The sequence below is a fragment of the Gavia stellata genome, chromosome 18 (genome assembly GCF_030936135.1).
Source record: "Gavia stellata isolate bGavSte3 chromosome 18, bGavSte3.hap2, whole genome shotgun sequence".
NCBI lineage: Eukaryota > Metazoa > Chordata > Aves > Gaviiformes > Gaviidae > Gavia > Gavia stellata.
In genome coordinates this window covers 18912154-18982213 of record NC_082611.1, presented here as the reverse complement: position 1 = coordinate 18982213, position 70060 = coordinate 18912154, and the positions used below count along the sequence as shown (strand labels likewise).

General features: G+C 56.1%; 1 protein-coding gene across 1 annotated transcript; it reads right to left on the bottom strand.

The window, feature by feature from the left end:
- Positions 1 to 22841: 22841 nt before the first annotated feature.
- On the bottom strand, positions 22842 to 62524 carry LOC132318649 (ankyrin repeat and fibronectin type-III domain-containing protein 1-like). Its single transcript, XM_059826620.1, has 19 exons — positions 62517 to 62524; positions 36866 to 37067; positions 36332 to 36539; positions 35826 to 36020; positions 35442 to 35555; positions 34770 to 34867; positions 33250 to 33340; positions 31005 to 31112; positions 30651 to 30750; positions 29284 to 29416; positions 27953 to 28072; positions 27348 to 27563; positions 26829 to 26995; positions 26355 to 26505; positions 24777 to 24945; positions 24341 to 24507; positions 23568 to 23778; positions 22994 to 23319; positions 22842 to 22916 (listed from the first exon to the last, which is right to left on the bottom strand). The coding sequence occupies exons 2-19, from the start codon at positions 37049 to 37051 to the stop codon at positions 22842 to 22844; spliced, it is 2835 nt and encodes a 944-aa protein (XP_059682603.1). The 5' UTR covers positions 37052 to 37067; positions 62517 to 62524.
- Between the last annotated feature and the right edge of the window lie 7536 nt (positions 62525 to 70060).

Genomic DNA, 70060 nt, shown 5'->3' with positions numbered 1-70060 from the left:
GGAGACGGACATCGCCTCCCAGCCCGGGGACAATGGCAGGGTCTGGTCCCCCCGCGTCGTCTCTAGGTGATGTCACATCGATCAGAGCAGCCGTACCAAGGGGAGGGGAACAAACACGCACGCACACAAAGGAGCCCGCTTTGAAGTCCCGCGAAGGAGCGTGCCTGCTGCCTCTGGGCTGCCCATACCTCCCAGCACTCGGGCGGCGGGTGTGTGTGAACAGGGCCGGGGCGGCACAGCACAGAGGGGTGGGTGGATGCCCGCGGCTGCTGAACGGGAGGGCTGGAGCCTGTGAGCATCCGCTGCGCTCCCGGGATGTGAAGGGGACGGAGGCTTTGGTTTCCTACACCCGCCGCAGCCCTGTTCGCATGTGAGCCCTTCCCCAGCTTGGGCAATGTAGCAGCCTTCCCAGGGGCTGCAAAAGCAAACTGGCCTTTCTGTGGCCAGAGAGATGTCCACGGACGCCCACATTAACCACACTGGCCATACCGGGTTTTGAAGAGTCACTCCAGGTTTACAGCTGGCGGTGCTGCCAGCGGTGACCAGGATTCACTCGGCCACCCGGACCAGAGCTCCGTTTACAGGAGGCAATTAAACACATTTGGGTTCTTTGTATTTCTTCCCTGATGGACCAGTTTTCTCTGCAACTGTCAGGCCTGGGAGATTATCCAGCGAAAACAGAAACCCTTGCCACTTTGCATGACTCCAGGAGCTGGGGCTTCGATGGGAAAGCACCAGCATGAACGCCATGTGTGCTGGCAACACCGCTGTCGTAACTGAGCCCGCCGTGCAACCAGCCTTCAGCTCCTTGTGAAGCAGAAAAGATACAGGCTTATTTAAAAGCTACAGACTATATGTATCAGCAACTGGATTTGCCATCAGATTTTCTCCTTTGCTGTGCACAGCAATGGTTCCCATCCACAAAAGAAGGACCATGAAGTACTCATCACCCTGTACCACGTCCATCTTGCTCTCACTTCAGCCGACGCTGTTGCACTGGTGGCATTACTGGAGTTGCCAGGCTCCTTCCTGCCGGCTACTGCAAGAAGTGAAACACATACAACCCCCACGGGACAGCCAGGGCCAAACCTCTCAGTGCTACAAACAAGTGAGACGAGCTGTGTTGCATGGGAAAGCTAGGCAGAAGTGCGGTGAGGAGCCACTCTTGCGTGCAAGATGAGCACACGGAGGAAGAACAGTAACCGCTGGACTGGAAGAGCTCCCATCCTCGCACTTCAAACGCGCACATACTTCAGCACAGGCTGCAGCATCGCAAGCCGCATCCCCAGCCCAATCTGGCCCTGGTGGGACGGGGAGCGTTTCCTATTGACTTCAGAGTTCATCTCGGAGGCTGCGCTTGCTCCTTGGAGAATAAATCCCAGATTGGTATAATTTTCACTCATTTTACACACCCACTAAATGCCAATTTGGTGCCAACCACCCTGGTTTCCCACCTCCGCTCAGAGCATAACTTCTGGCCCCAGTCACATCGCAGCTGAACGAAGCAAAAGAAACTGTTGGCTACAATTTTTAAAAAGTGACTAATTGTTTTCAGCATCTTCCTTTTAATTAAAAAATTAGGGATCAAACCAAAAACACCCGAGAAGAATTCAATTTTTAGAAAGAGTGGCGCACTTGTCATCTGGAAAAATCAGACAGCAGGCAGCTAAAAATAGAGATCTCCTGAACTTCTGAAAACTGTGCCCACTCGCGCTGGTTTTCTTCTGCTCTAGCTGCACACGAAACCATCAAAACCTTTTCCTCCACTCCTCTGTTTGGGCACCAGTTTAATCAAACACTTTGGGGAACAGCATGCAACTGCAGCTGCTGGGGGGGCCAGCAGACAAACCCTGCTGACAAGTAGGCTCTCTGTAAACTGTGGCTGCAAAGTTTGTTTACAGTGTTAAATGTCCATGAAAGTGGTGGCGATATTTAAAAATAAGGATGTGTTTTCATCTTCTGAATGGAAGTCTGGGCCCAGCCTGTGTTGTTGCGGAGAGTCACTTAAAGCCCCCTTGAGCCACGCGATGCTGACGTGGGCTCCTGTGGCAAGAAGGGTGGATGCTTGTGCCGGGAGCCTCTCCCAGCCATGTCCTTCCCCCCGATGCCAAGCCAGCACTCGACCTGCCATGACCTGCCAGCATCCCTGGTCTTCCAAGCCTCCCTGGACAAAAAGACACCCCTCGGTACCGGCCAGGCTATGCACGCCTTGGGAATACAGGTTTGCAGATGCCTGCGGCCTGCCCATACAGCAGGCAGGGCCTGCCTACGCTGTGATGCTTGCCGACGGAGACATGAGTGTGCAACGCCCAGGGTGTGTGGCTCTTGGTCTTTGAACTCACAGTGTTGGCAGATGTGCCCACATGGCACCAGGCACAAATATTTTTAAATGGTAGAGCATCTTCCAGAGCCTCTCTGCCTTTAAAAGAACCACCTTGGAAGCTTGACCTGGAAATCTTCATAGCCAACCAAACGGACAGTCCTGCCTTCTGCCTATGCTTTGGGTCTGCTGCCTTGCACTTGGAGGAGACAAGGCATCCAAATAAGAAGAAAGAAACCAACCAACCGAAGGAAAACACCATCACCACAGTGCATGCCTCTGACTTGGGGGATGGGAAGGAAGAGAAATTAAATAAAAAAATAACCAAACTTTTAAGCAAAAGTTCTAGGGCATCTTAAAAGGAAGGAGGTAAAATCGTCAAGTATCATGTCCTTCTCCTGCCAGAGCCTCTTTGGTCCCAGCAGATATCCTCTCTCTTAACAATGCAGCACATTATTGCCCCTATATGCTAGCAAACACGCCCACTGACCAACCCATGGAAAATGGTTGGGCTTTCATTTTCCACCGAGCGGGTACATTTCTTTGGCATCTTGGATGTCAAGCATTCCTGAGGCAACACGGTGAAAACACACTCGGCTCGCAAATGGGGGATGTTTCGGGGCTGCAGTAAACACCAGTGCTACTCCCTTTTGGGGACTTCTCCTCCCCTCTCCGTAACCCAGACTGAGCCACAAAGGAGCAGATGCCAGCGCTGCTGCAATTTATTTTAATTCCAACCCCCCATCTTTTTCTTTCCTTCTTTTTTTTTTTTTTTTTTTTTGATTTTGCGTGTGTCTGGGTAAATTTAGTTCCCATAAAAGTGAAGGACTGTCAACACCAGCTTTGGAGCCAACCATACTGCCGGCAGCTGTTGTGCGGGCTGTGCACACAAAGCCCCTGAGTGCACCTCGGTCTGTCCCCCACAGCCTCCGCGCAGCCCTCCGGCAGGTCCAGGTCCCAACCCCCTCAGCTCTGTCCCATGGCTCAGAGCCTCAGCTCAGCCCAAATCACACAGCCCCTCCGCCCCTGCTCCTCCCAGCCCTCCCAATCCCCTCAGCCTGGCTTGATCCTTCCTGATCCCCATCTGTCCCCACACCCGTGCTGCTCCTCCCAAGCTCCCCGTCCTCTCCCATCTCCCACACTCTCCCAAGATGCTGGCAGCCGGGCAGAGGTACCATCCCTTCGGACAAGGTGCTGCCCCAAGGGCATCTGGATCCTGAGGAGGGACAGGACAGGGTCCTGCCAAGGGAGCTCTAATTCAATGGAGGATCCCAGTAAGGTAGCCCTTCTTGGATGGAGGATCCCCTAAGATGGTTCTCCATGGATGGAGGATCCAGTAAGGTAGGTTTCCTTGGATGGAGGATCCCAGTAAGGTAGCTCCCCCTGCATGGGAATCTCGCCAAGAGCCCAAGGCCATGCTGGAGGGTCCTGCAGCACTCCCCACTCCCACCCCCTCTGCCCTGTTCCTTCCCTATGCTGCTCAGCATCCCTTGGCTCCACCCGGGCATCAGTGGACCATCAGGAGGGTTTCATCCCACCCGGGTCTGTGCCATCATGGGGTCCCTGTGCGCAACCTCCTGCAGGCAGCAACCCTCTGCCAACTGTTCTTCTACCAGCAAAATCCAAGTATTTGGGGCTTTTTGTGGAGTTTCTTGTGAAATGGTGCCTGGAGGACTTGTGGGAGGAGCATGTCTCCTGCAAAGCGGGGGCCAGCCCCGCTCTCGCATGCAGGTTCTCAGGGCACAGGGGAGAGGGCAAGTCGATCCCTCACTGGAGAGCAAACAGAGCTTATGCTCCCCAAGCAGCAACGCCTCCAGAGTCCCGTGGAAACAAACTGCTTGTCATTCAGGTGCCAAGGGACCCATCCCCTCCGTAGGCAGTCCAAGGGGGACTCAAGGGCTGAGAGCCTCTCTCCACTTTCCTGCAGCTCTAAGATCACAAGAGGATGCCCTCTTCCTCCCCTAAATCACGAGATGGGTCTCAAAGCCTGGGGGAGTGCTTGTTTTTCAAGACTGCTTTTTAAATGGAGGAGTTTGAATGTGGCGCTTTGGTTTGTGTTTTGATGCACCTTCGCTGGTGCCTCCCTGCTCCTTCCCGCGCAGGTGCAGGAGGCCTCTCAGCACAGCGCTGCCAGCCACTGCCCACACATCCCTCTGCATCCCTCTTCCCCCAGCCACTGGAACGGCCAAGTCCCCCCGGCTGCCTCTTGGCTTTGCTTACCCATGGCATCGCGACTGCTCCTACTTCCTGCACAGTGTCTGGGTGGCTCTCCCTGCCCAGGTCTGGGTCCCACAGAAGATCCAGCGCAGGTCTGGACCACTGGGCTCTCCCCATGCTTGCTGGATGGCAGCATTGTGCTCCGAGGCGAGGGGAAGGCAGCTCCTTGTTGGTGGCTCTTCTCCAGGTGGTGGATTCAATCTCTATCAGAGAGTTGAAATTGCTTGGGGCATGGCCAGAGGGACTCCACATCCTGCTAGGAACTTGCTCACGGTGAGAAACACAACCCTTGCTAGCAGACTTGCACCAGCAAGCACTGAAAGGCTCTCCAAAGCATCCAAACCACCTCTGCACCCCAGTCCCCTTCTGAGGCTCCTAAACACCTCCAAGAGGAGACCCCAAAGCCTCCGGCAGGGTCTGCTGAGCTGGGTGAGGGGGACACGTGAGGAGCCCCCGTGCAGGAGCAGGTAGTGCTCAGCCTGTCCCTGGCACTGCTCGAGGTATGTCCTGCCAGCGCACTGCAGTCCCACGAGGACGTGGTCTGCTGGCAAGCCCATCCAGCCCCTCCGAGCTGCTAGCGGGTTGTCCCTGCCAAGGATGCATCCTGCTCCTGATCCGCTGGGAAGCCAACTGCGTACACAGACGTGCTGAGCTCCTTCACCCTCTCCTGCTCTGCTGCGTGACTGAAGTCTTCACCGTCCAGCATCTCCTGCAACCCGCACAGCCCTCCTGAAGGCTCGCCATGACTTTGCCTGTGCCTCCAGCCTCCTCCATCCCTCTCCCCAGGGAACAAGGGGTGATTCACGAGCCACAGGCCCAGGTGGGGCAGCCCGGGAGTGCAGTGAGGTGGGGTGTTTGCCAGGGGCCAGCACAACTTCACCTTGTATGGAGGAGACGGCTGGGAAGCGGTTAACACTTTGGTACTGGATTGATTTCTCCTGGAAGGAAGGAAGTGTCCTCACGCAGAAAAAATGCAGAAATAACAGGGTTGGGGTTTTTTTTGTTTTTTAAAAATAGCTATTCTTTTTTTCCAGCCATCTGTGCCATTTGCAGCTGATGGGAGGGGGGATGGTGCTGGATGGGGGGAATCATTTGGGTTTGGGACCGATATTGCATTTACAGTGTACAAAACAAGAGAGGACATCTGTCCCCAGTGGAGTATTACGCACAGATCTAGGATTTTAGTATTGCGCTCACGTCCAGTGCTATCATTACAGATGCACAGAGTGGAGATGGTCATGCACAGCCCTGCACGCTCCCTCCTCCTTGCCATCTTCCTCGTCTGCCATCCGCCATGGCTCCCTTTGCCCATGGGCTGCTCCTGCTATTCCCAGATCTTTGAGCGCTTTCCAACCACAACGGTCCCCTTCTGGCCTCCCCCCATCCCTTTTCCTGCACATTGATGCTGCTGGAGAGCAGCAGTCAGGAGTACGCCACTGCCTGGGCCAAAGGTTGGTCCTCCACACCTCCACGAAGCCAGCTGTGGAGAGCACCTCTCTTTGCAGACAGGAGGTCCTCCAAGCCTCTTTCGGGAGCAGCCCTCAGACACTGCAGACTCATTCTTCATCCACATCAGATGCCATTGCAGACAGCATCATCCCAAGCACTAGTCTTACAGTGCTGCAGCCAACCTGTGCTCGCTACAGATGCCCTCCAGAAACACTCTAAGCCCTCTCTAGTGAGCCCTGTTGCTGGCTATGCTCCCTGTTAGCAGCAATGGGATATTGCTGTCATCAGCCGGGCGTAAAAACTGCCAGGCTTGTCTGCAGAGGAGGGTCTGGGTGCTCCGCTGGTGCTTCCACAGCATGCTGGCTGGCGCAGAGCAGCAGAGCCACTTGCTGGGGAACCTCTGCTGGGAGCATCCCGAGGGAGCTCCTGTGCCGGGGCGAGCGTACGGGAGGGGAGGAGGCTGCTTCTGCTGACACTTGGTCCCATTGGGAAGATGGTGATGCTGAACTGAGCCTCTGGCTGTGATGTCCTTGGGCACAGTACTGGCACTTGCACAGAGGCTAGCAGTCCTGGATGGGTCCTTGCTAGCCCTGCCACGCGCCTGGAGCTTGCTGGGCGGGCTCTGACTGCGGGCAGTGCATCTTTGCCAAATGCTTTTCACCAAAACCTTCAGCCTGACATTGGCTTTCGCTTTTGGCATGTCCCTCCCCTGCCTTTCCTGGTTATTTCCAATGGTATGATCACCCAGGCAGTGTTTTCAATCCCACCAAAAGAGCTCATTTAAGTTGTTAGCGAGTATTCAAAGGAAGCAAGATGCTGCTCTGTTGGCTTGAGCGAGATAGGACCCAGTTTGGTGCAATGTGCACAAAGTGTGAGGGCTTGAATGAAGAAGGGACCTGGGGAATGCGGCTCTGTTGGAAAGGTCCCAGGTCCCCTGCTCCTGGTCTTGATTTTGGAAGGCAGAGGGTGGAGAGGAGAGGGGTAGGTATTAGATGATGAACTATGGGAGGGAAAAGAGGGAGTCAAGGGAGCAGCGCAGCCCATGTTAATTATATTATCTATATATAAATGTGAAGGTTTGCATGTGCCAATTGGAGGTTTTCATGCCCTCCAGAGCAGGCAAAGGGGAGCAGATGTGGTCAAGAGGAGCGGCAGTGATGGCAGGGCAGAGAGGACTACCAGTGGCTGGGAGAACCTGCTCTTGCAGCAGGGAAGTGAGCGTGCGCACCGTGGTTCATTACAAGCCGTTCAGGCAATTGAGCTCACTTGCCTTGGGACTTTGGAGGAGAGAAGCACCAGACCGGTGGCTACATCCTGTGATTTACAATACATCTGATAGTTCTAGCCCATTAATAAAACATGCAGTTGGCCATGAAAGGCACATCTGCCTATTTTAAAGACCATAATAATGGATAAAGCTCTGACACATGGATTTCTGTAAGAAAACTAGCACTGTAAATAGCATTCCAAAATTATGTATTCCATCAAGTTCAATGGGACAGTTATTGTATGCTAATTAAATACTACTGAACTATTCAACAGTTGGATGGTGAATAGAAACCCGATTTTAGAAAGCCACACAGTCCCTCAGAACACCCACAGACTCCCAAGGCTTTTGCTGCTGTCCCGAGCCTGCAGTGAGCTCTCATGACAGCCTGTGGACAGGCAGAGCACAGGCTATTCACAGGTCAAGTGACCTGTCCGTCAGGAGCGCTGGGAACATAAGCTCGGCTGCAATCCGCTGTCTGGATGGCTAAAAGATCTCAAACGAGCGTTATGCATCCTGTCTCCTGGAAATCAGACCATCCAGACCATAACTTGCTCCACAGTTACTCTTTTTGTCTTGGGAGAAGAGCTCCACACACTCCTCGCTATTGCCTCTTCCCCTGTCCCGGGATGATCTCCTGGCTGTGCTGCTTTCCAAGATTTTCTTCACTTTAATTCATCTGGGGCAACCTTACTGTACCTGTTGGAAGTAAGTGTTGGGCCCTCCAACCAGTGCAGAACCATCTCCACGCAGGCTCCAAACAAGCAAACACATGAATAAGGGCCAACTGCAAAGACAAGTACAGTACTTCAGTGGGAGAAGTGTGCCAAAAAAGACAGGTCTTGCCCCAGCTCTAAACTGACCTGCTTGGGGCTCAAGATGTTCACTGGCAGGGATGGAGAGCCTTGGGGGAGTTCCCACAAGCAGTGCTGTGCTCCATAATCCCATGGGAAACCCTTCTCCAAACTCCTGTGCTATGGCAGATCAGCTCTCCACCAACTCCAGCCTGCGGGGCTTCCTCCTCCTCGGCCCTTTTCACAGACAGCCAGACCGAAAGCTAATGAAGTGGAGACAGACAGACAGAGACATTTCCAAATCTTCACTGGTGCCTGACATTATAACCTAACCCACGGGATCTCATTCCACCCAGCACCTTTGTCTGGGAGCTTTTGCACAATCTAGCCCAGGACTGCCAAGCTCTCTGTATAAAAGCAGTGTATTGATAAATCCTGTGGACACTTTCAAGTCTGCTAAAAAGATGTTTCGAGGTGACACATCTTAAGCAACACACAGAGCTGAGCGCTGCTCTGCTCTCCACACCCTTCCCTGCTGCCAGGGGAAAGCAGCCACTATCAGTGATAGCTGGATCCAATTTATTAGGCGCTTCGAGAAGACATTCATCAGGCAAGGAGATAAATAATCTTCAGATGGAACAATTAAATTTAATTGCCTGAAGATTATTTGTCTCCTTCCCTGATGATTGTCTCTGCTGAGCGCCTTATAAATTGGATCCAGCTATCAGCAATATTAACTGCGTTTCCCCTCAAGACTGGCCCAGCTGTCCAGACCAAAACACTGGGCTCAGAATAAACTTCCACTGTTACACATCGAAACTGAGGTTGCCTCAATGCTCATGGGTGTCTTTTTTCTTGCAGACAGACAGGTCCATGGTCCAGGTGGCTGGGTTTTCTAGTCCCTGGTGGGTGCATCCTGAGCTCAGCCATGCCGCTCCTGCTCCGCCGGCTCCATGGCAGTGATGTCCTGTTGGCAAAGACTTGAGGAGGGCCCTGAGGTGGACCATGCAAAGCTTCAGTGAGCTGGATTTTGTTGTGGCTGGAGAAACAAAGAACAAAGGCGGTGGAGTCCATAGCATGCTACGGAGCAGCGATGGCATATGCAGGAGCGTGATTGTGCTCTGGCCGCGAGAGAAATGGTGACGGAGCCACATCTCAGACTGAAGAGACCCTCAGCATGTGTGTGGGCTTGCTAATGCCTGTCCCAGTCAGTCTGCCAGCTCGATGGCCAGCAAACCACGGGAGCGCGGCTTTTCCACGTAGAGGCAGAATGAGGGTAGCCACCATATTCATGTTACTCCAGGCCAGGACCAAAGCTGGAACCTCTTCAACAACCCAGGAGCCATCAACTCCCTCCTCTGAATACGTCTGAAGTCTGGAAAATATCTTAAATATGGGAGAGGAAAGGGAGGGGTTTGATCCTCAGCTGGTGTAAATCAACGGAGCTCCATTGACGTTGTTGGACGATTACTGAGACTTATGTCCTCTGACCCCAAAAATTTCTAGGGAGGGAGGTAATGACTGCAGAGCATTCCAGTGTTGCAAGAGATCTTCCTCTAGCCTGGCTGCGGGGAGGCTGTAACTCCAGGGGCTGGGAAGTGCAGGGGTAAGTGTCTGGGTGAAGGAAAGGGAGGAAATGCCCCAAGATTCCCAGCTCTGAGTCCCAGTTGGAAGGCAAGCAGGAAACCAGAGAGACTGGGCTGCAGGGACCTTATACCACAGGGAAATCTCATCCTCCTGCACCTTTCTGAGTGTGGAGGGTGGATGGCTCTGGATACGAGCACCATGATGTCCTGCTCTCAGCCCACCTCTGGGCAGCGGTGGAGTCCAACGCGTCTGCCAGGCAGGACTGAGTCCAAGTCCACTGGTGCCCATCCTGCACACTGTGCGCCATGGGAGCAATCAGCGGCTCACCCCACATCATCCACCCTGCCTGCCTTGGGAGAACTTTGGGTTGCTGGTGATCGCCAAGAGCCATGGGCAACGCAACCCTCTGCTCAAACGCTGCTGATCCTCCGACAGACGAGCTGCGTCCAGACGTCCCGAGCAAAAGGCAGCGTTTGGTGGTGCGGGCTGGGTGCCAGCGCTGTGTGCTCTTTCCTGCGAGCAGCGCAGAAAAGACCCTGGAATCAACATGTTTACTGACAGACTCCTGCTCTGTTGGCCTGGTTTTCTAAGGAAATGAAGCTTGTGCAATCACATTGTCTGGGGGTGTCTGTTCCTAATAACTTCTCAGTCCACCAGCCAATTCCAATCCAAGCTGACGGAGGGGGAGAGGTCTCAAAATATTGCGTCCTCCCAAGTCTCCCGGCAGTATGCTGGGTAGCTAGCTGGGGTGCAGGTAACTTGGACCAGGCAAGGAATGGAAGCATCTTCTATACAAAGTTACTGAGAAGAGCAACAAGGTCACAGTTGGCTGCCAGTGGGAAACCCACAGCCCCGCTGGGAAGAGGACCTCGCCAGCAGTGGCCAGAGCTGGATGTGCGCTATCAGCTAGGAGAAACTTGCGTGTCCGGAAGGACGCGAGCTCCAGCTACGCAGGGCCTGGCGTTGCCTGCAGTTAGCGCACGTCTGGGCAGAGGAGGACAGAATCTGCAGCAAGCCATGGCTGCCAGAATGTGTGGAGCTGAGCGCTGAAAAGCCTCCAGCTCCCCGAAGCGCCGGGGCTGAGGGATCCTCGGCTGGAAGGCGTGGGCTCCTGGTGGGCAGAAGTCTCCCTTCCGCTGGGGACGGGCGCTTCCAGGAGCGGAGCTGCGCTGCGGGCGCCTCGCCAAGCAGAGCAGGACCCACGGCCGCCCTGCGTCGCGTCTTGTCTTGCTTCAGTCTGGACAGGGTCTGGACAGCAGTGCCTCTCATTGACGCTGGTTTAATTTGCTGAAGGCGTTCGATGGTGCACATGGTCTCTTTAGCTCAGCCCTGCCAGTAATATGAGCTTAACAGAGCTGGAGAGGACTTTTTTTTTTTTTAAACGCCTATACAAACATGATTTGTTTTGTAATAACTCTTCTTCTGTTCTGTTTTGAAGGGGATGATGGCTCTGGGATCTGAGGGGCTGGGAGACAGCTCAGAGCTGCTCAAATTCCTCTCCACGTGCTATCAATTAACGTCTTCATTAAACACCCAGATCAAAGCCACTGCCAGCCGGAGCATGACAGTGCAACAGGGCTCGGCTTCGTGAAGTCACCCGCAATTGGTGACAAATGAAAAAGGGCTTGGTTTGTCCTGTATCAGCCACACATGGAAATAGGAGATAACTGCCAATGGAGGGAGCGAGTGTCCTTCCTTGGCTCCCCATCGCAATCTGGACCAGAAAACAAGACCCAAGCCATGGCGAGTGATGAGGGATCTGCTGCACGCGTACTTGCTGGGAGAGGCACTCCCTGTGGTGGTGGATCACCACCCCTTGCCCAACAGCCTGCTCCCAAGCCAAATCTCTGGTCCCACCAGTGCCAAGAACAACTCTCCAGTTGACTTCATTAAGACCTGACCTCAAGTTAACCTAGCAAAGCAGGAGGGCTGGGAAAGCCATCTGGAAGGAAACACCACCACAAAACTGTCCAAATGGGTGTTTCCTAGAGACTCTCCAACATATCTTCTACTTCTATTTTACTTAACCTGTGGGCACCCAGGAACCCCAACCCCTGGCAGTGTCCCAGCTGCCCGTCTGCACCACAGCGCACGTTCTTGTGCGATCAGGCCTGACCAGCAAGGGGCCACAACCTTCTGCTAGCATGGCTCCATTCTTTGCTTGCCATGGCAGCACATGCCACCAGCTGACCCTGAGCCGGTCAATCCCATGTCCTAGACTTTGTACAAGTATTTGTGCATCAGCCTGGTGCAAAAGGTACATTTCCACTTACAGCCAAAAACAACAAAACCTGGGATTTAAATCCCTGTGGCAGCTTGGGTGCAGTGTTAATCCATGCTCAGTGCTCAGCCTAGAGCGGAGTGACTGTGGACCATCTCACAGGGTCTTCCCCTTGCAGAGCCCTTCATTAGACACCAAGAAAGCTGAACCCCCCCAGGAGACCTCGCAACACCGGGTCCCACTGTGCAGGCAGGCCGTCTGCCTCTCTCTTCCCACCCTCCTTCCCGGTCCGAGCATGCTGGGTACCACCACCTCACCGTGTTTTCTCACCTGGTGCTTGCGATGGGCGGCACGGCAGGACCAGGCAGCCCCCGCGAGAGGATGCAACCAGGCCCGGCTGCGGTGTGCCCGCCAGCCTGGTGGTGTGATCCATGCACATATTTTACCGACGCTGACTGCAGGGTGCAGCAGTGGGACCCTGGTGTATTCTCCCTCCCTTGCTTCTGTGCCCAAACACACATGGTATTTGTGGCTGCTCTACCAAATGCCACCCAAGGAAAGTTTTCTTTAAAGATACATGGATCTATAATTAGTCGGTCATTTCCCGCATCCTTTAAGATAAATTTAGTAGACTTTAGCACCTGGTTTCAGCTTAGCGGTGTCATTACAGGGTAAACTGTGGGAGAGGGAAAATCCAGCTTGCACAAAAGTGCTGCCCTCATCTAAGCCGTGCTGTTGTATGAAAATCTCCACCCCATGACATGCTGAGCTGTGCATCGATGAATGGCGCTGTGGGGGACCGGGATGGGTTTGTTCTTAATGTAGATCAATTAACTGAGCGTATTGCTCATGAAGGAGGAGGAAGAGCAGCGCTGGGGCCAGGAATAGCACAACACTTGGGGAGATAACATCTCCCAGTACACTCCCCCACCACAACACTCACCCGTGAACCACAGCACATGCTACTAATCCTTTCTGGGACACTTTGTCCCTCTCTGCCCCCTTCTCCAGGCAGCATGGTCAGGAGCTCAGTGGGATGGGTTTCCAGGATCTTGGCGGAAGCACTTAGTGCCTGTAATTTCCAGTTTTGAGGCATTGTTGGAAACTAGCTGTCTTAAGGGAAAACACTGGGAATCAGGTCAACTGATACCATCGTGGTGATGGCCCTCTACAACTGCAAGCAGCAGCGGTGACATTTCTCTGCACAGAGTGCTCTGTTGTGGTTTGGATGTGGCCGGCACCACACGGGGCTTTGGGGGAAGAGAGGAATGCGGCTGGCTCAGGAGCAGCACTTGCAGCTATTTCTGCCACAGCAAATTGCACCTCAACGGCAGAGCTGCTTCCATCTCCAGCCAGCTCCAGCCTGGGATTTCCCGGGGGCTGAGTCAGGTGAAATGAATATGAGCCAGCAGTGTGCCCAGGTGGCCAAGAAGGCCAACGGCATCCTGGCCTGTGTCAGAAGCAGTGTGGCAGCAGGAGCAGGGAGGTGATCATGCCTCTGTACTCGGCGCTGGTGAGGCCGCACCTCGAATGCTGTGTTCAGTGTTGGGCCCCTCACTACAAGAAGGACATTGAGGTGCTGGAGCATGTCCAGAGAAGGACGACGGAGCTGGTGAGGGGTCTGGAGCACAAGTCTGATGAGGAGCGGCTGAGGGAGCTGGGGTTGTTCAGTCTGGAGAAGAGGAGGCTGAGGGGAGACCTCATCGCTCTCTACAACTCCCTGAAAGGGGGTTGTGGTGAGGTGGGTGTTGGTCTTTTCTCCCAAGTGACAAGTGACAGGACAAGAGGAAATGGCCTCAAGTTGCGCCAGGGGAGGTTCAGGCTGGATATTAGGAAAAATGTCTTTCCTGAGAGAGTGGTGAAGCATCGTAACAGGCTGCCCAGGGAGGTGGTGGAGTCACCATCCCTGGAGGTGTTCAAGGAACGTGTGGACGTGGCCCTGCGGGACATGGTTTAGTGGGCATGGTGGTGTGAGTTGGTGGCTGGACTTGATCTTACAGGTCTTTTCCAACCTTAATGATTCTGTCATTCTGTGATTCTGTGAAAAGTGGGTACCAGCCAGCTAGTCCCCAGCAAGGGGCTGCAGGACATACACAACGCTGCTCTGCTCTTAGCTAGTGGCTAAAGCTCCTTCTGCCCGCCACCCCTTTCCAAGCACTGGCACAGCAAGTCTAGGAATAGGGTCCAGCACCTTAAAAACGGTCAAAGAGCAAAATCATACTCTTGTTGCTATCTTAATTTACAGATCAAATTAAACTACTTCAGGACAAACATGTTCGCATCTCCAAAGGTTCTTTGAAGCCTGAGTCAGCAAAGTGCACGCTCAGCTTTAAGCATGTGGTTTACAGTCTATTGGATTAAGCTGGAGCTTGAGGGAATAACCATACAAAAACGTTGTTTTAACACATCATCTGATGGGTTTTTCTTTTTTCTTCCCGCCAAAAATGCCATTTTAGCTGTAATATAAATCTTCATAATAGTTTGTTGGTTTCAACAAATGGTATCTTCCAAAATTCTTGAGTTAGAACAAACTTGTAGATATTCCCTGGCCTGTTTCTGTGTTTTGGTTTTTCAAGTGAAAATCAGTTTGGTTAAAAAAAAGTTAGGGTTGGTTTTTTTTTTTTTAAGTGGAAAATAAAATAAAACAAAGCGCTATTGCTTCCTCATGAATTTTTACTTTTGTATTTTCAGTTCCTGTTTTCACGGTGTTTCATTTTTCAGGTTGCTTTGGGAACAGAACACTTTCCTGTGTCCCGGGAATTTTCATTGGGTGGAAAGAGCTGATTTCTGCCTGGTCTATAGGTGGGCTTGGCGAACCACAAGCCAAAAAATCCTAGACACACCAAAGTCAGCTGGAGCTTTCCAATGGTGCTAACGTTACTAGGACTCCCCGCTCCGCCAATCCAAGTGTCTTTGCGGTTGGGAAATTGCAATCTTGGTCTAAAATCTGCATTGTCCAGCCCAGTTCCACATGGGAAGTGGCTTTGCCCACAGCATACAGAGTACACCAGTGTGTGGTTTCTCGGAGAAACCTGGGCTGTCTGAGTAAAGGCTACTTGACAGTGAGTCTCAGGCCAAGAGTGTTTTGCTCAGTGGCTGCTTGGCGAAGCTGCATCCTCAGTGGGCATCTCTGCTGGGGATGGAAAGTGTGGGCACTCAGCAACCCCTTCATTCACCCAGCATAAATCTGATCACACCACATTTCAATTATACGGCGACTCTATTTATAAGCTACGTGGGTAAACAGTCCATGTAACTGCACAGTAATTGCACAGAGTTCCTACAGATGATAGAGCAATAATTAACTTAGTAATTGCATGTGCCGGAATAGCCCTGGATCTTCCACTGTGTTTTGGATGGCTGGCATGGCTCTTGCTCGCTTTCTCGCCTCCTGTTTGAGGGAAGAAAGGCTTCCACTGACTTCAACAGATCAGGCTCAGAGCATCTTTCCTCTGTGGAGGCTGCAGCTGCTTTGTAGCAAGGGTAGCTCTTCAGCTTTCCCCCATAACCAGAACTAAGGAAAGAAATTCCAAAGCATGAACATGAGAGAGAAGCATCCCAGGGAGGAGGGAAAAAAAAAAAGGGGGGAGGGAGAGGAAGAGGCAAAACACAAAAAAAGCCAACAAAAAAACCCCACGTCTCAGACTCAGAGAGCCAAACCTTGGGAAACACAAAGCTGGATTTGTGTCTGATAAAGCGAGCAACTCCCTTTGGATGGGAGAAAGAAATGCAGATGCTTTAGAACTGATGCCAGCAAGCCTCTGATTTGGGGGAGGAAAATTCAGAGTGTCACAATTTGGGTTTATTTCTATGAATCCTTACAACATGAGCAAAATACCATGCAGGGATGGCTCTTCTGGCAATGTAAATTAATACATTCCCATTAACCTTCATGGAATTATGCCAGTTTTCTCCTGCTGAGCCTGGGTCTACCTCCAAGTGGAGGGAGCAGAAGACCTGGTTGCTGGAATGGACAAGCCAATGTTTGGCTTTGACTGTCCCCAACAGCAAAAACTAATACACTGATCTGCATTTAAATGCTGTTAATGATGGAAGCAATGTTCACAAAGAGATGAAAAAACCCTCACGAAGTACAAATTGTTCTGCAGCGTCATCTTTTGGTGCTCCACAGCGCCTGGAAGAGGAGGCCACATGTCGCAGCTGAGGAGACCAGCCCTTGCCTCCCAGGCAAGGTAGGAAATGCATTGCCATGCGATGCCCACTGCTGCCCGCAGACCCTGCATGCTGCCAGCTGGAAGGGAAACCCCGGAGCCATTTGGTTTGCTGTTGGCTTACGGTCAGCAGGAGACGAGCAGTGTTGGCATAGCGAGCTTCCCTATTGAGCTCAGGTTTGTGGACAACGGGCTGCTCTCGATTTCTCCCAGACCTTTGCTTCTGCCCCACCTCCCAGATAAGCATTGCTCATATCTGCCCTAACCCAAACGATGATTTTTTTAAGGATGCCCCATCCACCAGGATGCAGGGTTGTCCGGGGTAGGTAGGTGTACGGCACCCAGGTAGGGACGGTGTGTGCGTGCAGGTTGTCTGGGTGGCATGCCGAAGCGGAGGGGGTTAGTGCACACTGGAGGTGCTCACCTGGGCTCAGGTGGGTGCATGGCACGCGGGTGGGTGCATGCACGTACGGGCACAGTGGTGTTTGGGCCTGGGTATTGGCAGTGCCTGTGGCTGGCACTACTGGGGACATGGGCACTGCAGGGACAGTGATGTCTGTGCCTGGTGATACAGGTCTGTGCAGGCACGGTCTCCATGGGTCCCTCCTGGATTCTAGCCTGCTTTGGCTCATTAAACTACTGGAGAAAAGGGATTGCTACAAGCAAAATTATACCTCTTCCAGCTCCACCTCCACTGCTTCCCCGTGCCAGGAGAGAGCAGGGCTGAGGCCAGGTGCTCTGGGGATCTTCCTCCATTGCCTGTGCCATGGTGCACACACCGGAGTGAGTGCCAGGCTGGTCCCCACTGAGAAAGCCCCTTCACTAAACCTCTGCCACCAGCACAAGGAGACCTACCAGGGCAAACGCCGTTAATCCTTGTGCTGCTGAGAACAACTGCCTTGGCTCCTCCTTGCCTGACAGCAACACCTTGTCACTCCATGCCAGCTGCCCAGAGAGTGATGCTGAAGCTGGTGGGAGGTTGTCAGCCCCGTACCAGCCTTGCCTGGGCCACTTGCTGCCAGATGCATGGCTTTGGGTTGGAGAAAGAAGGGAACAGAGAGTAACTGAGGCACAGGGCGGGGTGAAGAAGTGACAGAGCAAAGCTTGAGCCACCTAACCCAGAGCCTCAATGCCCCTTAGGGACTGAGCCACTAAGCCCCAGTCTTAACTGTAACACCATCCTGCTTAAGAGCACGTGTGTCATAGCATTCAAATATTAAAAACCAACCTTCATGTAAACAGGTCATGGTTCCAGGCTGGTTCAAGCAGCCACATCAGCTCCCCACAGCCCTTAGCACTGAGGTTATAACCTTATAGACTGCACATACAGAGGCTACACAGTTTCTGCTCCTACTCCTTGGCCATGGAGAAGGGCAGGAGAGCATCTGAAGGCTTCAAGACCTGTTTGGAAAGAAAACATTGGGATGTGCCCATGAAGCCACCCAGGGAGAGAAGGAGAATGTGGAAAGAAGTGACCACCTTGCAAGTGCCATCCTTCAAGAAACCTTGTGCAGCAGACTCTGCCCCAGAAACCCCTCTTCTTCACTTAGGCCCTCTTTGCTCTGCTCTTCATGGTAGTCCCACCTTATCATGCACCATTTACCAGGGCAGGGCAGAGGTGTCTATGAAGTCCATCTCACTGGGCTGAAGATGTGCTTGGGGAAGGAGTGAAGCTTTCATCAGGACATCACACGTCCCAGTGCCCCTGGTAGGGGGAGGTTCCTACAAGACTGCTATGCAACTCCCACCCTTCCCACTCTGACTGCATCCAACTCTGCTTCTACCCAGGGCCCTGCTCTTTCCCTCTTCCTCTTCCAGGCAAGGGGAGGAGCTCCCATGAAACCACATACTGCTTTTGTTCGCTGCAGCCAAGTGATGCATCCTGCTACACAGCCAGAGAAACTTCTGCAGATAAGCACTGCACGGCCAGTGAGATCCTCCCATGGGCAGGGGCTCTGCACCGAGAAATGTGGGTAACCAGATCCCAGCAGGGTCTAGCTGCAGAGCTTGCCCCATGTCCACCCTGGCCAAAGAGCCAACGCCTGGCTTTGGGTCATGGCTCCATCTTTCTCGGTGGAGCAGGGCTTCTAGGAAGGGAGAACAATTGCTTAAGAAAAGGGGAGGCCTTTTTCCCCTCTGGGGTCAAATAAAAGGGCAGCAGGAGTTGCATGGATCCGTACTCAGGAGCATCAGGAACACAGATGTAGCTTTCTGTATGTAGCCCTGCTCTAATACTAAGTTCACTCTGTGACTTCCAGAAAGCCACTTTATAATAGTTTTCCACCAGTTGTGCCTTCCCTCTCCTCTGCCCCAGGCTCTGAGCATCAGTAGGTGATGCACATGAACCAGCTCTTGCTAGGGAAGGGCTACCCGGCAGCTCCTGCCTCTTCAGAATGTCGATGCCCATGGATGCCCACCAAGGACAGACTCCATGGGAACGTCTACACTCATGAACCTGCTTCTTCCTTGACCTAAGAAAGTGGGATTGGTTTTAACTTGAGGCAGGAGACAAGCGAAGGGGGAAGGAGATGGGAGAAATGCCTTTTTAAATGTTCCTTTGCCGCTCGCCTCCACGACGCATGGCGGTGTCTGCGTTGACGTCAATGCGGTGCTGTTGATTTGCACCAGCTGAGGGGCTGGCACACGATCCTCCCCTTCAGAGTGGCTTTGACGTGGGGCGGCGAAGGGCTCGTGCTGGGATATATTCCTGCCTGCACCGCACAGCGTGCTGCTGGCTCCCTGCAGCAAGGCGAGGAACGACGAACCTCTGAGGAGCGACGGCAGCCTGCAGGCAGACCCTGCGCGGCTGCCCGCAGAGCCCCTGCCTTCACCCCAGCACCCAGGGACGGGGGTCCACCGCCCAGCCCGAACCCCTCCATGCAGAGAGAAGGGGAGCGAGGTGGCTGCTAAAGGGGCATCAGCAATACGAGCCTCACCTTGCGAAGGACCGCCAGCCTCGCACCTTGCTTGCTGCCACTCACTTGAAAGTGTTTGCACCAGCTGCGATACAGCTGTGAGCTCTCGCTGCCTTCCACGCTCTTCTCCTGGTGTTCTTCCCTCGGTAGAGGTTGCAGGACTGCATTAATGCATTTAACTGCAGATGCTCGGGCCCTACAACCATCAGGTTTCCAACACCACGTGGAGGTGACTGCCTTTGCATGCCAAAGCTTATTTTACTGCCTTACAGAGCTATGAAGCCCAGGAAAACATTTTTAACTTGCATTTTGCTCCTACACATGTGATTTGCATTTTAATGTAAACCTCCACTGGGTGGAAAGCATCCCATTAAACGCTCCTGGGAAAGATGCACCCAGCCCTTGAAATCAGGGCTAATTTGGGGAATGAAGGAACGCTACACATTAAGCCGCAAGAAGGAAAAGAGCGATACGCAGTCAGCAGCAGTCATCTTTACTATGGACCACAGGAGATCAGAAAAATAACCTTGTTAACAAGAGACCTAGTGGCTAACGAACTGTCATGCTATAGGACGTACAAGAGAGGCCAAGCACAATCACCAGAACAAAACGGCAACCGAGGAGGAAAAGAAATCCCAGGGTGGTGCGCAGGGTGTTGCAGTAGATGCCCTGTAACAAACCACTACCGGTGGTATCAACACGGCCGTGTCTGCGTGGGGGTGGGGCTGGCTGCGTGGGTTCCTTTTGCCTTTAAAACAAGTCAAAGGGTCTTCACCTCTTACACAACTCCAGTGTCTCTAGCACAATTATGATTACATTTTTTTTCAGGAAAAAAAAATAATAATATCATTTTGTTCCAAGAACTATGTGCAAGAATTGTTTCTCCAGGTACAGTGAAAGGAGGGCAGATTGGAAAACACCCCTCAGTGCTGTCCTTGTGACTCGTGCCCTCTCCTCATTGACACCACAACCCTCCCCAGCAATCCTCTGTGGCTTTGCCTTCCGTGAATCCCAAACAAGGCTTTTCAGAAAAAGAAGAAAGAAAAAAAATGGTATTGCTGCTTCTTCTTGTAATATTTTTCCTCTCTCTCCCCCCCCCTTTCCCCTTAAAAATGTTTACTTTCAAAAATTCCATTCCTGCAGAGATTCCTCCCGAGCTCTGAGGTCTCCGCACTCCACCCTCCTCTTCTGCAGTCAGAAAAACTGAGTCTCGATGTCTCTTTGGTTAAAAAAAAAAAAAAAAAAGTAACACAAACAAATAACACACAGCCCAGTATGATCCCATTCCACCGCGCGGACGCCTGATGAGAGGGTGTCTGTGGAAGAAGGAAGCATCAGAGACGAGCTGTCTGCTCTCTGGAAGCTGAGGTCCCCGTGCCGCCCGGCCGGCTCTCCTCTTCTCATACGGTGGTCGCTGGCCCGTACTGGAGCACCAGAGGGGAGGTCTCCTTGATCCGGACGTAGAACCGCCCCTCGGGCCGGGTAGTGTGGAGGGACAGAGGCAAGAAGTCATCGGGAAGCCACCGCTCGCTCTCGTCGGAGGCGAACACCAGTCCAAAGTGCTCCAGCTGCTCCTCGCCGTAGCAGAAGGCGGCTGAGCCACCCAGCACGCCGCGGGAGATGTCGTTCATCTCGAGCACCACCAGCTTCACCACCTCCCCGGCGGACGTCTGGCTGGTGATGTGCAGCTGCGGAAAGAGAAAGGTGGGAGAGATGGATGGTAAGGGGGAGGAACAAGGAAGAACCAGGGGCCAGAGGCAGCACATGGCATGTCCTACAGCGGCGATCATTAGGGTGGACAAACAGTTGCCCCAATGGTGCCCAGCGAGCGAGAGGCAGGAGCCTGGTGCGGAGCCATGGGCACACTGTGCCGGGGGACGCCTGGCGTGCCAGGGCCCCAACTCAGGCACCGCTTTCTTGCCTCCGCTGCACTCTCTGGGTCCTTACAGCTCAACTCTTGCATGTGTCACCTACAGCTCACCTGCTCCGCTCAGGCTGCCCCACCATCCCGTTACCTGCATCTAGAGAGGGCTCAGCCCCAGCCCTGCTCCTGGCACCACTGAGGCATCTGCATAAAGTCCCTCTCATGAGCAGGATCCAGACCGTCAGACCAGCTGAACCACAACAGCTCTGCCAAACTAGCGGTGCTGAGCTGAAGCCTCTTTGGGAAGTGGCGCTAAATTTCATCCCATTCACAAGCTTGGGGTTCTCCCACCAACAGCTACCCTCGCTCTCCCTCTCTGCTTTCTTGGTGACTGCCCTCTAAATCCCGAATACGGCCGAGAAAACGAGCTCATCTGGGCTCTGGCTGCTAACGACCAACGGGAGCCCGCTACTTGACTTCAAAGGCCCTAGAGCGGGACATCCATCCTCGCCCGGGCAAGGCGACGGTTTCCTTTGGCACATCCATAAGGGCTTGCGGAGAGCTGCGAGCAGTGCCCCGGCAGGGTGGTCCAAGCCCTCGGCCCACGTGAACCCTGCCAGCTCCGAACAATCATCGCAAGGTTCAGCTGATTTACGCCAGCTGAGGAGCCTTTCCTTTGAACTCAGCTTTCTTCGAGAAGAACATCGTAAAACGCTTTCAAGCAGGCGTGTCCAGAGCTTTGCAACTTCAAAAGCCACGTGGGCAGCCCGCCAGGAACCCGAGGGCTGCGCTTCAGTTGCATAGAAATCTATGGTAATTTCTCAAATGGAAAATAAATACTGCGAGTCAGATTCCCCTCTGCTTCTAACGTCCCCACTGGGTGCGGAGAAACCAACTATCAAACTGCCCAGCAATAAAACCCATCGGCCTGTCGGCTCTGTCCTTCCTCTGCCATTTTGTGGGCAGGCTGTGCTCGGGCTGCTCCATCAGGCTCTGCTCTGGGCACCGGGAATGTCGGAAGGGAAATTTCAACAGCAGAAGGAGCTTCATGGCTGGGAGCAAAGGAGGTGGAAGAGCTGGAGGGGGACCTGCCCAAGATGTGTGCCCTGGGGGTCCTCCTCCAAGGGGGATCCCTCCTGGAGCAGGTGAGGGTGATCAGAGCTGGGGGGTCAGCTCTCAGCAGCAAAGCCCTCGTGGAGAGGAACCAGGTCGCACAGCGGCTCTGGTGGACCCCAACGCCTGCAGCAAGGAGGTGGCTTGGCCTGCTCGCCTTCATGGCGTGGAGATGAGCGGTTCCTGCTCTCCCTTCCCCAAAGGCACACAGGGCTCGAGGGAGGGGAGCAGAGACCTGGGGAGGAGAGCCTGTGGGAGGGCTGGGGACAGGGCAGGGGGTTGACGGCTGGGTTTTGGCAAGGGGGCTGACGTGTTTGAACACCAGGATGTGGCAAGGGAAACCCATCAATGTGATCTTTGCTCACCCTAGCTGGCACTAATCCACTGCCAGCTGCTGAACCACGGACCGAGAGCTGAACCACGGCTCCGCTGTCCCCCAAAAATACCCTACCTGTGGCTCTCGCTCACCCCCTCCACAGCAGTGGCTATTCCTCAGGCAGAGCCACGCGTCCCGTCCCGCGCTGCCGGGAGCCTTGTCACTACCGCAGGGACAAAGGGACGCAGGGCAGGAGTGCTGCAGGTCTCCAGGGGACCTCACCCCCGGATGGTGGAGGATGGAGAGGGCAGTGGCAGGCGAGGGGCACGTGAGCCCTCACTGCCTGCCTCCCCATCCTACCAACCCTTTCTGTCTGGGCATGGCAGAGCCGCAACACTGCCTTTTGCAGGCTCCGGTACCTTGACACTGGTCTCTTTGGAGAGTCCGGTTTCGTACTGAGGGCAGACGCGCAAGGTGACAGAGCCCGGCTTCTTCCCTCGGTCGGCCAAGCACCCGGGCTGCTCTGGCTGCTCCTGGAAGCTCTGAGTCCACTCGGCCGAGCGTGTCCGGAAGACGGGCTCAGAGCCCTGCCCGCCCTGGCTGCGCTCAGGGCTGGGCATCGAGCCAGTCCCTAGCCTGAGCTGGCCGCAGTGGCCCGTCGTCCTGCTCTCCGTCGGGGAGCTGTCGACAGAGCCGGGGCAGGACTTTCTGGCCGCCTGGCAGAGCGGTTTGGGGAAGTCCAGGCTGCTGGTTCGAACGCAGTACGCCTGCCGCTTCTCCGTGATGCGCAGCAGCTCGATCTGTCGGCTGGGCAGGACAAAGTCGCTGTCATAGAGCTCGGGGGGCGGCTGGGGCTCCTCCGGTGGTGGTGGCGGTGGTGGGGTCTTGAGCTCGTGGGTCTGCAGGACATCCGGGGCGCTGTCCCGGAGTGTGCGGGCGACTCTTCTGCTGCAGCACTCAGGCCCTGAGGAGGAGTACACCAGGTCGAGCTCCTTTGGGCTCTGTGCCCTGCTGGAGTCGTAGTCGCTGTCGGTGGCCAGGAACACCTCCGAGGAGCCCTCCTCATCCGACAGCCCGTGTGAGTCTGCGAGGGGCATAAGAGAAGCAAAGAAGGGCTCAGCCTTGCTTTCGGAAACCCCGGCTGAGGGTTCACAGCAGAGGGAGTCCAAGGAAGCCCCTGAGCATTTACCAACTGCCCTGCCCGTACTCCCAATGCTGGTCCTGCCTACGCCCCCACGGTGCAGCCGGCCAGAGCAGCCCACCCATTCCCCCTGAGCACGGGCAGACCCCCGAGCCCACCAGGCAGGAGCTTTACAAAGCCGGGTTTCTTACCGGAGTTGAGCTTACGGCTGGTCTCTGGTGAGGGCGCCGGGGAGGGAAGGTAGTCAAGGTGGGACGAAGTGGATCGGGTTTTCTCCTTCATTGCACCGCCGGCCTCACTGAGGAAGCCGCTGAGAGACACCCCACAGGAGGGCTGCTTGTACCGGGCGTGTTGCAGGGCATCCATAATCCAGCGCATCTCACGCCAGATCTCCTCCATTTGCTGCCAAAATAGGAAACGAAGGGTCCCTTTTAAAAGGGAAAGAACAGCAACAAAAAAGCCCTACAGCAGAACACAGGCTCTCCCCACACACCTTTCCCAAGAGGTGAAAGCTCTGGGGAAATCCTCAAGTAAGGAAATCCCAGGAAAGTGGTCTCTGGTGGGAAGATCCTGCTTCGACCACCAGTGGCTGCTGGTTTAGTAGGACCTGCCCTGCTGCAGGCAGGGGTGCTGGGAAAGGGGTTAGCGTGGGGTGCTCTTTCACACGTCCATCCCAAAATGCACTTCCAGGCCCTTTTCTAGCAAGGTGGGGACCTGCAGAGCAGGAGCCTTTGGCTCTCTCATCAGGATTTTTAATGTGATCACTGCAGTAAGAAGTTGCTAGACGAAGCCCTGCCTGCTGCTGCCCATCTGCCATGTCAGAGAAATCCCATGGGATCACAGCTGGGAACACCAGTGAACAGCCCTGGTGTAGATGCTCCTGTAGCTCATCCAGGGCATGACTGTCCCGGCCACATCCCATGGGCACCCTGGCTCCCTCCCAGCGTGCTCCTGCTCCATGTACCTGGATGTAGTCCTGAACCTGCTGGTGCCTCTGCTTCGCGGTGGAGAGCTCGGCATCGGAGAAGGCCTCCCTGAGGCTCTGCTGAGAGAGGAGCGACTCCAGCTCCAGGAGGGCGGACACCTGGCAATACTGGGTGATGAACTCTCGGTCGTACGTGAAGAAGTGGACTGAGAGGGGAAAAAAGAGAGGGGGGAATGAAAAATATCAGGTCCTTTGCTGTAGATGCCCTATGGGCTCCTCTCCGCTCACCCAACACAGGGAGGAGGCAATGCTCTCCTCTAGCCTACCTGGACAGCCCTCAGCATCCCCCTCCATCCCTCCCCTCCTGGGGAAGGTGAGGGAGCTCCAGCCCACCCCACTGCCCAGCCTGGCTCTTGGGAGGTATCAGATGGCAAGGAGACCAGCAAGGATGACTTTTGACATTCCTCCTCCTCACCTAGCTCGAAGATCTGCAGCGGCAGCGTGAGGAAGCCGGAGCGAGGAGTGTAAGGGTTGTTCTGTCCCGGAGCAGTGCAGACGTCGTCCGATGGAGGCAGCAGCAGCAGGAAGGAGACCTGGCCCCCAAAGTCCAGCACCTCTTGGCTGTACAGACGGAAATCTTTGGCCTGCAAGAAGACACCGCAGGTAACAGCTGCAAACATCACCTGGTGGACCCTCCACTGAGTCCTCATCTGCAGAGGAGTCCTCAGGGACCACCTGCAGCCAGGCTACGTTTCAGGACACAGCCAGAGGCTCCTTGCTTCTCGTATAATCCGCACACTTCTCTTTCTCACTTGTTTCTCCTAAAAGTCTCTAAAATACTGGTCAAAGTCACTACGACAGGGTCTCAGAGAAGAAGTTCCACCAGTGATGATCTCAGCCCTGCTCAGAGAGGTGCCCTCACAGCTGCCCAGCCAGAAGCACATGCCTGGGGCTGGTGGGCACCTTCCCATGTTTATTCCCAGCAAATACTTGGCATGGTGGAGGAGGGATTTCTCCCCATGCAGTCTGGTCCAGGGGGCTGCAGCTCCATCCCACCACTGGCCAGGGTCCATCCTGCTTTGGAGGGGCAGAGTTGGGCTGGTCTCATGCCGCAAGGGCTGAGCCCAGGACCAAACCACATGGTGGCAGGCAATAATGCAAACCCAGATTCACCATTCTTGCTTCAGAGGCACAGGTGAGGGTAAGACAAAGAGCTCCAGGGGACACTGTCCCTGGGCAGGCAGATCACAGAATCACAGAATGACAGAATCATTAAGGTTGGAAAAGACCTGTAAGATCATCAAGTCCAACCATGAACTAACACCACCATGCCCACTAAACCATGTCCCGCAGGGCCACGTCCACACGTTCCTTGAACACCTCCAGGGATGGTGACTCCACCACCTCCCTGGGCAGCCTGTTCCAGTGCTTCACCACTCTCTCAGGAAAGAAATTTTTCCTAATATCCAGCCTGAACCTCCTCTGGCACAACTTGAGGCCATTTCCTCTTGTCCTGTCACTAGTCACTTGGGAGAAGAGGCCAACACCCACCTCACCACAACCCCCTTTCAGGTAGTTGGAGAGAGCGATGAGGTCTCCCCTCAGCCTCCTCGTCTCCAGACTGAACAACCCCAGTTCCCTCAGCCGCTCCTCATCAGACTTGTGCTCCAGACCCCTCACCAGCTCCGTCGCCCTTCTCTGGACACGCTCCAGCACCTCAATGTCCTTCTTGGAGTGAGGGGCCCAACACTGAACACGGCATTCGAGGTGCGGCCTCACCAGCACCGAGTACAGGGGCACGATCACCTCCCCACTCCTGCTGGCCACACTGCTTCTGATACAGGCCAGGATGCCGTTGGCCTTCTTGGCCACCTGGGCACACTGCTTCAGATGCTCATTGTCCACCACTTGCTTTCTATTAGCACAGGACTAAAATCTGATTGATGGTTCACACCCCTAAAGAGGGACCAGGGGCTGCGGTACCCTGCCTGCTGTGGTGATCAGCACAGTTCCTTCCCCTCCCTCCTCCTCAGAATCTGGCACCTGCCTGTACCTCTTGCAATGGGATGTTGACCAGGGTCATCAGCTCCTTGATGGCTACTTGGAGCTCCTGGAACAAGTGGTTCTGGGAGGTCTCAGCCTCTGGCTCCGCAGGAACAGGCTCCTCCATGCTGGCCATCTTCTGCAGCCATTCCCACTCCTCCCTGGAGAAGGGAGAGACAGACACGTGCAGGAGGGAGCAGCTCAAGTGGACCTGAACGCGCAGTCACTATGAGAGCTGTGTTTGCTCGGCTGTTCCTCCCCCAGACGGTGCACCACCCCAAGGGATGTGGGAGATGTGGAAGTAGAGGGGGACCTTGGTTTGCTCCAGCTCCAGGCTGCCCTGCATGGTGGGCAGCGGGGCTGAGAGGGAATATTACGCTACTGCCAGGAGCCTGAGCGCGGAAGCGGGAGGTAATGGGTGCTCTCAGGCTGGATGGGACAGAGGAGTCTGGCTGCCCTGGCTGAGCTGCCCTGAAAGCCCCACCTGGAGATGTTGGGGTTGGAGCGAATCTTGACGTGGCACAGGATGTTGGGGAGCCGCTCCGGCACCAGCACTCGGATCTGATCCACAGCGCTGCAGAGCTTCAAGTAGCCCAGGTAGAGGCCCGGGGACAGGGCATGGCTGCTCCGCTGGTGGTAAGCCAGCTTGTCCTGAGGAGAAAGGCACTGCTGGATTAAGCAAGCCCTCACAGCAGGGCTCTCTCCTGCCCTCATGCCGGCTGCTGCAGCGCAGCCAGCCTGGCTGGCAGAAGGGAAGCGGCAGAGCAGGCACAATCTGGTGCTGCCGGGATGAATCCAGCACCTGCCTGATGCTTCCCCTTGAAGCAACAGGATTTTTTCAGGCTGGTTGGGGTCTGCTCCCCCTCTGTCTGCAGCCAGGACCAAAACCTCAGTGGTCCGGGCTCTGCTGTGGCCTTCCCAGCCTGAGGGGGAGCCAGGACCACTGGTGGTCCCACAAAGGAGCCCACTGCAATCCCCTACCGCGACAGCACCGGCACAGCACCTGGACGGAGATCAGCAGCGTGTCCAGAGCGGTGGGCTCCTCCGGGGAGGACACGGACTTGCGGCTGGTCTGCAGCTTGCAGACGGGAACCCAGCGGACGCTCTCAAAGGTCTGGTTGGTCTTCACCTCCTTCAGGGTGACGATGAGGATGTTGCCCTGTTTGTCTTTGACAGGCTCAAAGAAGACCTGCCCCAGGTCCTGAATGCCCAGCAGGCCCTGCATGACACGATGGGAGGGCAGCAGAAAGCAGCAGGTCAGGGGACATCCTTGAGGCGCAGTGCTCTGTGGGTCTGGGCAGCTGGGATGTGACTGGGGGTCTCCCCTCTGCCCTCTGGAAACCAGCCTGCCCAGCAAAGCACCCACTGACAGCCCCCAGTCCCTCTGTACGAGATTGCCATGAAGCCTGACCCCACATCGTCCCACAACTGGGGTCCTGCCAGGGAGGACAAGGCAGGGGCACCCGGTCCTGCCACTGACCGAGCCACCAGGACTGGCAGCCCCTGGGGTTTTCCTGGCTGTGGCACATGCGCATGCTGCTCCCAAGGGAGCTGGGCGCACAATGCCCCCCAAAAAGCACTCACTCCCCCTCCCAGGCCCACCCTCACCTGCATTTGCGAGATGGCCAGCAGCATCTTGAAGCGTGTCTGCAGGACACAGGAACAGGACGACTGGGAGACGGTGACACACTGCCGCAGCCATAGGATCTCATCCCACATGCACGACACCTGCAGCACACCAAAGGGCCGTCACCACCGGCCGCCGCTGCCTGCAGCTGGCTCACACAAAGGTGTTTTGGGGAAATCCATTTGCCTTTCTCTTTGAACTGGGTTAGGAATGTGCACCTGCATATATCACCTCTCAGCAGGGGTGAGATTTCCTACGCCACAGGCACCCTGAGATGCCCCTAGAGCATGTACCCGAGGGAAGCACCACGCCGTGTCCACCCAGCTATCTGTCTTCATCTAGGACTGAGACCTTCTTAAGTTTGAGTACAAGATCGCTAAGAGAAGGCGGGAGAAGACAGCCTTCTTCCTCAGTAGATAAGGACCATCCAGCAAAAGATTTTGGCCCCAAGCTGCCCACCTGCCCTTTCACTAAGCCTACTGACAGCGGAGGACCAGGTAGCAGCACTCTGCACATCCTGCTCTGTACAACAGAGACAGAGCTGCCGTGGCAGGATGCCGCGGTGAAACAGTTAAACAGCTGAGAAGCCACTGGCATTCCTTCAGAGAGGCAGCACCCACCCAGCGTGGCACACAGCCTGCCCAGCGCGGCACCGGATCATCGCCCACCCGTCGTGGCATGCAGCCTGCCCAGTGCGGCACTGGTCCGTTGCCGACCTTTGAGCTTCCAGGGGCTGGGGTGGAAACGCTGTTCCCTTGTGGTTTCTCGGTCCATGCCGAACCCCAGAGAGCGGCAAGCCTGCTGGATGCCTTGCTGCCAAGCCCCAGTGCCCGGGGCGGAGGGGGAGCTGCTGCCAGGCGAAGGCAGCAGCAGCGCACGATGCCTGCTTGGCTCACCCCAGTACTCCCGGGCTGCGACTGGCTCTCGGCATCGCTCACAGAGTGCACGAGGGCAGCGGCACAGCAGAGGTACTGGAGGCAACGCTGGGAAGCCCAGGAGCTCCCAGACTTTGTGTTGTCTGGTGCGAGTAGCTGGAGTAGCTCGTAGTCCCTTTGTGAACATGGGGTGTCCCCTGGTGCTGCTCCCACCCCCGAATCAGACCCAGCAAGCCCTGGCGAGAGCCCCGCAGCACCCTGGATATGATGGGCACTGCTGCTTGTGCGGGCAGCACCGGGGAAGGTGCTGCAATGAAGGCACTCTGCAGATGGTGGTGGCCATCATCTCAGCAGCATCCAGGGTGGTGGCCAGGCAGATAGCGGTGGCCAGGCAGACAGAAGTGTGGCAGGAGACACAGGGTCCCTGGGCCACCCACCTTGGTGAACCAGAGAAAATCCTGCATAAGCAGGCAGGAGTAGGTGTCATCAATCTCCACCACGGGGATCTGGTCTTCATGGGTCACCAGGATGTTGTCATCCTTGTAGAAGATGGCTGTCAGGTAGAGGCCCCTGCATGGGAGGGAAGACAGTCTTCAGTGTCACCCCTGGCTGCGAGCTTCATTTCCCAAAGGGTCTCTCTCCTGAGGGCAGAGGAGATGCCCTGCCCCAGGACTCAGCTCCTCTCCAATAGCCCATGGCAGAAGAGACACACAGCCAGTACAGGAGCAGGAACAGGAACCCAACACTGCCAGCCAGGCGAGCCTGGCTGATTTCACAGAATCACTAAGGTTGGAAAAGACTTGTAAGATCATCAAGTCCAACCATCAACCCAACCCCACCATGCCCACTAAACCATGTCCCGCAGGGCCACGTCCACACGTTCCTTGAACACCTCCAGGGATGGTGACTCCACCACCTCCCTGGGCAGCCTGTTCCAATGCTTCACTGCTCTCTCAGGAATGACATTTTTCCTAATATCCAGCCTGAACCTCCCCTGGCACAACTTGAGACCATTTCCTCTTGTCCTGTCGCTTGTCACTTGGGAGAAGAGACCAACACCCACCTCACCACAACCCCCTTTCAGGGAGTTGGAGAGAGCGATGAGGTCTCCCCTCAGCCTCCTCTTCTCCAGACTGAACAACCCCAGCTCCCTCAGCCGCTCCTCATCAGACTTGTGCTCCAGACCCCTCACCAGCTCCGTCGCCCTTCTCTGGACACGCTCCAGCATCTCAATGTCCTTCTTGTAGTGAGGGGCCCAACACTGAACACAGCATTCGAGGTGCGGCCTCACCAGCGCCGAGTACAGGGGCACGATCCCCTCCCTGCTCCTGCTGGCCACGCTGCTTCTGATACAGGCCAGGATGCTGTTGGCCTTCTTGGCCACCTGGGCACACTGCTGACTCAACTGCCGATGCCATGGCCAATGCCCCGGACAGCACAAGGGGGCCAGGCCTGTGCAGGAGACACACTGGGGTGCCAGGAGGCCAAGCGTGAAGGTGGGCAGTGGGAAGGCGGTGGGGTCTAGAGGAGGGTGGGGTGTTGGGTGATGTTCAGAGATGGCACAGGGATCTGGGTACAGACGCAGCTTGGCCAGCCCAAATGGAAACACCAAGGAGAAACTTTTGATTTCTGGGCAATGGGACTCATCTTCGCTGACACCACCAGCTCGCTCAAGAAAAGGACCCACCCCTGAGCAGCCCCCCAGCCCCTGGCTTGTGCACGCAGCTCCCCACCTTGCCCAGGACGGGCAGCCCTATGTCCCCGCCGGGAGTCGGGCTCTCCACCACCCCCCCCCACCTCTCACCGCTTCAGCGTCTTGAGAAACTTGCTGCCAGGGTGGAAGAGATGCTTGAGGCTCTTGGAGACCGAGTGCTTCCTGCTCTGGGGCTGGTTCTTGCAGGGCTCTGGGGAGCAGAGAGCAAAGGATGCTGCAGCAGGAGATGAAGTGCCACGTCAGCAGACCGTGGCATGGCATGCCAACATGGTGGGAAGCCTCTGCCAAGGTCTCCACTGCCTGAGCTGTCTCCCTGCTATGCTCATCCATGGGATAGACTGACTCCTGGTGCCACCCCAGCCCCCCCAGGCCATGTCACAACACTGGGGGGCCTGGCTGGATCCCCCACCCCAGCCTCCCCACAGCGCCGTGCTGTGCACTCACCGTGGCAAACGCAGTGCTGGTGGACGGTCTTCACCTGGCCCAGCAGATGGTCCAGAGCTTCAGCTTGTCCCCTCCGCCGTGGAGCCCGGCCATCGTACTCCCGCCAGTCTGCGGGGGACAGACCAGCATCACTCCGAGGACCTGGCCCATCGCCCCCAGCACCCACCCCTCGAGGGCTTCCCGTCCCCTCCTCCCCATGGCAGGTCACCTCCTGGCACCCCGCCTATGTGTCCCACAGGCACAGCATGGCACAGCATGGCACGGCAGCAGTCATGGGTGCTGGGCACCTCTGGGTGGGCTGGGCTTTGGGAGATCCCCCGGTTTGCACCCCTCTTCCCAGGAGTACCCTGGCTCTGCACAGCACCCCATGGCCACCAGACACCCCACAGCACAGCGGGGACATGGCAGAGGGAAAGAACAAGGTCCAGTCTGTTGCTGCCGCACTTCACTGGCCTTAAAAAATAAAATTCTTTCCAGTGTCTTCCTCCAGGTCTTCCCTGGAGCTGCAGCTTTCTCCAGGCAAGTGCTGAGAGCTGGGCTCACCTCGGCAAACACATAAATAAGCTCTCCTGCCAGCTCCACCCTTTGCGAGACGGCAGCAGGACCAGGAACGTGGCTGGGGACCCGACGGCGCTTCTACATTAGCTTTACATTAATTGCTTTAAACACCCCCTGTGTCCTGCCTGCTGCTGTTTTCCATGGAAAGTTCAGCTCTGTTAACTTTGGCTGGGGCTCGCCACTATTTTTAGGAGCTTTAAAAACACCCAGGGAGGTGCCTGACTATATTCTGCTGGGCCAGGGAGGAATCTTTACCGAAGGGAGAAATATTAATGGAGATAAAAATAAATAAAACCCACTCATGTCTGATTCACTTCAGCCGTACTCTGTATCAATGCTGAGTGGATCTCGGTCATAGGGAATGTGACCCGTGCAGGATGGCATAGGGGCTTTAAAGTGGGTGCAAACATGACCGACAGCCCCTGCCAGGACAGGGTAAAGCCAGGGCAATGCTGGGGTAGGCTCGCTCTGTGCATTCATATACACGCAAATGTATTTTTGCATCTTTCCATACCGGTGGTATAGTGCTTGTGTATCTGCAGCTAGAGCTACGCAGGGTGCCTGCACACCTCTGGCCTCGTCACTGTTTCACATGCCGTCAGACCTGTGCTTCGACCCGTACGCGGTGCATTCACTGCTCACATACAGCAGCATGGCTGGTCCCTCGCTGCCTGCAAGCGCGGTGGCAGGGACTGTGCGCCCACCGCCCTGCTGCCTGCTCGTTAGGCTGGGCTCAGCCTCCCCAGGTGCGCATGGGGCCGCTCCTTACACATCCGATGGCGCTGAGCCCTCGGGACCGCTATGCAGCAGAGACCCGTCTCGGGATTGGCGGTGAGGGGCAGAGGCTCAGCCCTGAACGTCACCGTTTGGGGCTGCTCATTCCAGTTCAGTCCTCCTGGCCTGTCTCCCCCAGCACCCTGGGGTGGTTGTGTGAAATTGGGTGGTTTTCCCCCCCACTTGCCCTGGTGACAGTGTGGCAAGTGCTGACAGCCCACAGCTGGTCTCCAGTGGGGCTCATGACCCCCCATCCCAGCTCGGTGCCAGGGAATGAGCTGGATGGGCAAGAGCATGCGGTGGCACAGGAAAGGGCTCCAGATCCACTGCCACCCAGGACTGGGACGGCTCCAAGCCCTGAGGGGGCATCTCCGGGGGCTGAGCTGGGGCATCTCACCATGCGTCCCTTCAGCATGTGCAAACGGAGGTTTTGCACAAGCTTGGCCGCTTTGGGGCAGATGGCATTGAGGCGGTAAGGACTGACCCCTCCCAAAAGCTGCCCTGCCCTAAATTACAAACCTCTGCTAAAAAACCCAGAGGTGTTTTTCCTTCCTACAGAGAAGATGGCTGCATTGCTTTCCTTTTAACTGAGAAAGCAAAACATCCTCTCTCCGAGCTTCCTCCTTAGGATGAGCTGATCCAGGTGGCCTAAAATGGCCCAGCCTCTACCAGGCAGCCAGGAGAATTTCAGGTTGAAAAATTAGTATATGGCAAAGCTCCTGTCCAGCATCCCGGACCTCGGGCACAGCCTCTCTGCTTGGCCCGAGACTCCAAATGCTGCCTCTGCTCTTGGGTCTGCTAGACCCCATCCCAGCAGCAAGAGGGACCCCTGATGGCACAGGGAGCTTCTGCCTCCCCCCCATCCATCCCGTAGCTGGTGCTGGCTCCCGTGGGTGTTCCCAGTGGTACTTACTGGAAGGGATGGCAAAAGGGGGCACAGAGGCTTGCGGGGGACCCCAGCCCTTCATGTTGTAGGCGGACACCTGGACGTAGTAAGCCGTGCCCTGCGAGGAGAGAAGCCGCAGTCAGCGCACCAGCACCTCTCCCGGCTCGATGTGCGAGGGAACGAGGATCCCCCCCGTAGCCCAGTACACCAGTACACCACAATGAGTACTAAACTGGGAGTCCGCACACTGGGTCACTGGCTCCGACCTCCCCCAGCTGTACAAAGCTCTTATTATCAGACACTAGAGAATCCCCATAGCCTGAGTGGCTGGTTTTGGGAGGAGGCAGAGGAAAGAGAGGACATTAGAAATGCCCCAAAGACACGGGGCTTCCACAGCCTGGAGGGTCAGGGTGCTGCCTTTCCACTGGGACGTGCGAGGATCTGGCCCCTGGAGACAGGGAGCTGGTGCAACGCTCTCGAGGCCTTGTGGCACAGCGACAGTGATTAAAGGCCTCTGATTAACGCTCAGTCAAGCTGCCAGATGTTGCAAGGCCTCCAGGCACTCATGAAAGCCGACAGGAGCCCGCGAAGCAGCTCTGAAAGCATGATTGATGGGCTCCGGCCAGCTCCTTGCAGCGGCGCTGCTCTGGGCTCCGCTCGAGTCCCATCCTGCCATGCACCAGGGCAGCTCTCCCGCTCCAACAGCGGCTCCGGAGCTGCGGCACCGCTGCCTTGGCTAAGCCCCTCTAACAGCATCGAGGGCTTTCCCTGCTCCTCCAGCCGGTGGTCCCTGCCTGCCCCGGAGGTCCAGTGCTGCACCTCCCTGCTAAGGGCAACCCCGTCCATCCCAGCACCTCCCCGTGTTCCCATCCCAAGCTCCATCCTACCGGGGTCCCCATCCCACTGAGGTCCCCGTCCCGCCCCATGTCCCCCCGCCGGTCCAATGTGCACCAGGGACAGGATGGCAGCCCCCAGGGAGGGGACAGCTGACAGGCAGCATGGCCCCTGCGGTTCTCAGGGAGATAAAACAGCGGGGAGCCCCAGCCCGAACCAGCCCGTGACCTTGTTGAGCTCCTGGAGATGGAGACGGGGCTGGTCCCCCCTCTCCAATGAGCGACGGGGCTGGTGCGGGGGGTCGGTCTGTGCAGGTGGCAGAGGAACGAGCCACTGATTTATTGCCCAGGAGGAGCATGGGTGGAGACAGGAGCGGGGTGGGGGACAGAGGATAAATCAGGCGCTCGGTGAATGGGCCCATTCTGCCTTTCACTCGAGAGTCCCCAGGCACCCTGTGCAGGGGGTTTCCCCATCACCAGGGCGGCCGTGGCCGTGCAGGGACAGACAGATGCCTCTCCCGGCCCCACGCTCTTAGCTCGGCCCACGGGTTGTGCTGAACACCACCGTGGCACAATCCTATTCCTCCTGCTCAAAATGAAGCCCCATCAGCTGCAAGGAATGACCCCACGGGCTACACCGTGGCCAGAAGCTTTTCCCACCTGTGGGCTCTTCCCCCACAACCTGGATCCCCATGGGGCACCCCAAGAGCTCACCGACACCAATCCCCGGATAGTGAAGTGCAGGTTTTTCAGCTTGTCGATCACGGCCTCCCCAAGCGGCGGCGAGAAGGTGGGGGAGCAGCTCCACTCCACTGAAAGGAGAGAGACCCCAAGGTGCCGCGTGGCCCCAGAGCAGGAACAGGCTACCAGGGCTGGCTGCAGCGTGTCAGGGCCAGCGGCTGCAGAGGGACTGCGGGCAGCACGTGAGCTGGAGGCAGCGGAGTGAAGGCAGGGGAGAGGGAAAGCCACAGCAGGGGAGATGGCAGGGGGAGCTGCGGTCCTCCTCACCGAGCCGTGTCACACAGGGTCAGCAGCCTCAAGTGATGGGTCAGGAGTTGGGGACAGGGGAAAATATCTCCTGTGGTGTGCAGGATGAGGGGACAGCAAAGAAGTGGCACCCCGAGTTTTGCCTTGGTGCAGGACAGCGGTTTGGTCCAGCTCAGACCATTTGGGTGGTGGCCAGGATGTCCAGCACCGTGCAGCCCTGGCTGCTACTGTGCTTGAGCATAAAGATGGCTTGACAGGGTCTTGGCAGTGCTGCCCACACCCCCGGCATGCTGGCATGGCGTGCACGGGGTGAGTGCCCCGGCATGACCCGCTGGCACACTCAAGGCACCTGCCATGGCTGTGTATCCCCTGCACTGCTGTGGGGACCTCAGTCCTTACCTTTGTACTTGGTGACAACAGCCGAATTGACACTCAGGGGCTCCCAAAAGGTCACCTGCACTGAGGAGCTGCTGGCCACGGAGAGGTGGACGTTGGTGGGGGCATCTGGCACTCCTGAGGACAGAGAGCGCAGGGACCACTACAGTGAGGCCGGTCACTCTGAACCCCTCAGTGTCCTTCCTGGGCCTCCCCCCATGCCCAGTGACACATCCCTGGAGCGCTCACCCTCCCCGTGCACCCATACAGCGAGCCCTGGCTACAGGGTGCGGGGATCCTCTGACGGGTGCTGGTGCAGCCCCGTGCGTGGATCACGCACAGCCCTGCTCCTTCCCCCAGTGCGGGGGCTGCCCCCCAGGCCCCCCAAGCCCTCCTGCGGGCACTCACGGGCATGCTCAAACCCTGCCTTCATGCGCTTGTAAAGCCGGTATCGCCACTCCCAGGCTCTGAGCTGCTTCTCCTTCTCGGAGCAGTCGGCGTTGGGCGCCTCGTTCACCACCTGCGCCGTCAGTTCGTTGACGCGCTGCTCTGCTTCCCGCACCAGCGTGGAGAGGTGCAGCGAGCGGCTCTCCAGGCTCACGACTGTGGGGTGGGTGGGCACGGCCGTAGGTCCCGGGAAGGGAGCCAGAAAGAGGGAAGAGAAGGTGGTTGGGGCAAGCCCAGGTTCTGCTGGCACCAAGTCCCCACCCCGAGATCCCATCCTCCCCTCCGTGCCCTGCTCCCAGGCTCCACTCGAGTGCATGGCTCCACTCAAGCCCCTGCTACAGCCTGCACCAGCTTCTCAGAGCCCAGTGACTGCCTCCCCACCAGGACCCTGCTGCCTGGGGTGTCCCGCTCCACCAGGTTGGAGATCCAGGTGATGGGCACAGCACGGCTCCCCCACACCAACTCACAGTGCGGGCTCTCCTTTGCTCCTGCCTGCAGCAGAGCCCTGGCGATGGGAGCGTTGTTGGTCATGATGGCGATGTCCAGGGGCAGTAGGCCCTCGCTGTTGGGGGTGTTGAGGTCCAGCTCCTCGGGGCTGTACTGCTTCAGCAACTCCTGGACCCTGTCTAGGTCCTGCAGCTCCACCGCCTCGAAGAGGGCAGCATTGCTCTGGAACTGGGTGGAAGGAGAAACACAGGCTGGCTGAGTATGGGGCACCCTCCTCCACCCCACCAAACACCCTAGCCCCTCACCAGCACCCCACAAACCCAAACAGGGCAGGCTGCCCTGGGCCCAGAGGCTCGGGAGCATCAGCTCTTTGCAGAAACAACCAGATGATGCTGAGCAAACACCTGGATCAGCTCCAGCTGAACTTGCTCCAGGGCAGCTTCACTTAAGGCACTCTTGGGCTTCCACCCAGGTGACAGCATCGCCCACACATGGACCCTTCATCCCTGCCTTCCCGGCCACAGCAGCACGGGATGGAGCCAGCGGGCACTGACCAGGTAGGACTTGCGGAGCTTCTCCTTCTCGCCCCGTCCCGCCAGGCTGCCCTCGTCAAAGGACGTGTAGTTGACGCGGAATTTCCCCGAGAGGTTTCGGTAGAGTCTCTTGGCCGCGTTTGGCGAGGAAGGGCCTGGTGGCTTCCTGGCCTGCGCCAGCTGCAGGTCCCGCATCTGCTGCGTCATTTTGGGGGAAGATGACCTGGGAAAGGGCAAGGAGGTGTGGGGAAACGAGGCATGGAGGATGTGCCAGAAAGGCAGAGGCACAGCTGCAGCATTGGGACTGAGGCACAACCCAGGAGAGCCAGAGCAGTGCCAGGACAGCACCGATGTGAGCGGCTGCAAGGAGGATGCCGGTGCCAGCAACGCCCTGATCCATCTGTTATCAGCTGAGGCCAGTCTGTTCCTCCTCCCCATCGCTGCTGCTGGCCCTGCTCATATAAACCCTTCGGGTGAGACATTTTCGTCCAAACCCAAGGACCAGTCTGGACCCACACTGCCCTTGAGCTGGGATGTCCCAAGCAACCTCAGGCTGCTCAGCTCTGCAACCAGTCCCCATCCATCACACCAGGGAAATCTCTCCTTACTCCCATCACTACCACCCAGCTCCTATAGAGGTGGGCTGCCCCATTCAGGCAGCCCCTGGGCAGCGGGGGCTGCAGGGACCGACAGCCCCCCAACCCTGTGCTGGGTGACTGCTGCCCACCATGCAGTTGGCTTGGGACAGCCTCGCGCACCGTCTCCACATCCATCCTTCTAGCAGGAGCCTGTCTCCTGCACTTACGGCCATCCCTCAGCCCTCTTTGGTAAGTGACTTTCCTCAGGGTCTTTATTCCAGCAAAGGGCACTGTCTGAAAGTGAAGCAAGAGCAGAGAATGGACAAAAGGCCATTTCTAATGGCACCGAGACAATGCCAGGTCCCTATGGGTCCAGTGACACCCAGTCTCCTGCTCACCAGCAGACCCAGGCTCCACAGCTGCTCTTCACCCTCTCCATCCACACTGATCAAGCTACAAAATCTTTTCTCCACTCTGATTTTGATTTCTACTTTAAATACCCATGATAAATATGTACAAGTCACTAGGAAAGCTGGCATCTTTTCTTGGCTTCCCAGAGGGGGAACTGCCCCTCTCCCTGCAGCCATGACCTTCATGTCCCCACCAAGGCCTCATCCCCACCGGGCAAAGTCCCTGGCTTCAGTGCAAGCGTGGCCTTGCTGCTGTGTGGGGCTTTTGCCCATAAGTCATCCCTTACAGCACTGAGGGTTTTCACTGGTGTCAAACATCTGATCCCCTTCTTGCCATAGCCCGTGGCACAGTTCCCAGACGAGGAGCATCAGGTCTAAAGAGCATTTAGCACAAGTACACTTAACACAGTTTCTCTTAGTTTTGACCTCATACCCCTGTGTATAAGGTCAGATATTTATGGGCAAGTTCTTCCCTGTATCACTATATTAGTTAAATATCAAGCAAGGGGTAAGCGTGATAAAAAGCACGACAGTTGTCTAGAAGGTCATGCCAAAATGCTACCGCGAAGCTGTGCCTGTGATGATGATGTTTATGAAGCCATCATCAGGAGGCAGGATATTAATAACAACCTTGCTACGTGCTCTTCATCGTCCTGATTTCAGATTAGGCACAGTGGGCTGCAGAAGTCCTTTAATGATTTTACCCTTTATTACTGTGATATTTAAAAGCGGAAAATGATGGGGAGGTTGGCTCCTGCCAATCACTCATCTCACCGGCTTCAGCCTACAGATTTCAAGGTCTCGAGTGTGGCCGAGGCTGTGGTGTTGAGTTGCTGCCTTGGATTCCTCCGGGGATGGGTGTTATCTGAATGTAGGGCTTTACAGATTGGACCGACAGCCAGTAAACACCAACCAGGTGAGCTTCAGGTGGCAAGACAGCCCTAAGCAACCATGTGGAGGTCAGTTAGATCTGTGCAGCAGGGTCCTGCTGGTTCTGGTGGGCAGGAAGGGGAGCAGATCTCCACCAGGAGGGCATTGCCACATGGGGAGAGACCTGCACGGCACAGGGAAGTGCTGGAGAACCAGCCTTGGGCTCACTGGGCACAGAGTCCTCAGCTTACAGCTGTGCCAACCTTAGTGCATTGTGTTTCATCACGGACACGGAGCAGCTCCTGGCATGGCTGGTGCTGAAGACTCCTCATGCCAAGAGGCTCCACACATGGCACATACAAACCTCTACAGATGGCAAATACAAGACCCCAAATATCAAAGGAGCAGAAAAGCATCATGCAGTTCTGCTGTCACTGGTAGACAGAAATTAAGGGAGAAAAGCCACCCGTGCCTGTGCAGGCAGGGCATTTTGGCAGGAAGAGGCAACCTGAAAGGCAAGTCCTGACCCACGGACCAAGCCCAAGAAGCAAAGTGCTATCTGACATACTTAGGAAAGAAAAATACCCGACTCGAGAAACTCTCCAGCAAAACCTTGCCTTTTCTCTTGTGTATAAGAGCTCCCTGCTGCCCAAGTCCTCCTCTCTCCACCTCCAGCTGCTGCTCGGAGGTGAAGACAGCTCTTTTAGCAGGCTCGTCGATGAGGTGCCCAATTCCTTTGTGGTTGACCTTCATCCAAGGAGGCAACAATGCTCTCCCACATCAGGAAAGGAAAGAAGACCCCAAAAGTACCTCTCTGGAAGCTGGGTTAGACCCTGTTGTAACAGATCCTGGCTCCATCTGTGCCTGCAGAATCAAGGTTTAAAAAAGGAGTGGTGCTTTGGAGCAAAAGTACTTCTTTCTGCCAATTAAAATATATGGCAAATGACCCAGTACAGGCAGACTGCACAATTTGGAGGAAGTTCCCTCAGAGATGGTAGAAACAGAGGCGACACAGAGAAATTTCTCACTATTTTCCCTCATCTGATTTGCTTTTAATGAGAAGTAAAGAGACGGAAATTATTCAGAGCTCAGGACTGAACATCTATCTATATTAAACTGGCTGCCCCAAAGATAAAAGAGTTTCCTGTCCTGTGGTTATGAGTCATTTGAAGTCAGTGAAATAGTCTTGATTTATCTAGAGCTAAACTTTGGAGCAACTGATAGCTGAAAACAACACCCACAGATGTCATGCCCTCAAGGTACGACCAGCCAACACCAGCTCACCCCCGACGGCAAAGCCCCATCCTGCCGGGAGGTGGTAGGAGGAGGTCCCACCTCTGCCTTTATAGTCTCAGTGCAGCCAAACTAAATTTATCTCAACCACAACCAGTTCTTGTTGCTAATTATTTACTTACCTACTGCAAACACCGCAGCAGGGGACGGGTGCTTTGCCTGCCCCAGCAGTTCAGTTTTCTGGCCGTGGGATGTGTTTGCAACAGTCAGGGAGGTGGTGCGGACATCAGGTCTGCAATGCCATAAATCCATGTACCAGCAAAAAAGGCTGAGATTCTGCTAAAGGATGCACTGGGTCTGGCCAGACCCATCTCATGAAACCAATGTAATGAGGATTTATTTTTTTTTTAAAGCACATGAGGATGGGTGTGCATAAGACAACTTCATTTTATCCTTCCTTCTGCAACGAACACAAGCAAATCCACTGGGTAGTTCACAGCATTGTGGTTTCTGCATATTCTGGATTTTAATGTTTCCAAAGCTGCAGATCTTGGCCTAGTAAACAGTGTTAATAATTGTTGTAATTATATGATTTTAAGTGCATTTTGTTTAAGGGCGTAGCCTCCCGGAGCCTCCAGCAGAGAACCAGTCCATGTCAGACAGGGCTGCCCTGTCCCGCTGGCAGAGCCCAAGCCCCGGGCTGGCTGGAAGGAGCCCTGCCCGCCCCGAGCCCAGTGGGACCCGGCCGTCCTTCCCCAAGCATCCACGGGGATGACCCACACTGGGCACCCGCTGCAACAGACGTGCAAACCCCAGTGGGACTCCGTCCTCCCTGCTGCCACGTGCTCCCGTCTCGGGGACAGGGGCTGGAGGTACCTGGACAGGCAGGCGATGACCATCCTGCCTGGAGGTCATGAGATGTGGCTGCTGGGGACCACGGTGGCCATCCCACGCCACCTCCCACCAGTGGGAGCCTGGGCTGTGAAAAGGCTCATGCGCAAGCGATGCTGCCGTTGGTGGCAACGGCCTTCCAGCCAAAAACCGAAGCTGCCCGGTCCCCGCCGCCTCCCGTGCTGGCCGTGGAAGGGATTAGCTCACGGGTGCCTGCCCACGCTGGCAGCGAGAGGGCAGACACCAGCCCGCGGCAGCAGACATGAGCTCAGCACCACGCTCCCATCCTCGGGGTTGCCGTGGGCGGCTGTCACTTTGGGAAGCTGCTCCCCGCTGTCTGCAGCCTGATGCAGCAGAGAAGCCACAGGGCTCTATGCAAGAGAAAAAGGCAGCCCGAAGGATGGAGGATGAAAGGTGTTAATGTTTTGAAAGGATGAGAAGGCTTGGGGCATGGAGGAGGAGAAGGACTGGGTCCTTGCAGAGCTCGTTGTAGCCTCGTGGTGCTGTGGATGTCAGTGGTACGTTAGCACAAGCTGCCAGGGATGCTTTCCTGAACAGCGGTCCAGTTCAGTCCATACAGTTATCCAGCGAAGGAACAGGCAAAGGACAGGAGAAGCCTAAAAACCAGTTATCAGGCAGAGCCAACCCAACCCAGCCAACCTCACCCTGAACTGGGAGCTTGCATCAAGAGATCAGCTGGCAAGAGCAACATACAGGCTGTTTCCAAAGAAATCTGAGCGTGAGGGGTCTTCCCTCGTTTGAGCACACTCAGCCAGCGCCGTGCCCAGGACCACGCTCACCCTCGGCTCATGCAGGAAGTCACACATTGTGGCCACAAACACTCAGACACCAAATACTCCCCAGAAGAATACATGTGAGCTCCTAACACACAAAGGAGCTCCTCTCGGCTCATGCAGACACAAATCAGAAGCGCAACGTCCAGCACGATGAGGAGCTGCTGATGCACTCGCATTTTCCACTCTTTCTGCCCGAGTATAAGCAATTTTTCAGGACTGGGGAAATAGCGGATCCAAACCGGAGCACGAGTAGGGGAGCCCTTCCCAAAGAGTGGGATTTCATAATCCATCAAAAGGCACACTCAAAACTAGGACAAAACGCTGTGCTTAGCATCCGTGCAAGGCGGCAGGACTCAGGGGAGCAGCCTGCGCACCAGTAACCCATCCTCAGGTGTACCGACCTCAAAGGTATTTAAATCTTGTGCGGTGACCTGGCTGTGCAAAGATGAAGCAAAACGCTCCTGCTCCGCAGAAACATCTGCGTGCCTGGAAAATGCACTTGCTTATTGAAACCTGGGTCCAGGGAAAGGCATCAAACCAGATCCAGGGCTTTGTTTGTTTGTTTCCTCCAAATTTTCTCTTTTTTCCCCACTTGGCAAACCCACTGGGTTTTGTTTTGAATGGAGCCGAAACGAGCATGCCTCTTTTGTTTAGCAAGAACAACTAACTTATATAGATCCTGCTCCTGCCAGTACATTTTTGTTCGAGCTCCAGAAGCCCAACGCTATTAGCCCAATGCTCGGAGAAGCTCAGCGTGGTGCAAGGCCAGGAGCTGCTGCACAGCACCCAGGTCAGTGCAGGGTGTCCCCGAGCACCAGGCAGCAGTTTGGCAATGCTGGTACGCTCTGCTCTCTCCATACCAGGCACACCACAGTGCACGTAGGTGCTTCTTGAGGAGCTCACGACCCAAGGCAGCAGAGAGCGGACCCCATGGCCACGCAGCCCACCGCATCATGGCATGACATTAGATTTGAAAGCCAAATCCCAGCAGCTCAGAACCTGAATAAGCTGGAAGAGAAGAGCACATCCTGGGCGAGATCTGCAAAATCCCACCAGCATTCAGGACCCCGCACCTCTGCAGGGAAAGAAGTGGAGGATTCCTCCACGGGAGCAAGAGGGAGTCAGCGTCATGCTTTGCCATGCAGGCTGTTCCCTGAATCTGGAGGCTTTTGCATCCCTTGGGGAACGCTCGCACTGGGAGTGCAGCAGCTGCAGCGTGCGGTGAGAACCCCTGGGACTAGCCCTCACTCGGCTGCCGGAGGGGCCGGGGCAGCAGGGAAGCACGGGGGCTGGACGCGTGATTTCCCACATCACGGGACCGCTTGGCAAGTTGGTGGTGTCCTCCCAAGGCACGGCCACGTCCCCGGGTGCAGCACAGCACTGCCTGCCCGCATGGCTCACCCCCACCGCACCTCCCTCCTAAATCACAGGCTCTGAATTTGGGACAGACAGAGACTTCAGGGCTCCAAGAGGGATTTGGAGCCAATCAAGTAGATCACTTGCTGACAGTCTGTGGAGGTCTCCCATAAAACACCCCGTTTCTGCAGGCCCAGCAGTACATTTGGGGGAGGAAGGGAGCAGAGACACTCAGGCAAATTCTGCTGCAACACGATAATGCTGCTGCTTCTTCATTTTCTTTTTATTTTTTTAATTAAGCATCCCAATCACAGTTTTTAAATGAGCCCAGAAGGAGCTTGTGGCTCAACCCCAATTAAAATACGACCAAAATCAGACTTTCAGTTCCTCGGTCCTCTGTGCCAGTCTGCCATCATGGTTGGGACTGCTGTCGCGCGCGAGCCATCGTCACAAAGCGGCACCTTCCTGGCCTTGCCCACATGCACGCGTCCCTCCTGGGCAGCTCCTGCCCTGCCTGCACACACCCCTCACGCAGCACTGCCAGGACACCGGGACACTTCTCCTCAGGGACCATGCTAAGGGACGGTGCACAATGGCTGGCTCTCTAGCCAAGGCAGACGATGCTGACTACCATCAGCCCAGGAGCACCAGCCCTGAGCTGCTCTGAAGAGGGGACCGGCTGGCACAGCCTGGCTCCAGGTGCCCCGACTCATCCCTTGAGGGAGCGGAAACGTAAAATCCCAGAGGCTCGCACAGGCTCCATCTGCAGAGTCAGGTCAGGAAGGAGACACCAGAGGGGAGAAGTAACGTCCGTGTCAGGCCCTCGGCTATGCACCCCAGCCCAGCTCCACTGGCTTCACTGTTTTCACGAGGATTTACGCCAGCGGAGCTCCTGGCCCGCCCTGCCCGGAGGCTTGCACCAAGAAAATCCGCTTTTCCGCTACCAAATTTCTGTGGGGATCCAGCTAAGTGGGTATGTGCGTTACAGACCAAGAGTGTCCCTGCCTGGAGGGGTTCAGGAGCCGCTGCCCGGGGTGCAGCATCCTCCTGTCACCAGCACCGCTTGTCCCTGGGGTACCTCCCAGTGCCAAAAGCCCCCAGTCCCTCCCCATCAGCACAGGCGCTGGGGATGGCAGATCTGCCATCGGGAGCTGTGCTCAGCCCTGGGTTCCCACCTCCCAGGCAGGGTAAACCCTCCTCACTGTGCTCCCCACAATGCCAGCCTTTAATTGCTGTTTGACATTAAGTATCTGAGCAAGGAAGTCTTGGGTAAATGTTCTTGCTATGGGAACACACAGTGCTGAGTCTCTTTAATTACATTGTTTTTGTTTGGCTTTTTTTATTAGTTGTGCTGTGGCTTCCCCTCCCTGACAGGCCAGCGAAGCGCACGCTAAATATGGCCGGGTTTAAAGTCCGCCGTGAAACCCGAACCGCGGCACCAGACTGGCTGGACTCGGTGCAAGCCAGGGTTACGCGGGACACGCATTCCAGCCGCCGCGGTCCTGCTCCGGCCCCAGGCCCCCCCTCTGGTCCTGCTCAAACACCGGCCATCACAGCAGCTCAGAGCACAACCACCATGCTCCAAAACACCTATGCATCCTCCTCTTCCTCACCCCACTAAATTCTGCTGGGAACACAGCCTAACCCTTTACTCCATGGACCCCAAGCTGCCCCATCTCCAGCATACCCATCACTTCCACACTGGTCCCCATCCCAGCCAGTCTCCATCATACCCATCACTTCCGCACCGGTCCCCATCCCAAAGCATCCTGCCCCACACCTGCTCAGCCCACCTCCGGGCTGCCCCTTGGGACCAAAGAGCCCTCTTCCCACCAGCCACGCCGCTTTCATCTTCCTCTGCCCCCCTTGTTATTTTAAAGGCATTCCAGAGGATGCTGTCAGGCTTGGATGTGGTTTGGTTGGGTTGTTTGTTTTCGTACTGGAGGTTTTATGATCGCATTGGGAACGAGCCCTAATTGAGCTGCAATTCGAATTGCAGTCCGTGGGTATTTGTTTCATTTTTGGAAGGGCTTAAACGGCAGCGCTGCTTAGGCTGGAGAACGCATTTGGTTTTAACTGGAACCTGATGGAGACAGGACTGAGCAGGACGGGCTGTCCCAAGCTGTGACCGAAGCTCATGGGGAAGCCCTGCACGACCGCCCCGGCGCCAGGTACCCACTGCAGCAACAGGCAGCGCCGGATGGGTCCACAGCCCTGTGACCACCTGAAAACCCTGCCGCTGCCGGGCTGGAGGCAGACGGAGCCAGTCATCCTGTGTCGGGAGCCAAGTGCGCAGCCCTGGGGCCCGGCTCGGTTGGGGCTTACAGCCACCCTGCAAAACTCTATGCCTTGCAACCCTCTACGCCCTGCAACCCTCTGTGCCCTGCAGACCCCTGCGCCCCAAAAACATCTGTGCCCTGCAGACCTCTGTGCCCTCCAAACCCCTGTCCCCTGCAGACCCCTGAGCCCTGCAAACCACTGCCCTCTGCAAACCTCTGCACGGTCTGAGACCTTGTGCTCACCCAGCACCCCAGAGAGGGAGCTCAGCACCGCTGCCCAGGCCGCTTGGCCCCGGGGGCTGGCTGGGTGCTCCTTGCTCAAATCAGGAGCTGCCTCCAGACCCAAGCTGCTCGCAGGACCAGGCAGCAGAAACGGACAGGACCTAAAGGTCAGCACCCAAACTGCCCTTCACAGGATCTACATCGGTGTCAACTTCTGCTGACCGTGCCCCATGCCGACTGCCAGAACTAGCAGTTCAGCCCCAGCACCCAAAATGTGCCCAATGCTTCTGGCACACGCAACGAGCTGGACCTTTGCAGGTAGGGACAGGAGGACAGACAGATTTCCAAAGCACAGAGGGACCGGCCGAGCACCTGCTCTTCATTGCAACGGCGCTTCCTCCAGTCCTTCCAGGATCTCACAAGCCCGGATGCTGGAGCAGGTCAGCAGGGCTCTGGAAGACACCCCGGACCTGCTGGCACCATCCCGGCTAAATCAGACTTCCGCATATTAAAAGCGGATGAGCAGTGGGGACTCACTGCCCCTCTTTCAGGAAGAAATCCTATCCCAGCTTGGCCTGCCAGGAACGAGCACCGCTCTGTGCCACAGATGCATGTGTGCAAACTCTTCTCGGGGGTATCAAATGCAGAAGCTGAGTCATACGACGCCTGGTCTCAAAGATCACTGAAGGTACAAGGAGGGGAAAAAAAATATCGCTATGGGGTCGCAGGGCCCCAGCTTGGATCCAACTGGAGCAGAAGGTGGATGTTTAGTGTGGGGATGCTCAGCCGTGCGGCGGGGGCCCGGCTGCCATGCCGGCAGGAGTGAGAAGGGATGTAAGATCATGCTCATCCAAGCTTGGTCCCCTCCCCTTGCTCGGACTTTGACACCCACTTCTTAGAAGGGAGTGGGGCAGGCTGCTGGTGAAGCTGCTGTGGCAACCCCAGCCTGCGTGGGACCAGCGGCTGCGTCTGAGCGCTGTCCCAATGGGAGAAGGAGCCACGGGGGCCAGGATGGCATTGCCCCAGCTCCTCTGAGGGCTGCCGCCATGTACTGCACCCCAGCAAAACGCCCGAGACCCCCCATGAGCCAGGAAGAAGCACTAACTTATCCCCCCCATGATGGCTCAAGCATATGCGGGAGGAATGCTCTGCGTTTCAGCATGGCCTCGCACCAGGACAACATCCTGCGCTGCCTCCTCCTCACCCCGCTGAGACCAACTGGGGCTCTCCCCCCAAGACTGGTCCCTTCACACCGCCGTGCCCTGCTCCCAGGGTGGTGGGGCTCCGCAGCCCCCACACACCCAGGCCCCCCACTACAGTTCAAACGTTGGCTCAGCTCCTCAATCTGCTGGAAACAGGGCTCCTGGGAGCTGCATCCCCACTGCCTGGCCCTGGGGCTGCAGCTCACCCCGGCACAGGGGCACAGCCACATGCCATGGGGGCTGAGACCAACAGACTCATCACAGCAGTGAGAGGCAATCAATTTGAACCCAGACCTGCGGGGATGACAAGCAAATCCTTTACCCTCCTGCGCCACCTGGTGCCACCAGGAAGAATACACTAGTGAGATCCAGCTTTCATCGGAAACCACCTCTTCTCCAAACCCATGAAATTGTAGAAAATTGGCCCAAGAAGGACTTCTGGAAGCCATCTGAGCTCACTCCCCCATACCTGTGGCTGGTCTCCATCCCCAGCCAACTACATTCCACCTGCGCTTTGTAGCCCTCCAGGGACCTCCCAGCCCTTCACTGGGATGTCCCTCCTGGTGGAAACCCACCTCCAGTCCATCGTCTTACCTAAGCCATCCAGCTAGATGAGGACCAAGCTGCTCAAGCACTCTGAAGCGGCATGATGGAAACCAGCACTGCTGGCTGAAGGCTTCCAGAGCTGCACCCAAAGGGGTTATAAAAGGCAGGCCACAGACATTGATCTCGGCGGGGAGGAGGAGATGACGGCCAAGACACAATGGAAGAACAGACAAACGCACACACCCGGCTCCAGAGCTGCTGCCCAGCTGGTAAATGTTACTGGAGTCAGAAAACCCCTTTCCTGCTGGAAAGCAACCAGCAGGACCCAGCCGGCAGTGCTGGGCACGCTGGCCGCTACCCACAGGGTGTCCCTGGCACCGCTACCAAGAACAGCCACCCCTCACCCCGTTGGGGATCTCCTTGGACTGCCGGTGGCATGTCCCAGGCTGGCTTCCCGTTCAGCACAGCCTCACGCCAGGATTTGCTCCTGGCTCCGGCTCACTCCACGACCAGCTCCCTCCCCAGCACCCACTGGGGTCTTCTCCTTTGACAGGAGGGACCATCCCCACCACGTAGCCCTGCCACCAGCGTCATGCCAGCACCACCCAGCGCAATGCCCGAGGAGCTCATTCACTGCCACCCAACTACAAAAGCACTCACGTATGCCAGAACTGACCTTCCCTCCATGCATCTCCAGTGGAGTCAGGGTCCAAAGGCTGCAGTCCGAAAGGAGAAGCCAACTTTTTTTTTGCCATTTTGCTAGAAAACATCCCACAAGGGCTCAAACGCTTTTGTAATGGCACTAGCTGGGGAGAGACCCCACCACCAGCCAGGACTCCTTCCAGCCGAGGTTTGCCTGCTGCCTCCATCAGACCGGAGCTTTCCCACCTCATGTGTCACTTTATTCTCCCTCTAGCTGCAGAAAGCTTTGAGATACCATTAGGTGAAGAAGCTCAAGCTGAGGATAATGGAGCCTATGGAGGAATTGTCAGAGCCCCCAGGACAGCAAGTAGAAAACATTTCCACCCTAATACAAAAAAGCAGTGTTAAAAATCATAGTAATCACCAGGTCAAACCTTCGACCATCAGGACACGCTCATCTATCCATGCATCGATATGACCAGTGCTGCTAAGCACACCCATGGGAGAGACAAGTGATAGGACAAGAGGAAATGGCCTCAAGTTCCATCAGGGGAGGTTTAGGCTGGATATGAGGAAAAGTTTCTTTACTGAGAGAGTGGTGAAGCATTGCAACAGGCTGCCCAGGGAGGTGGTGGAGTCACCATCCCTGGAGGTGTTCAAGGAACGTGTGGACGTGGCACTGCGGGACATGGTTTAGTGGGCATGGTGGTGTTAGTTGATGGTTGGACTTGATGATCTTACAGGTCTTTTCCAACCTTAATGATTCTGTGATTCTGTGAAATGCCCTTTCCCAAGGTCTCGCAGGACATGGGAGCACTGGGAAACACTCTCTCCTCTCATTGAGTGTTGTCTCAGCTTCTCCTGGTCTAGAGACAAGACACTGTCCAAGTTGACCTGAGCTCTGTTCCTTGCTCTACCACCGAGGGCGAGAGGCAGGTGATGTCCACAGCCAGTGCCTCGGTTTCCAAGCACGGGAAATAGAGAGAAAAACAATGTTGTCTTTTTTAAAATGCTTTGAGAGTTGCTAATGAGGATCATCAAACAACCACTCGGGCTCCTTGCAGTCACCAGTCCTGACCTGAACTCACGTGGGTAAGGGGGTGCCTCTAGACATGGGAAGGGGAGGTGCTCGGTGCAGCTGGAGTGCAGCGGGTGCAGTGGCCAGAGTCTCTTTACAGAAGACAGGGACTTCAGCAGCTAGCCTCTGAAGAGCTCTTCCAAGCATACACAACCACGCTTTCCAGAGGCTAAGAATTTGACCAAATCTGTGTTGATTTCCACCAGGAATGCACCAACCCTGCCAAATTTCAAGTCTCTTTTCCAAAGCATGGAGGCACCAGAAGTCCTCAAACAAAGAGACGAGAGAAAAAAAAAAAATTTGGCAAAGCTACCATTTTTCCCCAACCTTCTGCTGAAACTTGGAAAAAAAGAAAAAAAAAGGAGAAAGTTCAGCCTGAGGCAGAGCGAGCACGGAAAAATTCAGCCCAAACAGTTAAAGTCTGGCAAAGGTATAAGCAAACAAACTTCCGCTGGAAAGTGTTATACAGCCTTAACAACAAGCGTCTGCTGGCTCCGTCCACAAGCAACGTGTCGGGCGAGAGGTGCCCTCCTCGTCCCTCCACAGCAGCACACGAGGAGGATTTCACTGCAGCCCAGAAGAGCAAGGGTGGCAGGGGCCAATGGCCACAGGTGGCCCTGGAGATGGGAGGTGGCAGCACGGGGCGAGAGAAGACCACTCTGGCCCCAGCACCTCAGAGATCTCTCAAAGCACTTGGGAGATCCCTGTTCACATGATTACACTGAGCAGGAGCTTCGAGCCAGACCTAAACTGCTTGGCCTCCTCCATCGCCAAGAGGCTGGGAAACATCTCACAGAGCTGGTGGCCTCAGCACACAGTGCGTGCTGCTCTCTCCTTCCTCCCCCTCGCCATCCCCTGAACAGTGAGAGGGGCAGGGGAGACAGCCTCATGCTCCTGGGACACCCTGTTCATCCCACCATGCTCTTCACCCTGCTTCTCCTGGCTGTGTGCTGCAAGACAGATTCCTTGGGACCAAGATGCTCACGGACCTGGAAAGCCCCTCTAGGTGCCCACTGTGTCCTGGCACTGCTGGCCTGGGGTGCCACACCTTATCCCCTGTGTTGACATGGGCTGGCTCAGGCTGCCATCACACCTTCCGATTTACTGTGCCAACAAGCCCTCAGCCCAGAGGGTTTCTCTTCCACTGTCACCCCCGATTTTTCTGGTGACAAACCAAATGATGTGGTATGAACACAGATTTGGAAGCCAGCAAGCGTGGTCTCTGGGTAAAATGTGGGAGCAGGACAAGGCGGGGGGATTTATCTCTTACCTCGGTCGCAGACCACCTGGGTGACCTTGAGCAGGTCACTAAAGCCCTGGTGCTGCAATGCGGTGCCTACCATCCCCCTAAGACCAGGGAGAGCAGCAGTTATGGCAGCACGGTCCCAGTGTAGCCCAGGGACAGCTCTATCCGTCTGCTGGTGTTTCCACCTGGGGTGAAGAGGGGCTGCTCATGCAGCAGATACCTCCTCCACGGCATAGCAGGAGGATGAAGTGAGCATGCCGGTGCATGAGGAAGGCAACCTTGGGTCCCCATGCAATACAGCACCCTGTTCCTGACCTGCCTGCATCGCCAGGAAAGAAAACGGCCAAAGAAACTTCACGAGGTCATGTGAAGTTCACCCGAGTGGAGCTCTGCTCCATGAGCAAAATTGCTTTTCTCCTTGCCACGAGCCTTCCAGAGCTCGTGACTGGGGCAGAGCAGAGCCAGGAGAGTGCTGGGAGGATGGGACCTCTTAGCAGCATCAGCCTTCTGCTTGCACAGAAACCAGGCATGTGCTCCACCGGCTTATCCACTTCCTCGCTCAAGGAGCTCCAAGAACATGCTCACAGCTGAGGTTGCCTCAGAAGACAGCCCCTTGGACAGCCAGCAAGACACTGGGCATAGACAGGGAAAGCAGGAGCATTAGCTAAATGTCACGCCGGCTTATCTGTGTCCAGAAGCAGCCTCCTTGCTTCCCAGGATTTGGCCCGCTGCTTTGCAGGATTTCAGTGCACAGGGAAACCTGACACAGCTCTCCTAACCGCAAGCACCCGCCTGGCGTGGGGCATGGCAGGACTTGGCTCCGAGCTGCCCCCCGAAGCGCAGCAGCACCGGCAACTGTTGACAAGTGACAAGTGATAGGACAAGAGGAAATGGCCTCAAGTTGCGCCAGGGGAGGTTCAGGCTGGATATTAGGAAAAATGTCTTTCCTGAGAGAGTGGTGAAGCACTGGAAGAGGCTGCCCAGGGAGGTGGTGGAGTCACTATCACTGGAGGTGTTCAAGGAACGTGTGGACGTGGCACTGTGGGACATGGTTTAGTGGTCATGGTGGGGTTGGGTTGATGGTTGGACCTGATGATCCTACAGGTCTTTTCCAACCTTAATGATTCTGTGATTCTGATGTAGGCCAGGCTTGCAGAAAGGCTGAAGACTGCATCACACAGCAGGAGCGAGCACTCTCTGACTCCAGAGCCCAGTGCACAGTGACATTTAAACTCAAAAGTGTTTGTTTTAAGATTATACCTGCCCAGATCTCCCCAGACCTAGAAAGAATCATCCACCCACCCCCAGTTCTGCCACTGCTTCTGACCAGAATAACTGCCTTCTTTTCCTCCTCTTTGCAATCCTAAACTTACAAAGCCTAACAGTAAGCTCGACCTGCCAGCTCCAAGCTCAGAGCCAGCCTACATCTTGTCCCTGGGGCTGGGGGGATGGGTTTGCCAACAGGAGACCCCCGTTACCAAGTGTCCTAATGCAACAGCCATCTCAAAGTGCCTAAAAAAGAGGTCAGCATTGCCGTGCTCCTTTTGAGAAGTGAGAAACTGAGGCACAAAGAAGGGCAGATCTTGCCCTCAGTCGCTCAGCAGGCCAGGAGAAGCCAGGTCCCCTATGCCCCAGGCCAGTGCTTCGTCCCTGGTCCCCAGCCCAGGGCACTCTCCTCCATGATGGGTGAAGTTCCGAAACTTTGATGAGTCAGTTTGGGTTGGGAACTTCTCTCCTTATCTGGGTCATTTCTCCCCTGGCCACCTTAGCACTTAAATGTGGAGCCTGCGGGTGGAGAGGAGAAACAAGACTGCGGGAAGAGCCGAGCAACCATGTTGCCCGATCTACCTGCAGTCCCTGCCATCTCAGAGGCTGCAACAACCATACACACAGAAACCTGCAGGGTTTGCATGGAGAACATCAACTCAATAAGCCACAGCATCCTGCCGAAGGTGATGATGGCTCCTCTTGGGAGCCTCCCTTGGGGCAGCACGCCGGAGTCAATCCCAATAATGCCAAGAAGAGATGGTTCTTGGAGCTCTGCTCAGCTCAGCAGCTGCTCTGGTGGCCATGCTTAACAAATGCCACCACATAATGTCATATGTTCATTATTCTAACCTCAGAAACAACAGCTTTTCACAGCAGACCATCAGTATGGAGCCTGCCTTGACTTCAGGCAGGAGAGATTTGCCTCCCAGCTACTAACTGCTGAGCCCTTACAGGCCCTGGTGGGACACTTCTTGGATGGAAACCAGACTGTTGAAACAGAACTGCGGGGGGCTCAGGTGAACCTCCACACCACGGGCAGCATGAAGACCACGTGCAGTTTCTCATGATGACAGTAGCAGCTGCTGCCAGGTGTCCAGTTCTACTTTGGACAAAGTAAAGCATGAACCTCCTCCGCATTGCCCAACAGCTCTTTGTGCCAGAATATCTTCACCCCTGTCCCACTTTCCCTGTTAACAGTGTAAATAAAGGCAACAGAGGCAAAGAGGGATGGGGAGAGGAATGCTCCTGGGGAGTGAGCTACTGCAGGATGCGCTGGGGTAGATGAATATTTCAATGTTGGGGAGAACAGGAGGAAATCTGGAAATGAGGAGCAGAGGGGAACATAACTGCTTCTCCCTGACCTCCACCAGGCACGAGGCTCAGCAGATGTGGAGCTCACTTGGGCCCACAAACCTCCTCTGAAAAGCACGCAAGCCGGCAGAAGAAAGGTGGGTAAGAGGGATAGGTGTGAAGAAAAGCGATAGGGAAGAGTGAGTGTGCAGGTAGCAGGAAAGACTCAAGCAAAGGTGGAGACAGATCCCAACACACCCAAGGACCTGCTCCTCGGTGTCCCAAGTATCCTGGGCTGACTCCTACCTCCAGTTTGGCCTCCCTGCTGAGTGCCACCCGTCCTGCCAGCATCCAAGCCAATAGGTCCAATACTGACCTGGCACCAAGAGCACTCTCCAGGAAGATAAACAGGAGGTTTCTGAAGCTCTGGCAGGCAGAAGTGTCTCAGCCAGTAGGAAACTGTCTAAGAGCAGCGAAAACCTGCGCAACAGGGACTTCCGCTGTTTAAGGGACAAGGGAGAATTAAAAGTACTCGAATACCTTGAAAGTGCCGGCTGTCAGGACTATCTGGAAACGCTGATGCTCCTGTGCCTCCCGACCCCAGCATCCCTGGCAGCATCAGCAGAAAGACCAGCGATCCCATCTGCTCCCAGGGCAAAGCTGTCGCCAGGGCTGGGGGAAGCGCAGCCTGGCAGCCCGGGGGCCGGGGCAGACAGCCTGCCTTGCTGGGGCTGCTCCAGACTCACGACTCAGCTGCACTGCCCTTCCCCAGGTGCAAATCGGCTCATGGAGAAGCCAGGTTTAAAGCCGGCAGGTCTGAAGACCTGACCACTAGTAAGAAACCAGGACTATTATCGAAATTCCCACTAAAAGAAATATATTGAGATCTTTTTTGTGTGCTGGCTAAGAAGACTGGGAGAGCTAAGATGCTCCAAATCCAGCGCACTGACACTGTGGGAATACCAGCTGGTATGGAGGATCCATGGGTCCATCAGGAGGGGCTTGACTCACACTACAATTCAGACATCGATGAGGTTTCCCCTTCATACAGAATCACAGAATCACTACGGTTGGAAAAGACCTGTAAGATCATCAAGTCCAACCATTAACCCAACACCACCATGACCACTAAACCATGTCCTGCAGTGCCACATCCACATGCTCCTTGAACACCTCCAGGCATGGTGACTCCACCACCTCCCTGGGCAGCCTCTTCCAGTGCTTCACTCCTCTCTCAGGAAAGACATTTTTCCTAATATCCAGCCTAAACCTCCCCTGGCGCAACTTGAGGCCATTTCCTCTTGTCCTGTCGCTTGTCACTTGGGAGAAGAGACTAACACCCACCTCACCACAACCCCCTTTCAGGGAGTTGGAGAGAGCGATGAGGTCTCCCCTCAGCCTCCTCTTCTCCAGACTGAACAACCCCAGCTCCCTCAGCCGCTCCTCACATACCAAGGATTGTGGCATCTCTGCACTTTCCGCCCAGCATAACCATGGGGCTTGGGCTGCCTGCTGTACAAATCCAGTCAACTGGCACCTTCTGGGCGTGGACATATCCATGGAGAAAAACCAGTGGAAATCCTGCAGGATGAAGAGTGTCTTCCACACTCCTCATCAGGGACCAAGGCATCCATCCTGCTTTGCAGATCCAAGCCATGGGAAATGGCAGAGAGACGAGAATAAAACAAAACAAATCAGGCAAATGGGGACTTGACAGTGGTAGGTTTATGGTTGGACTCGATGATCTTAAATCTCTCTTCCGACTTAAATGATTCTATGATTCTAAATGGGCTATTTGAGAGAAATCAAAGTGTGCTGAGGATAATGTTATGCTGCACTGAAAAATAATCTTAGTGGGGCTTGGAGGTATCAGCTACCAGCAGAGGGAAGTGGCCAGAACAACACATCAACACAATATTTTAAATTTGTCTTTTAAATAAATGATATTTGCTTCCCGTGCTCTCAGTGAGGAAGGGATCTGGCTGAGGGCTCTGGTCCCAGACAGGGAGAACCTGGAAATCAGTCTTCTCTGAGCATTTTCCTTCCACCACTTTCCCAGAGGGCTCAATTTTTCCTGCTGAAGTGACAAGAGAAACAAATACAGACGGGACCGCTGGTCCTGCTGGAGCCAGCGCCTGCGGCAGCAGGTCACAGTGCTGCACACAGAGAGGATCCGGCCCTTGGTCTTCTCCCAACCTCTCCAGCCTCATCGTAATCACAAGCTGAGCCGCCTCTCCCTAGATGAGGAGGAAACCCGGGCTGATGGAGGCTTGTGGCATCAGGAGCGGAGGTACAAGCCTTGCACAGACCCTACAGATTTGCACGGCACTGGACTCCCCCTTTGCTGCCCTCCCTTCCCACCCACACCCACCAGCTGGGGTGATCCCAGCTCCCTGCCAGCAGCACGGGGCGACAGAAGTGGAACTGCATGGACCACGAGTCCTCTGCCATTGCAAAGCCTTGTCCGGGCTAAGGACTGGCTGAAGCAGGAATATCCGTATCAGCGTGAACAGCAGTTCCCCTTGAGCCTCTATCTGTCTGCAGATGACTCATAGGCAAGGAGGACAAAAGGTGATTTTCCGCGAATAAATTATTCCTTTTAAATGCTTCCCTAAAGGCAAACCCAACTTTCAAGAAGATACTTTGAGGGCTCACTCCTCCCCATCCCCATCAGCGAGTCCCTCACAGTCACTGGTGAATCACTGTCCCACCAGTTCTGGGGGGTGTGTGTGAACTCCTGCTCCCTCCGTACGCCCAGAGGCTCTGACCATGGCCATCATCAGGGGGCCGGCGATAAAGCCAAGCTCTTGAACCACATGCCCAGTTCAACACCGCAAACTCTGGGGCTCCCTAACCCATGTCCACCCCACCTATGGAGAGGTGTCCTGGGGGGGACAGTGGCACCGTGAGCAGGCAGCCAAGCCCCCCCTGCCCCAGTACAGGAGGGTCTCCACAGACAGGATCATCCTTGTTCGCTGGGGCTGCAGCTCCTCTCGACCATATTTATTGCCCATAAACCGACTTTCTAGCGCCCCGCTGATGGCAATGTCAATCTGCTACGCCGGAGGGAAACTCAGGCTGCCCGGAGCCCTTGGGCAAGGGGCCCTTCTGCGGGCTGGCTCCCCGGGCAGCTGGGACGCCCCGGCAGACCACAGCGCGGTGTGGACATCCAGCTCCCATACAGCTAATTCAATAAGTCACAGATACCATGACTTCATAAGGCAGAGAGGCTCCACAGCTATTAGGGGAACTGGGAGTGGGGGGAGGAGGAGCTGAAATGGAGAAGGGATGGAGACGGGGAGGGTGGAGAGGGGGAAGCTAAGACAAGCAGCAGAACAAAACATCCCATAAATCACGAGGAGCTGCTGAAATACCAGAACAAATGACCCCATAGCTTGGCCATTGTTCCTGAGTGAGGGCTTAAAGCGCTCCCAGTCGAGACAAAGCGCCTCACGTTCTGTTTCAACGCCGTGCCGGCCCATCCAGGACCTGCGCTCAGCACAACTGAGCTGGGGGGTAGCTGTGTTTCACCCCGGATCAATGGCCAGGACTGGTGGGATGGGGGAGGTGACGCTCTCGGCAAGGCTGGCTGCCCCACACCACAGCCGGTGCCTGCATCTCAGCCTGCCCAGAGCATCTCTTGGCTCCCAGATGCCCACACACCTCCCAGGCTCTGGCACTCCTCCCCTTCCCCTGAAAGGCTCAGGGCCTGGTTTTCCCTCTTATTTTTCCTTGACCAGGCTAAGAGCTTCCTCAGCTGGGAAGAGAAGCGGCTCCAAGCCTTTTCTTGGACGTGTGGCATAAGTCAGGAATAAGAAAGCTCAAGTAGGGCTGTGAAACCCAGAGGAGCTCTGAGCCCTCTGTCTTTACAGCGCTGCTCCTCCCCGTCTCCCAAAAAGTTGCTGACAATTCACTTTGTGCCGGGTCTCCTGGCAAACGGACGACTATCAAGCAAAGAGTCCTGGGGAAAGTCCTGTACGACCACAGCCTATGGAAATAACGCAAGGCTCTCGTCAAGGTCTGCAGTAGCAGCTCTCCATTGCACTGGCTCAGGAACAGTCAGACAGATCAGCCGGCAGCTCAGCACCTCCCACAGGCTCTGCAGCCCTCCGGGACCACGACACTTGGGGACCAGAAGGTGAGGAGCCTGCTGATGGGGACAGGTTATCCCTGCTGCCTGCACACGTTAGCTGACAGCGGCTGTGGAAGGAGGCTGGGCGGTGCCAGGCACCTCGATGGCACGGATTTCATCCCCAGGCACAGCAATTTAGGGAGAATTTCCACGCCACACGAGACCACCTAAACCCATAGGGGAAATATTATTGCATTATAAAATTTTAAATAACTTTCATGAAAACACTTCCATTAAAAACCTTTTGCTTCATAACCAAACCCGAAACACGGGGCAGAGTATGGCGGCAGAAGTGCCGCCTCCGCCAGCCCAGTGGTGCCAGCGTGGTTCCGGTGCCCAGTGGCTGTGGCTCCTGAGGTCCCATCGCAGAGGGATGTCCACCAGCCATTACACTCAGCCCCGGTGCTGGGACATCGTGGGAAAACCACCCCGCACCTTCCCATCTGGACGGGCACGGTCTGCTGGAGCAGGCAGGTCTGTGCATCCACCTCTTCGGCAGAGGGGAAGCGAGGAGCCGAGATTCAGCAACGTGCCAGGGGTCAGGCAGCAAAACAAGACGCAGGCAGGACTGAACCCGAGCCGGCTGGCTGCCTCTAACCACCAGACGACATGCTCCTGCCAGCGTTGCTTTAACAGCTCGTGGTGGGCAGCCAACGAGCAGAACCGAGATACGGCGATGGGGGAAGCGAGGAATGCGCTGCATTTTTCCTGAGCCACCATGGGAATAGGCTATTCTGACCATGGATCGCAGGGAGGCTGACTGACATGAAAAACTCGAGGAGCCCAAATAAAAAGGCAGCAAGTAGAAGTAAACAATCAAGAAAAAGAAAACAGAGAGGAAAATCAGGGTGGACAACAAGAGGTGAGTATGGGAAAAGAAACGTGGGGGGGGAAAAGAAGCAGAGGAACAAATGGAAGAAGGAAAACCAGACCGAGAGGTAGGAAAGGAAAAGGAAGAGACAACGGATGCCAGGAGGACAAACCTGCTGGGGCTGGAACTCCCCCTGAGCACCAGAGCTGAAAGGATACGAGAGTGGGACAGAGGCTCCCAGGCTCCGCACGCACAAGAGTAAACCAGCAGATTGCAGCCCTTTTATTGGATTAAGACTCGCTTAAGAGGAAAGACAAACATGGATCATTTCTCAGGTGACACGCGCAAGAGGAGAGGAGGCTCTCTTTGCCTCGATTTGCCCTAAGGGGGGACAAAAATGATTGCTGGCGTTTCAGGGTTGCTGTAGGGACAGCGGGAGGTCTCCACGGGAGCCGCCAGCTTTCGACTTCTTCACTCCAACAGCAGAAGGTGGCGAGCTTCAAATAAAAAGTGCTTTTGTCTCGCACGCGTTCGTGCTATTTAGGCTTCGGCGCTAGATTAGTATCACAGACCAGCAGAAAGCAGAGCTTTAATAAATCGGATCCAAAATCCTTCCTTGCCTCAATTGCCAGTTTTCGCCTCAATTGCCAGTTTTTACCTCAATTGCCAGTTTTTGCCTCAATTGCCAGTTTTTGCCTCATTTGGAGCTCAAGCTGCCTTGATGCCCCGCGAGCTACAGCGTGCACCATCCAGGAAAGAGGAGGAGAAAGGAATCAGCAAAGCAAAATAAAACCGGATGGGAGCAGCCCTCAGGTTTCTCCCCCAGGCTTGGGAAAGCGTCGCACTACCCCACTCCCCACGGTGCTTCTCTCCGGGCACCTCCCGGCAGCAAGACACCGGCTCACGGGAGCAATGGGCTGAGGTGATACGGCACATTCATGGGCCCTAACACTGGGGACTTTGTGGCACTGGCTTTAAAAAAAAAAATAGCCTAAAAAAAGCCTAATAATGAAGTATTTATTTCAGTAAACAACATATGAATGAAAGAAGTGTTTTCTCAATACTCCACTTTTTCCCTGCCTTCTCTCCCTTCCCCCCAGCAATTTTTTTTTAATAAGTGGAACTAATGAGGCTTCGCTCACTGACGGCAGCGCTCGGGAGAGGGACCGTGCTCCGCTCGCCTGGTGCAGCACACAAACACGTGCCATGCGAATAAAGCCTGCCTTGTGCCCGGGGAGAAACGCAACCCACGAGTGCATCCCAGCCGGTGAGCAGGGGAGATGTGCTCCGACAGACACAAGGACTGCGAGACCTGCGCCGGGAGCATCCCTGCACTTTTGGGTAGGCAGCACAGGACAGTCAACACCTTATTTATTGTGGCAGCAAATAACTGCATCTCCTGGTCCAGAGAAATGCCAGCACCCAGCAACCCTCCCCGCAGGGCTTCGAGGTGTCCCTAGGGACAGGGAGAAGGGCCAAGGGGAGATGAAGGGATCTATTGTCCCCAACCTACCCGGCAGCGCTCAGCGCAGGGGACACCGTGTCAGGCAGACACTGTGACGCTGTACAGCTCCTTCTCTTCTACCTCAGCTCCATCCTGCCCTACCTGAGCACCTGAACAACCGAGAACGCTGGAAAACTGGCTCAGCTTGCCGTGAGTGGGGATGAGAGGTAAGGATGCTTTCCACTATGGCAGAGACACGAGGGGTTGGACTGACGGTGTTTTCGTAGGAATTTCAGGCAGAAAACACTAATCCCTCCACCAGACTGACACCCAGCTTTTCAAAACAACAGGCACTGATGATGTTGTGCTTATAATCTCTACCTCCTCCTCGGCAACAGGTAACAGCAGGTCCAGGAGCCCTTCCTCGCCTTCAAGCCTTGGGATTAAGATGGGCAGGATTTTCAGAAGCTGCTGATTTGGGAAAACACGATCCATCACTTTTCCATCCCCCTCCTACCCGTGTGGGGTGAGATGAACCCCCCATTACACACAGCGTGGATGTTCACCCTCTGCAGAGAGGCAGGTAAAAGGATGCAGTGGTGACCTTGGGTTAAGCTTCTAAATACATACAGATTTGATGCATGTAGATACTTGCTCTGGAAGTCAAATTAGGCATCTGTAGATTTGCAAGGGCACGAGCCATGCTCTCCGTCGGCTGCAGCACCCAGAAGCCTTGCCTGCAGCCCAGGACCTCTCATGCAAGGTGTGGGATGAGCAGGGGCAGTGGCACCCGCGGCTCCAAAGGCCCTTCCCCTGTGTGGAGCACAATGGTTCGGCGCGACTAACCGAGGATGCTGATCCCGCTACGATGTTCATGGATCCCTGAAGATGTATGGGGGAAGGAGAGAAATGATGTTTCACACCAGGGAAAAGGCCAGGTGTCCCCTTTGCAGGACGCAGCTGCAGAGGAGGCTGGTGCTTGCGTGGGAAAAGCCTCCGAGTGCCTCCCCGAGTGCAAGTGTGCACGTGTGGACCAGGCATACGCACCACTGGCATGCATGAAAACCCGCCTGCAGTGTGCCCGTCCTCCTGGGAAGGCAGCTTTGTACGCAGGTGCTCCCAGCCGCTCTTTGGAAATTGGGCTGTGGGCACGTAAAAGCCAATTAAATTCCTGCAAGAACAGAGCTAGCACAGTGCCTGGGTTGTCTGCTTAACCGCGGCAACAGGGAGAGGATTAACAAGCACCTTGAGATGGTTGAGGAGCAGGCAGTGGGCAGGGTCCTCACCCCGCTGCTGCCCACTCAGCTCCTCCTCACCACGACGCCCCTGCCTCACCCCTCTGCTGTGCCCTGCCGCTGAGTGCCAGCGAGCCCCAGCACCCAAATCCCAGCACCACGGCCCACCCGAGCCCGGCTGCCAGGTTGGACGGCTGATCCAGCTCAAGATGTCTCCAGCCAGGGATAAAATCCACGACCGCAGGGCGGTTATCCTGCCCCCCGGGCAGACCAGCCGTGCCTACGTCCCCGCAGGAGCAGTGACATCAGGTCTTTCTCTTTCAGGCCTCACGCTTTCGAGCCTTGATCGCCAGCGCGATGGCATGTGGCAAACCGAAGGCAAAGGCGATTCCTCCTCGCCACGAGCTCATTGCCGAGCTGGCTTACAAAAACCCCATAAAATGGCATCATCTACCACTGCTGCGGTGTCGCTGCTGTACAAGGTGCTTTGCAAACTAATACAAGACAGATGGTTTTCCCCCGGGAAAACACTACAGAGCGAGTGAAAATGTACCACAAATATACCTTGACACAGCAGGGCTAAAATGGGATCCGGGGGCTTCAAAGAGACATTTAAAGGGAGAAAAGAGATTTACTGGCTTCTCTTTCTTCTTTATTATCAATAAAGAGAAAGTCTGATTGTTTTTAAGGAGTTCTTTGCTTCTTTTCCTATTTCGCGTATTACAAATTCACGTATTTGTCTACCTGGAAGATTCATAGTAATCGCAGAACAGCTTTCCCGATGACATCGTTTCAGCAAAGGGAAGGAGTTGTGCAACTGGAGAAGAAAGCAGGCTGTCACCAAACAGCTTAAATTCTTTGTCTGGCCTCGTTAATACCTAGTTAGCTTTGATGCCTAACTAACCTCACAGATAGAGGAAGCCTTTGAGGAGGACTCCACAACCTCACACTGAAGTGTTACAACATACAATAAATGCCAGAAAGATCTCCAAAAAAAGCAGGGAAAACGAAAACCAAACTCGACATTCTTGCAATTTCTAAGCATTTCTTTTTTTCTTTCCTTTTTTAAAAAAAAAAAAAAAAAGTTTTACCCTCCTTTATCCATCTAAGGAAGCAGAAAGCAATGCAATTTCCAGTTCTTTTAAATATCCTTAGCAGGTCACCTCTAACACTGGGAGGGTTCACTGTGATCTGCTTCCAAGGCTGTTGCATCAGAGCTTAGAAACCCAGGATAAATTACTCCCTGCTCGAGCAGGGACTGCAGTTTGAGACCTGTGCCCTGCACGAGGGGCCCCGCGGGCGCCGCAGCAGCAGCATCAGGGAAGGAGGGAGCACTTCATCCCTCCGGGACAGGCAAACAGGGCTGCCCTGGAAGGTGGCTCATGCTGGGGCAGCCCCATACCCTCGCACCCCTCACCCCGGGCATGGCGCCAGTGGGGAGACCCTGTGGCTCCCAGTACCCCCCCGCCGGCTGCGGCTGTCCCACCATGGCTCTCGGCTCTGGTTTATCCAACGGAGGTGCATCGGGCAGCAAGCGGCCGTGGGATGCATCCTCCGGCAGCTCCTATAAGGAGCGCAGGGTGGGAAGGGAAGGGAAGGGAAGGGAAGGGAAGGGAAGGGAAGGGAAGGGAAGGGAAGGGAAGGGAAGGGAAGGGAAGGGAAGGGAAGGGAAGGGAAGGGAAGGGAAGGGAAGGGAAGGGAAGGGAAGGGAAGGGAAGGGAAGGGAAGGGAAGGGAAGGGAAGGGAAGGGAAGGGAAGGGAAGGAGAGAGGAGAGGAGCTGCCGGCAGTGGGGGCTGCCAGAGGTCATGTGCTCACATGCCCTGGTGCAGCAGACACGCATGTCTGCATCCCACATGAGCCCCGAAAGACCCCCATGGCTCAATTCTTGGGGTCTCCTTCAGCCCCCTAAGGAAGGAGCCGCCCGGGGCTCCCTGCCGCTCCCTGCACTGGGGCGAGGGGGGATGTTTTGGCTTGATACCCTGGGGGAGCTTCTGCAGCAGATGGAGGGGTTTGAAGGGGTGTTGTCCCATGGGACGTTGCTTGGACAGGAACAGAGAGTGGCAGCAGTGGGGACAGGGGACAGGAGGGGGACTGGAGAGGCAGGAACTCCTTTCCCCCAGCCCTGTCCTGCAGCTCTTACCATTCAATGCTCAGAGACCTGGGCCGGAAGGCAGACAGCTCGGCCGAGGCATACTCAGCTTTCCTTCTCTTCTCCTGCTTCTGCTTAACTGACAAGCGGTGGGCAAACCTAGAGAGGCTGCTTTCCGACCTGGGGAAGGGGAGAGGAAAGGTGTTAATGTCACTGAAGCACCCCGGCTCCCAGCGGCAGGTCCACGGCACAAAGGCAGGTGATGCTTGGAGCTGAAAGGAGGGGGGTCCCGGATGGTCAGCAGCACTGGGACGGGGCGGCAGGGGTAAGAAGTGGAGTAGTAGCAGGTTTAGCATCGCTTCGCGAAGCCAGGACCAGCACGGGTCCACAGCGTGCTGTTAGAAAAACCGAAGCTGCGAGCCTGGCAGACTGAGTTAGCACCGGGTCTGGTCCTGCTCCCCGCTGCAGCAAAATCACCTCCTGAGGTCGTATGCTCCTGCCCAAATGCCGAGCGGTGATGGCCAACGCTGAAGAAACGCCGTCTGCTTCTGCTTCTTGCAGTGCCTGCCCGAGAGGGGTCAGGCAGCCAGGGAAGAATCGGCGGAGAGAAGGAAAGCGGACCTCTGCCATGGCCGCACGCTCCTTCCGAGAAGCCCCCGAGCCCCTGCGGACTCCCAGCTGGGGCTCTCAACCACTGTGGCAGCTTTCCTGCTGAGGGCTGACATGGAAACCAGCCCACGTCAGAGATGTTTCGGAGGAGGAAACAGAAACACCTGTGAGCAAACGGGTTCAGCCGCAGGACCCGTCTGCACCAACAAAGCCCCTTCCCACCGGGTGGGATGCTCCAGCGTCGCTCCCAGTTCCTGGGACCAGGGAGAAGAGCATCCCCAGGCTCTGGAGCCATGCTGCACACCCCTCTCCACCCCAGCTCTCTCCAGAAGAGAACCACTGTCCCGAGGCACAACCGCACCGTCTCTGAGTCTGCGGCACGCAGAGAACCCGGTGCCCGCTGTGCCGAGGGCCGGCACCCCCGGCTTGCAGCTGAACACGGCACCACAACCCGTCCCTACTGCCAATTCACTGGGAGCAGAGGTGGGAGCAAGGGAGGAGCAGCTTGGGGAGCTGGGACACCCCGACTTGGGCACACAACCAGGCTGGTGGCACTGGTGCCGTCTGCCAGCCCTGCTATGCACACTGGCTTGGCTGCTGCCTCTCCTCCTCCTTCGGTGCTGTGCTGGCACAACCTGCTCCCACCGCTCAGTCGGCCCCGGGCAGGGCAGGGAAGGGGACAGGAGTGATTTGACAGAGGTCCCAGGGGATGACGGACAGACCTGGGGGGAGACTTTGAACCTGCAAACATTGCTAAAGCCAATCCTCCTCTCCTCTTGAGTCCTGACCGGCTTCAACCAAACAAAATATCTCCAAAAAAAGAAAAAAAAGAAGGTATTTCTCAGAAATGAGAGCTCCCTGCCTTTCCTCATAATAATTAAGCCAACCACGACCAGCTAACAGTTTTTTTCCTGATACATTTTAAACACAGACATCTTCAATTCATTAACTCTGGTTATTGATTTATTTTTCAGCTTATGAATTGCTGTTGCTGGGGACAGGGTGGAGACAGCTTTCTGGAGAAAGCTCTCGTTTCTCCGATCACCGCCGGGAAAGAGCCGCTCAGACCTTCCAGGGTCATTCTTTACATTCTTGAGAAGAAATACTACTTTGATGTAAAGGATGAGGTTTGCCTTAAAAGAAACCCAACAAGAAACCCAAACCCCAGCTTTCCCCCGCTCGCAGCCGGAGGAAGAAGCATTCGAAGAGCAGCGATCCAGGCGCCTTGTGAAAGCCCATCGAGCAGAGCCCTGCGCTAACGCCGTCCCCGCCACCTCGCCTCTCCTTTGATCTGGTGTCAAAGTTCGGCTGTAATGAATAAGATCCCAACTTAGGGAGGCGTGGGCACTGACCGCTGATGCTCTGCAGCAGCCCCCAGTGCGGTGTGGACCCCGGGGCGAGCAGGGCTTGGGGCTGACCCAGGGATGGGGTTGGATGGTGGGAACGGGTGCCACTGACTTCCTACAGCACCTTGGCGACATGTGAACGTTCCCGCTGCGGCAGTCCTAATGCTGCCCAGCTTTCCACCTCCCCAGGAGAGGCTCCGGCCACCACCCTGCAGGGGTGAGGGCTCCGTCCCCAGCTGCCGGGACACCGGGGATGTTGATCTCCTCAGATTTGGGGACTGCCTGGAGAACACTGTCCTGTTTGCTATGCTTGCCCTCTCCCCACCATGCTCCCTGCATCATTACAGCCACCCCTCCCAAACAGTGATGGGGGGCTGGGAAATCCCAAATCACCTGCATGGATGTAGGAAGGCAGCCGCCCCCTGCGACAAACAAGTGCCTCTGCCGTGCCGGTACATGCCCCTTGAGATCAACACCACCGGGACAATTACACACCCAGGAGGTTTACCCGGATGCATCCACCTGCCCCAAGCAGGGACAGAGCAGCCACTGGATAGAGCTGACAGCACCCGCCAAGAAGAGCTGGCAGGGGGAAAACAGGGTGACGTGCTGACAGGGCTCAACATGAAGGAGCGTTAGTCCCTGGGGACAGGGACAGCATGTGCGAGGTGTCCCGGCGGGGCTGGAGAAGCCACCTGGTGCTGGGGGCGGGTGCGTGGCCTCGCCGTCACTCCCCCCCGGCACGGCATCGTACAAGCTAGAAGGTGACCAAGAATCTTGAGGAGCTGGGTGCTGCTTTCACCCTCTAGACCGACCTTCCAGCCTAGCAGTTGCCCAGCCGCAGAGTTCACCCACCACCTCCAACTGCTCGCAGCCAGCTTAAGGGAGACGGCTGCGACCGCTCTGACGGGCCAGCGCCTCCTCCTTGAGAGCTGTCAGCAACTCATCCGGCTTCTCTCAACCCGGTACGAAATGGCCTCCTCTCACCTCCGCCGGACCCAAAAGCTCCAGCAGAAGCATCACTAATTAAAGCCAGGAGCACATTACAGTATCATCTGGCTATTTATACAGTGCTGCTTTACATAAACTGTACTGCAGAAGAGGGGAGGGAATGAATCATACCTGCTCTGCCATGGCTGCACACAGGCAAACGCAGCCCGATGCCAGCAGCCTGCTCCTCCCCACTCCCTTCGCCCCACCGAGGCCCTGCTTGTGGGTCAGCTTCCCTGAGCTCCTCGTGATGGGGCTGCTCCAGTCCCCCGGGATTGGGATGCTCCCAGGGTCAGAATGCTCCCGCAGCTGCGCTGGGCATTGTGCCCAAGGTCTGGGCTCTGCGGGTGGCAGCGGCGGTGAGCCTCTAACACGGGGAGGGGGATGCTGCTGGGACGACATTTTTACTTCCCAAGTGCTTTCCAAACACCAAGAGATGCCTCCGTCCCTTAAGAAAGATCAACATTAGGGTTCTTAAGGCAGAGGCAGGGAAACTGAGGCACGGAGAGGCCATGCGAGTAAGGCAGCTTCCCTATGGCTGTCGGCATCTGTCCTCTTGTGCACTTCACTGATGGGCAAGATTTTCGTGCCTTCTCCCATCAGTACCAGCATGCCCAGCACCACAAGTGCCGGTCTGGGGAACGGGCAGCCCCAGAGAGCGACTGCTGCCTTGAGCCAGCTTCATCCCAGCCATGGGACGGGGACAAGGCCAGCATCGCTCCCCCAGCCCTGCCCGCTGCATGGAAGTGCTCATGGTCCAGCCCGGGCAAGATTTGGGGTGACCTGCCCACTCCACCATAAGAAGCAGCATCTCTGCAGCAGCTCAGCATCGCCGCTGCCGGGGCTTGGCGGACCCAGCCTGCCGTGCAGGCACCTGCCAAGGCTCCCTGGCGGTCCCCGCAAGCCACCGAGGAGCCAAGGGGACACGCGGGGGAAAACCATCAATTGAAACATCAACCGCAGCGCTGGGAAGAATTGTCTCCTGACAACCAGAGAAGGTTGTTCAGCTACTGTGCTGTATCATAAATCACACCTCTATGACTTGCCATCTGTCAGCCAGATTACACATGTTCAGAGTCCCATGTCAGTGTTTAAGTCAGAACACAGCATCTTTTCCCCAGAAATAATTATCGGCCCTTGAGACTCTTGCAGCAATATCCATCCTCAGCCCTTCCCTCCAAACCTCCCGGCAGAGCAGAGCTGGCAGCGCCGGGGAGGCAGGAACGCCGTTGCCGGCGGGGCACGGGGATGCAAAGCCCGCACATGACATCTCCCCCATAAACCCACCGCTTCGTGCGCACGCGGGAGCAGCAGGACCTGGCACGGCAAACACCCGCCCTGGCATCAGCCACAGTGCCCAGCCCTTGCCGCAGGCACAGAGCAGGCAGGGGCAGCCAGAGGCAGACGCTGCTGCTGGAGACGGGGACGGTGCTGTCCCCAGCCTGGCATGTTCTGATGGCCCCCTGCGGTGGATGAGCGGAGGGTGCCCAGAGCAGCACTTGGACCCTCGCTGCCAGCACAGCCCAGCCCGGCCAAGGAGGAAGACTCTGGCTCAGCGCAGGGCACTGCTCCCACGCCAGCTGTGCTGCCCGAACGTGCCGTGTAACACCAGCCTGATGCCCAGCCCTTCACCAGGAACGTTTTCTGGGGGTCTGACCCCAGCACAGGTGACTGCCGAAGCCCCCAGCTCACTGAGGCAGTGGGAACACAGGCAGAGCAGAGACATGGCGGGCTGGCAGCCCGGCCCCGTCCTGCCTGTGGCTCGGCCAGCTCGCTGAGCCATCACAGGACGCGGCATCCCAGCACGAGAGTCCGCTCAGCTGCCCTTTTGGATAAGGACAAGGGTCTGAAGCGCCGCCCTCCACCCCCTCGCTGGCCAGGCAGGCGGATGAGCAATGACATTTCCCAAAGCTGACTTATTACAGAAATACACAGGGACTCGATTCATCCCTCTGGCTTCACCAGCCGTGCAAAGGCATGAATCCGGGCGGGGGTTTGCAATGCCTCACCACCGCGTCCCCCACGCCATGCCACAACTGGAAAGCGACGACAAGCAAAATCCCTGTCCCCTCGGCTCCACGGCCCTCCCTCCTCCCTGCGGTGGCCCTTGGAGGGACATCACGGGCTGTCTCTGCAAAAGCAGTGCATTTCAGCAGTTTGCAGCTGTCAGAGTGAGCGTGTGCCCGCAGAAGCCCGGGTGCTCGTGCGGCGCCTCGCCCAGCCGCTGGCACTGCAAGACCCAGCCATGCCATGGCTGGAGCTGCAGGGTGGACCGTGGTCCATGCAGGCACAGCTGCACCATGCCACAGTTCTGGGATGACCGAGGTCGCGTGGCAGTGCCAGCGCAGGCACCAGCACAGGACCGGCAGTGCCAGCAACGCTCCTGCTCCACCAACATGCCCAGCCAAAGCCCTGACCACCGCACGGGCACGAGCCATCCATCCCACAGATACGGAGGTCTCTTAGCCCAGGCAGGAATAACTCCCACTTGTTGCACTCCCTAGCCTGAGACTCAGGACCCAGCACGTGCTTGTACGTGGTTCTGAACTAACCCAGCTCCTGCAGGCAGCTGCCAGCCTGTTGAATTAGCACAGGCAAGCAAAAGTCCCGTGACAAGCCGTGCGGTGGCTGTGGGCAGCCCAGGCACTCAGCAGCAGGCAAACAAGCAGCATTTTCAGCGCGTCCTCCCTTTGGGAACAGTCATTGCAAAACCAGCTTTTGAGTTGGGCTAATCCCCACGGGCATCCCGGCTGCAGCCTGGCCTTGGGAAGCCGGATGCTGCCTCGGGGCAAGCGGGGCTGGGAGCGAGTACAGCCCTCTGCGCTCCCTGCAGCTGCGGGGTTTGGCTCCTGTGAGTGTTTTATTTGCACAGGTGCAGTTAGAATAAAATAGAGGAAAACTAATCGAAGCTGGGAAGGTGCCTCCCGAGCAGGCAGCAGCCTTTCGGGAGAGAGAGGCTTTGGAAAGGGAACGTGCATGGCCGCACAGCCGCACACACGCAGCCAGCCTCCGGGCAAGCGTCAAACGTGAACACCGCTCCGGCAAACCCTGCTCACCGGCCTGCTGCAGCAGCACACTTTGGGCAAGGCACCCACCGACTGTGGCTCCCGCCGCAAGCGTATGCCCAAAGCAGCAGCCAGGGACAGGACACCCGGTGAGCTGGGCACAGCTGCGGTGTGCCGTGCTGTGCCGTGCCGGGGAAAGATGCCCGGGAGCCACGCAAGCGATGTTCACTCACCTGCACAGCCTCTGCTTCCTTCCCTCCGGGCTCTGCCGATCGCCTGCTGCCAGAGGAGCAGCTCATCCGAGAGTGGCTCTTTGGGAAAGTCCCTGTCCCCTCGATGCACACAACCACAGGCATGCTCCCATCCCAGCCGGGATCCCCTGCTCCCACCCGTGCCGCCCGACCTCCTCATCCGCCACCTCCGCTTCCCTCACCCATCACCTCAGGTTTCTTGCTCGCTCTGTGCTTGGCTCTTTTTTTTCTTTTCTTTTTTTTTTTTCTCCCAATCTTGTTTCTATAGAAACAAGATTAGCAGAGGGGGAAATAAAACAGCCCCATGTGACTCAGATTCCGACACTGAAGAATCTCCCGGTCGCGCTCGCCGGGGCTTTACATAACCACGAGTCTGCACGGGCTCAGCTGGGGGGACCGGGCTTGGATGGGGGTCCAGGCTCAGATGGGGGGACCGGGCTCTGCCAAGGGGGACTGGGCTCGGATATGGGGACCGGGCTCGGCTGGGGGGACGAGGCTCAGAAGGGGGGACCAGGTTCAGATGAGAGGGACCAGGCTCGGATGAGGGGGACCAGGATTGTCCATGGAGGGACCACCAGGCAGAAGGCAGCAATGCCTCGGGCTCACCTCCACTGGCTTTGGGCTTTCTGTGGCGCTCCTGATGCAACAACGTGCCACCAAACCCCACCGGCATGCCCAGAGGACGCCGCGAGCCCCTGCCACCCTGCACAGCCCCGCTTTGCTATCTCTTCCTATTGAGAAGGGGAGAAAGCAGAGGTAGTGATGCTGAAAACTGCCCTGACTCCCACCAAATCTTCTGGTGTCCCCAGGTGAGCTTTGGAGGAGGAAGCTCCAAGAGGCCCCCCATGCTGCCAGGCTGTCCTGCCCCTGCCCTCACCACTCAGGGAAGTGGTTTTGGCCACTGATCTCCGATCTCTGTGGGCTCATAGGTGATGATGCAGGGAATCTGGTGAGCTGCAGACAGCCACATACTCCACTCTCCTCGCGTTCCTCCTCCTCAGTCTCCTAAATCCATGAGCAATGTCCAGGGTTGGGGCGCACAAGCCGCGGACTGAGCTCTTCCACCACTGTTTTGGGTCATCGGGTGACAGGCGCAGGACACTGCCCAGAGGGACTTCCCAAGCCCAAATGGATGCTGCACACCTTCGCTCCAGGCGAGTGGTGGGTGAGAAGCACTGGGGACCCCCTGACCGAAGCCTGCCCTCAATGGACAGATGCTGACTGCACGTGGCCATCGCTGCCTGCCAAGGTTGCCCACCCAGGGCTTCTGCTGATGAACTCCCATGCCTTTACGGGACGCTGCCCTTCTGCCGCACCTCTGGGGGCTCATCCCCCACTCCCCAGATGCTGCCCAGGGCTGGAAATGGGAAGCTTGGGTGATCTCCTGCTGGAAC

Coding starts and splice junctions, on each gene's coding strand:
- LOC132318649 (XM_059826620.1), bottom strand. CDS start 37,051: ATGACGCAGCAGATGCGGGACCTGCAGCTGGCGCAGGCCAGGAAGCCA. Junction 36,021..36,331: donor AGCAAAGGAGAGCCCGCACT/GTGAGTTGGTGT, acceptor CCCACCCCACAG/TCGTGAGCCTGGAGAGCCGC. Junction 26,506..26,828: donor TCCAACCCCAACATCTCCAG/GTGGGGCTTTCA, acceptor TCCCTTCTCCAG/GGAGGAGTGGGAATGGCTGC.